The 67,188-nt window shown below is 35.4% G+C and overlaps 12 protein-coding genes and 1 non-coding gene across 21 annotated transcripts; 6 read left to right on the top strand and 7 right to left on the bottom strand.

Moving 5' to 3' along the window:
- Positions 1-4,837: 4,837 nt before the first annotated feature.
- Positions 4,838-5,191, bottom strand: LOC105132957 (uncharacterized). Its single transcript, XM_011036711.1, has one exon. It carries the CDS (start codon positions 5,189-5,191, stop codon positions 4,838-4,840), a length of 354 nt encoding a protein of 117 aa, XP_011035013.1.
- A 2,250-nt stretch (positions 5,192-7,441) lies between these two features.
- LOC105132818 (uncharacterized) lies at positions 7,442-10,479 on the bottom strand. The gene is made up of 5 exons (XM_011036522.1): positions 10,117-10,479; positions 9,628-9,963; positions 8,991-9,157; positions 8,291-8,678; positions 7,442-8,008 (listed from the first exon to the last, which is right to left on the bottom strand). The coding sequence occupies exons 1-5, from the start codon at positions 10,180-10,182 to the stop codon at positions 7,805-7,807; spliced, it is 1,161 nt and encodes a 386-aa protein (XP_011034824.1). The 5' UTR covers positions 10,183-10,479; the 3' UTR covers positions 7,442-7,804.
- TRNAW-CCA (transfer RNA tryptophan (anticodon CCA)) lies at positions 10,348-10,419 on the top strand. Its single transcript has one exon. It is a non-coding gene; the product is annotated as a tRNA-Trp (tRNA).
- Positions 10,480-11,490: 1,011 nt separating the features above from the next.
- Positions 11,491-14,956, bottom strand: LOC105132817 (RING-H2 finger protein ATL8-like). 2 transcript variants are annotated; one of them, XM_011036520.1, is made up of 2 exons: positions 14,209-14,956; positions 11,491-11,517 (listed from the first exon to the last, which is right to left on the bottom strand). In XM_011036520.1, the coding sequence occupies exon 1, from the start codon at positions 14,832-14,834 to the stop codon at positions 14,238-14,240; it is 597 nt and encodes a 198-aa protein (XP_011034822.1). In that variant the 5' UTR covers positions 14,835-14,956; the 3' UTR covers positions 11,491-11,517; positions 14,209-14,237. The 2 variants fall into 2 exon arrangements, with proteins under 2 accessions (XP_011034822.1, XP_011034823.1); XM_011036521.1 differs by having other exon boundaries at positions 11,497-11,513.
- A 5,317-nt stretch (positions 14,957-20,273) lies between these two features.
- LOC105132821 (dolichyl-diphosphooligosaccharide--protein glycosyltransferase subunit 1A-like) lies at positions 20,274-24,382 on the top strand. Its single transcript, XM_011036528.1, has 10 exons — positions 20,274-20,510; positions 20,602-20,646; positions 20,815-21,449; positions 21,532-21,679; positions 21,765-21,941; positions 22,015-22,083; positions 22,231-22,320; positions 23,312-23,470; positions 23,577-23,801; positions 24,018-24,382. The coding sequence occupies exons 1-10, from the start codon at positions 20,403-20,405 to the stop codon at positions 24,207-24,209; spliced, it is 1,848 nt and encodes a 615-aa protein (XP_011034830.1). The 5' UTR covers positions 20,274-20,402; the 3' UTR covers positions 24,210-24,382.
- A 1,084-nt stretch (positions 24,383-25,466) lies between these two features.
- LOC105132822 (MLO-like protein 9) lies at positions 25,467-29,911 on the bottom strand. 2 transcript variants are annotated; one of them, XM_011036530.1, is made up of 15 exons: positions 29,609-29,911; positions 29,332-29,389; positions 28,982-29,199; positions 28,614-28,730; positions 28,305-28,362; positions 28,097-28,185; positions 27,780-27,854; positions 27,611-27,699; positions 27,437-27,486; positions 27,297-27,337; positions 27,033-27,206; positions 26,780-26,815; positions 26,627-26,694; positions 26,398-26,458; positions 25,467-26,186 (listed from the first exon to the last, which is right to left on the bottom strand). In XM_011036530.1, the coding sequence occupies exons 1-15, from the start codon at positions 29,735-29,737 to the stop codon at positions 25,833-25,835; spliced, it is 1,617 nt and encodes a 538-aa protein (XP_011034832.1). In that variant the 5' UTR covers positions 29,738-29,911; the 3' UTR covers positions 25,467-25,832. The 2 variants fall into 2 exon arrangements, with proteins under 2 accessions (XP_011034832.1, XP_011034833.1); XM_011036531.1 differs by lacking the exons at positions 29,332-29,389; positions 29,609-29,911 and having other exon boundaries at positions 28,982-29,246.
- A 2,174-nt stretch (positions 29,912-32,085) lies between these two features.
- Positions 32,086-37,182, bottom strand: LOC105132823 (protein S-acyltransferase 21-like). Its single transcript, XM_011036532.1, has 10 exons — positions 36,849-37,182; positions 36,123-36,236; positions 35,880-36,000; positions 35,265-35,461; positions 34,871-34,939; positions 34,718-34,789; positions 34,455-34,583; positions 33,883-33,963; positions 33,589-33,795; positions 32,086-33,239 (listed from the first exon to the last, which is right to left on the bottom strand). The coding sequence occupies exons 1-10, from the start codon at positions 36,891-36,893 to the stop codon at positions 32,316-32,318; spliced, it is 1,959 nt and encodes a 652-aa protein (XP_011034834.1). The 5' UTR covers positions 36,894-37,182; the 3' UTR covers positions 32,086-32,315.
- Positions 37,183-39,274: 2,092 nt separating this feature from the next.
- LOC105132824 (MLO protein homolog 1-like) lies at positions 39,275-44,350 on the bottom strand. The gene is made up of 15 exons (XM_011036533.1): positions 44,287-44,350; positions 43,361-43,517; positions 43,217-43,274; positions 42,816-43,087; positions 42,617-42,733; positions 42,146-42,206; positions 41,484-41,569; positions 41,253-41,327; positions 41,075-41,163; positions 40,903-40,952; positions 40,778-40,818; positions 40,510-40,683; positions 40,358-40,393; positions 40,118-40,246; positions 39,275-39,917 (listed from the first exon to the last, which is right to left on the bottom strand). Exons 2-15 carry the CDS (start codon positions 43,484-43,486, stop codon positions 39,516-39,518), a joined length of 1,716 nt encoding a protein of 571 aa, XP_011034835.1. The 5' UTR covers positions 43,487-43,517; positions 44,287-44,350; the 3' UTR covers positions 39,275-39,515.
- Positions 44,351-45,829: 1,479 nt separating this feature from the next.
- LOC105132825 (glyceraldehyde-3-phosphate dehydrogenase B, chloroplastic) lies at positions 45,830-48,507 on the top strand. 2 transcript variants are annotated; one of them, XM_011036535.1, is made up of 9 exons: positions 45,830-46,065; positions 46,179-46,292; positions 46,601-46,762; positions 46,874-47,041; positions 47,148-47,308; positions 47,422-47,483; positions 47,566-47,615; positions 47,731-48,137; positions 48,246-48,451. In XM_011036535.1, exons 1-9 carry the CDS (start codon positions 45,967-45,969, stop codon positions 48,373-48,375), a joined length of 1,353 nt encoding a protein of 450 aa, XP_011034837.1. In that variant the 5' UTR covers positions 45,830-45,966; the 3' UTR covers positions 48,376-48,451. The 2 variants fall into 2 exon arrangements, with proteins under 2 accessions (XP_011034837.1, XP_011034836.1); XM_011036534.1 differs by having other exon boundaries at positions 45,831-46,065; positions 48,240-48,507.
- A 669-nt stretch (positions 48,508-49,176) lies between these two features.
- On the top strand, positions 49,177-50,657 carry LOC105132826 (uncharacterized). 2 transcript variants are annotated; one of them, XM_011036536.1, is made up of 2 exons: positions 49,177-49,420; positions 49,600-50,657. In XM_011036536.1, the coding sequence occupies exons 1-2, from the start codon at positions 49,289-49,291 to the stop codon at positions 50,062-50,064; spliced, it is 597 nt and encodes a 198-aa protein (XP_011034838.1). In that variant the 5' UTR covers positions 49,177-49,288; the 3' UTR covers positions 50,065-50,657. The 2 variants fall into 2 exon arrangements, with proteins under 2 accessions (XP_011034838.1, XP_011034840.1); XM_011036538.1 differs by having other exon boundaries at positions 49,615-50,657.
- On the top strand, positions 50,080-52,729 carry LOC105132958 (serine/threonine-protein kinase/endoribonuclease IRE1a-like). Its single transcript, XM_011036712.1, is given in 6 exon segments — positions 50,080-50,286; positions 50,565-51,034; positions 51,323-51,597; positions 51,721-51,921; positions 51,924-51,966; positions 52,117-52,729. Coding segments are annotated over 6 exon segments (1,413 nt in total). The 3' UTR covers positions 52,334-52,729.
- Positions 52,730-53,537: 808 nt separating this feature from the next.
- Positions 53,538-56,024, top strand: LOC105132827 (glucan endo-1,3-beta-glucosidase 12-like). The gene is made up of 2 exons (XM_011036539.1): positions 53,538-55,079; positions 55,555-56,024. The coding sequence occupies exons 1-2, from the start codon at positions 53,729-53,731 to the stop codon at positions 55,584-55,586; spliced, it is 1,383 nt and encodes a 460-aa protein (XP_011034841.1). The 5' UTR covers positions 53,538-53,728; the 3' UTR covers positions 55,587-56,024.
- A 1,950-nt stretch (positions 56,025-57,974) lies between these two features.
- LOC105132828 (glutamate receptor 3.3-like) lies at positions 57,975-63,329 on the bottom strand. Of its 5 annotated transcripts, none has more exons than XM_011036541.1 (8): positions 63,020-63,326; positions 62,304-62,503; positions 60,827-62,169; positions 60,467-60,744; positions 60,079-60,110; positions 59,574-59,980; positions 58,789-59,260; positions 57,975-58,025 (listed from the first exon to the last, which is right to left on the bottom strand). In XM_011036541.1, the coding sequence occupies exons 1-7, from the start codon at positions 63,145-63,147 to the stop codon at positions 58,793-58,795; spliced, it is 2,856 nt and encodes a 951-aa protein (XP_011034843.1). In that variant the 5' UTR covers positions 63,148-63,326; the 3' UTR covers positions 57,975-58,025; positions 58,789-58,792. The 5 variants fall into 5 exon arrangements, with proteins under 5 accessions (XP_011034843.1, XP_011034842.1, XP_011034844.1 ...); XM_011036540.1 differs by having other exon boundaries at positions 62,304-62,557; XM_011036542.1 differs by having other exon boundaries at positions 62,304-62,642; positions 63,020-63,111.
- Positions 63,330-67,188: the final 3,859 nt, after the last annotated feature.

Here is a 67,188-nt window from a genome sequence, read left to right on the forward strand (position 1 = left end):
TTTTTTAGTTGTAATTTGCTCCTGTAAATATGCATGAGATTGCTGTCAACAATTAAGTAATTATGTTTTAATTCATTCTTAATAAAAGAGTGCAATATCAATATTGTTCTCTTCTATTCTGTTGTTTTTCAAACACACCTCAAATTCTAGCAACTACAAGAAACATTTTCGTCAGATTTCTTGCTAATAAAACAATGAAAAATAGCCACTGTTCAGATTAAAATCTGAAAATCTTATTTATTGTTTCACTGTTTTTAATTCAAACACTTTCAATGATAGATTATTGATGAATGATTTTTCCTCTTTGCTTTTCCGTTGATTCATCAACGGATAAATACAGGAGAAGTCCAGCCAGAAGGTTTGATACAGATTCTAGAGATTGCAACTGATATATACAACTAAGTAAGATTTAAACAAATCAATTTTGAATGATTCATAACATTATCCTAGGACTAACAATAACAAACATTAGTAATAACACACAGTATTCTTCTGTTATGCCCCCTTAAAGAGTGCGGGTAAGAACTCCAGTCTTAGATTTGAGATCAAGAAATCGTTATCTAGGAAGAGGCTTAGTTAGAGCATTAGCAAGTTAATCTTGGATTTGAGATCAAGAAACTGTTGTCTAGGAAGAGGCTTAGTTAGAGCATTAGCAAGTTAATCTTAAGAGGAAACATGACAACACAGAGAGCATCACTTTAGACTTGACCATGAATAAAATGAAAAATAATACAACATGTTTCATTATTGAATAAAAGACCAGGTTGGAACAAAGTTGGATAGGCCCAACATTATCACAATAAATGACTGGACAGTAGGGAATCTTAATACCAAGACTTGTTAAAAGAGAACAAAGCCAATTTAGTTCAGTAGCAGTGTTAGCAACTTAGCAATATTCTATCTCTGTGGATGATTTGAACATATTCCATTGCTTTGAAAGTGTTTAAAAGAAAAGTGTTTACGAGAAGAAATGAAAATAGGAAGAAGAGAAGAGACAACAAAGATTAAATTTGAATTTATTTCAGATTGAATGAATAAACTAATTGCATACATTTATTGTAATCGTTACACATATATATTCAAAACTAATAAAACAGAATTGCAAATTTCTAGCATGAAATCATGTTATGATCTGTTAACATGATAACAGATTAACCAACTCCTAAAGATTAGGAAAATAGCTCATTATTTGCATGAGAATTAGAAATAACAGAAAAGATCTTCAACAGCTCCTTCTTTGATAGCTCAATAAAGCAATCTTCAACACTTCTCCTTGTTTGAGGAGCTGCAAACTCCACTCTTTTATCTTAAAAACTCAAACCTGTTTACTGGCAATGGTTTAGTAAACAGATCAATCAATTGATTTTCAGACCTGCAATAAATCAATTTAACTTCACCATTTTTCTGCACCTCTCGTAAAAAATAAAGCTTGATGTTAAAGTGTTTTGTTTTTCCATGAAACACTGGATTATGAGAGATTGCTATAGTTGCTTGATTGTCAACTGAGATTTCAGTTGTTTCTTCTTCTTCCATGTGTAAATCTTGTAATAACTTCTATAACCATAATGCTTGATTTACTGCAACTGTGACTGCAATAAACTCTGCCTTTGCAGTAGATTGAGCCACGATATCTTGCTTCTTGGATGACCATGAAAATATTGCAGATCTTAGATTAAAACAGAATCCAGAGGTGCTTCTGTTATCAATGGATCCACCTCAATCACTATCAGAAAAACCATGTAGTTTTAACTCTTGACGCTTCAAAAATTTAACACCAAAGCTACATGTCCCTTTGATGTATCTCAGAATTCTTTTGGTTGCTCTCATATGAATTTCGCTTGGAAAATGCATAAACCGAGATAGAAGACTTGTTGCATGAAGTATGTCAAGTCGGGTTGTTGTTAAATACAGCAAACATCCAATCAAGCTTCTGAATTTTTCTTCATCTACTCTGGCAGTGCCATCTTCTTTTCTAAATTTTTCCTTTTGATTAATTGGAGTAGCTGTCGGCTTGCAATTCTACATATGGAATTTCTTCAGGATTTCCCTTGAATACTTCTTTTGGCAAATGAATATTTCTTCTTTGCTTTGCATGATTTCCATTCCCAGAAAGAAACTCATGAGACCAAGGTCGGTCATTTCAAAAACTTGCATCATATTCTGCTTGAATTCTGCAACCTCCACTGTATTGTTTCATGTCACTAAGAGATCATCAACATAGAGTGATATGATAAGCACATCATCATTGATTCTCTTCACATAAAGTGTTGCTTCATATAAACTTTTCTGAAATCCAGAACCTGTCAAATAATCATCAATTCTACCATACCAAGCTCTAGGTGCTTGTTTCAACCCATATAAAGCCTTCTTTAGTAGATAAAATTTGTCTTGTTTTCCTTGAATCATAAAACCAGTTGGCTACTCAACATAATTTTTTCTTGTAGAATGCCATTTAAGAAGGCTAATTTAACACCTAACTAGAAAACTTTCCAGTTTCTGTGTGCAGCAACAACAAATAATAATCTAATGGTATCCATCCTTATTACAGGTGCAAATGTATCTGAATAATCAACACTATAAATCTAAACATACCCTTTAACAACCAACCTAACTTTATACTTGTTGATGGTGCTGTCTGCATTCAGTTTAGTCCTGAATATCCACTTCACTCCAATAACATTTTTTCCTAATGGTCTGTCAACTAGTTTCCATGTGCAGTTCTTCTCAATCATGGATTTCTCCTCCTGCATTGCTATTAGAGAATAATATAAATCATATCTTGGGACCTCACATAACAGCTTAAGCTATTGGGTTGAGATGGTTCTTTGACATGGTATCAGAGCCTTGATGACCAAGTGGTCACGAGTTCGAATCTCATCATCCTCATTTATTTGATAAAAATTAAGTACAAGGTAATGTGGATCTGTGCAAGTTTCAAGTCCAAAGGACTTTCACTTGAAAGGGTGTGTTAGAGAATAATATAAATCATATCATGGGACCTCACCTAACAGCTTAAGCTATTGGGTTAGGATGGTTCTTTAACAATTGCTTTTTGCCATTCTCGATTTTGTTTTGCTTCTTCATAGCTTTCTGGTTCGCAGATAGCTACATTGCTCCTTTGATAAATATCATCAAGGGATTAGGTGCCTCTAAGTGGTGAATCATCAAATGATTTATCCTGCAATGAATTTGCCAGCTGCACATTTCTTTATGAGTCTCTCCACTCCCATTGTTCTTTTTCATGAAAATGGATATCCCTTGTAATAACCATCTTCTGAGTTTGAGGATGATAAACTTTATAGGTTTTAGAAACATCACTATAGCCAGCAAAGATTCCTGACATTGCCTTCTTGTTAAGCTTATCCCTTTTGATCTGTAGAACATGAACAAAACTAATACTGCCAAAGATTTTAAGAAAAATCAGTGAAGGTTTGTAGTTATACCAAACTTCAAAAGGTGTCTTTTCTTCCAGCAATTTTTTTGGAAGTCGGTTTTGAAGAAAGATAGTTGTGTTAGCTGCTTCTGCCCAAAACATCTTTAGCAAATTCTTTTCATGTAGCATGCATCTCACCATTTCTATAATGTATCAATTTCTCCTCTCACTAACTCCATTCTGTTCAAGAGTGTAAGGGGTAGTGTATTGATGTTCTATGTCAGCTTCTTCACAGTAGAGATTGAATTCTGATAAAGTGTATTCTTTGCCATTGTCTGACCAAATGGATTGAATTCTGCAGCTACTCTTATTCTCCACATTCTTCTTAAATCGCCAAAAAATCCCAGTTACTTCTAACTTGTATTTCATAAAGAAAATCTAGCACATTCTAGTAAAGTCATCAATAAAAAGTATGTAATATCGACTACCTTTTATTGAAGGTGTGCTAAATGGACTAGTAACATCTGTATGAATCAACTGAATTTTTTATGTAGACCTCTATGTTGACTTTGGAAACAGTTTTCTGTTTTGCTTACCAAATTGACAAGTATTACAATTTAGCAACAGATCACTGAATGAAGGCACTTCTCTTACAACTTTATGTTTTTCATATTGATCATTCGTTGTTGATGAAAGTGACCCAATTTCTTATGCCACACTTCCATGTCATTTAGTTTTGTTGGAAAGGTTGTGTACTCCTCCTTAAATGGTAAAAATGAAAAGCTTTTGCCTCTCATTTGGGCTTGAAATATTTTTTGTCCAGCAGCATAAAAAATATAGCAATATTGATTTTTGAAAACCACTTTCATGCCTTTCTCTATTAATTACCCAACACTCAACAAATTCTGATCTATATCAAGTATATAAAGAACATCAGAAATAGTTTTTGTACCCGAGTTGGTAATGATGACAATTGTTCCTTTTCCCTTTACTGCTATATAATCACTATTTCCAATTCTGACCTTTGCAACTTCAATAGTTTGCAAATTTCTGAAGAGACTCTTATCAGAAGTCATGTAATTTGTGCATCCACTATTGATTAGTCAGTGATCTCAGGAAGTCTGGACTGAAAAACATGTAGCTACAAACATGTGATCTTCATCATCTTGACTAGCAACTTGAGTATCTTCATCTTATTTCTGAAATTTTATTTTGCAGATGATTGCTTCATGTCCCATTTGATTACATTTACTGCACTTTGTATCAGGTCTCTTCCAGCATTTGAATGGTGGATGACCTAACTTGTTACAGTGTTGACATGGTGAAAAGTTTCTCTTAAGAAATTTTTCTTTGTTCTGGAATTGACTGACAGTAGTCTTACTATTGCTTGAAGTCTGAAGAATTTCTTCTTATTAGAATTGGGATACTTTATTTGTAAAGCTCCTTTAGTAACATGATCTTGCCTCATAGTCTCCGTTGCTCTTGAGCATGCAAGGCATTGATCAATTCTACCAAGGTGATCTTGGATAGATCCTTTGTATTCTTGATGGTGGTTAAAGATGCTTCATATCTTTTAGGCACAGTTACTAGAATTTTCTCTACAATTCTGCAATCAGAGAAATTTATGCCAAGTAACCTTACCTTGTTGACAATTCCAAGCAATTTGTCTGAATACTCTTTAATGGTTTCAGAATCCTTCATTCTATGTAGTTCAAATTCTCTTATCTGATTAAGACTTTGCATGCCACGAATTCTTTCATCTCCTGCATACTCCTTCTTCAAATAATCCCAAACATCTTTAGCTGATTTAAGAGACATAATCCTAGTGAAGATTGTTGTGGAAACAGCTGCAAATAGACAAGCTTTTGCTTTTGATTTTCTTGTTTTTCTCTTTTTATGATTTTTTATCTGAGCTACTGTTGGATTATTTGGTAAAGGATGAACTTCATAGTCTTTTTCAACAGCTTCCCAAAGATCCAACGCCTCCAAATAAGTCTCTATTTTTACTGTCTAGAGTTGATAATTTTCTCCATCAAAGATGGGAGAAGAAATATGAGAGAAACTTGTTTCAGCCTCCATTACAGGTCCCTTTAAGATAAAATCTCTGATATCAAATGAAAGTGTTTAAAAGAAAAGTGTTTACAAGAAGAAATGAAGATAGGAAGAAGAGAAGAGACAGCGACATTAAATTTGAATTTATTTCAGATTGAATGAATAAACTGATTGCATACATTCATTGCAATCATTACACATATTTATTCAAAACTAACAAAACAAAATTGCAAACTTCTAGCATGAAATCATGCTATGATCTGTTAACATGATAACAGATTAACTAACTCCTAGATACTAGGACAACAACTCATTATTTGCATGAGAATTAGAAATAACAAAAAAGATCTTCAACAGCTTCTTCTTTGACAGCTCCATGAAGCAATCTTCAACATGCTTTTTAAGACTCTAAGAGACAGGATTTTTGCCCAGATAAATAACATACGCCCCTGTGGAGTTATTATATGTTTTAATGTTTTAGAGTTCTCTACTATTTCGTTATTTTAGTTTAGGGATTAGATTTTATTAAATGTAATAAGTATTTTAAATTATAATTTGATTTATTGGTTTGAAGGAATATTTTAAAGTTTACTAAATGCCATGTGAATTTTATATATATTTGTTTTATGATATGTATGTTTAGTATAAGTTGAGTGTTCTTATAATACTGTTATTGCGTCGCCGATCGTGGACTCAAAATTCAGGTAATGACATGAGCCATCTCCAATTATAATGTGGTATGACTCGGTGTATGGAGTATGTATTGAAAGGTTGCTTAAGTCAGAAGTGACATGGTGAGAAACTCCATTGTCTAAGAGCCAGGTTAGATAAGTAGAAGAACCGGTAGCATAATGTGCTTGTGGTTGCCATTGTGAGGTAGGATGAGTGGATGAAGTTGAGGAGTTTTTGTTGGGCGAGGAAATTAGAACCAACCGAAAAGAGGGACACCTTCTAACAGTGCGGCCTTATTGTCTGCAGATTTGGAAATATTCCGAGTATGGACGAGAGGAACAGTTGCCAGGAGATGAAAATGGCCCACCACTTGGTGGTACGAAATACCTATTGGTATTATTGTTGGATGGATGCCAAGAGTTGTGGGAGCTGGAGTCTGAATGAGGGCACTATGGTGTTGTGTTTCAACTAGTGGGATTTGTAGTGGCTGGGAAGGGAGATGGTTCTCGCGTTGTTGTTTGTAAGGAGGCTTCAAAGTTGGGCAGATTTGTCATGAAGAATGTAATTGAGGAATCTCTAGCTTGAACAACACAAACCAGTTCCTTGTAATCATCTCCAATACCATCTAAGACTTTCTCTGTGAGATCCTCTGTACCAAGTAGGACTCTAATAAGAGCTAGTTCGTCATATCACGCTTTTATGTTCTATAAAAAATCAAATACACTTTCATAACCTTTTGCAAGGTCTTTTAGTGGAGTTTTAACTTATTTGATGTGTTCATGAGAGGACTTGGCATATGTGTTGGCTAAGATATCCTGTGATTCACAATTGAGCAATGAATGGAATAATGGCTAGAGAGAGAGAGTTAACGATGGCATTGAGAATGAGCTAGTCTTGTCTAATCCAGAGAACATATTCTGGATTTGGGATGGTGGTATTATTGTAAGTAATGTTCGTTGTGGGACTTGGTTTTAAGCCATCAATATAGTTTTAGGAGGTCATACCAAGTAAATAGGGTATGAAATTGCAATTTCCAGGAGATGTAGTTGCCGGATGTTAATGTAAGAGGAGTTTTGGCAGCCACATTAAAGCTGACGAGGGTATTACGAGTTTCATTGGTGTTGTGAATGATGGTGTGGGAAGAGTTTGCCATGAGTGAGGTAAACCAAAGGAAAAAAATAAAAAAAGGCTATCACTTAGTGCCATGATAGAATTATTGATGAATGATTTTTCCTCTTTCTTTTTCAATGATTCATCAACGTATAAACACCGGAGAAGTCTTAACCAGAAGGTTTGTTCCAGATTTTAGAGATTGCAACTGCTATATAGAGATAAGAAAGATTTAAACAAATCAATTTTGAATGAGTCATAACATTATCCTAAGACTAACTATTGCAGATGTTAGTTATAACACACAGCAGTCTTCTTGTTAGTTTGGAGTGCAACTTCCAGATATATTTGGTGCGGGCTGTGAAAGGTCAGCGTTCTAAGATGGAATATGTGAAAAGAATAAAGTCAGAAGGGGGGGTCGTCATTCTATTCACAGCCCAACCTCAAAAGTTCTTCACGACAAACCGGACGAAGTAAATTGACATCAAGATTTAACTGGCAACTTCAAATAAATATTCAGATCTGTTTGGTAAGACTCGAAAAACCATAGTTTGCAGCAGAATAATCATATTTGACAAAGGATATTGATAGAGTAGCTTAGGGCTTCTGCATTTCCTCCGAGGATGAACTGCTATTAAGAGAATTGAGGGAACGATCTGATTTCAAAGGCTTAGAATCACCGGATTGGCTATTAAAGGAGCTGCGTTCGACAAGCTCATTTGACTTTGGATTAAACTTGAATGATCTCTCAAATTCTTTAGCATTTCCAGTGTCGATGACTAATTTATTGAGTTTCTGCTCCTGCAAACAGAAAGTAAAATAATAAACGAGGGAACTGCAGTTAGGGCACAGAAGGGAAATACATCCAGCAACGGCAATAGAAACATTACGATAGATTAATGCAGGACCATACAGAAACGAGATATATGGACAGGTCTACAAAGTTAATTAGGAATGGACCGCAGCATGTTTTCTAAATTAGTTACTCTTTGGGTGATGCAATTCTCATTGCATGGGATTGATTCTCTCCTTTCTAGTTGTAAATCCTCAGGGCATAGATGCATAAATCTTAGAAGTGCTTACATTCTGTAGTGTCTCTAGCTTTCTTTGTAGCGCCTCATGCTCAGCCTGAATACGGAAAGGAACACCATGCTTTTGATAAACATTGTTTTGAGCCAAGTCTTCGTCAATGTCACTGGCAGTAGTTGCAAAAGGATGATTTGCAGGAATCCATCTGACCATGTCAGGGTCAACATTTGGAGGTATTGAATCCCCTTCTTTAAGGAAAATTGTTGGTCTTTTCCACTGGTATGCTCGTGACCTCCTTCTCTGATGGATGGCTTGTTGTTCTTTGGTTAGTGTAACTGGAGCTAAGCGATAAACCTTTCCACACATCTCAACGGTTGAATTGCTCTTGCCAACTTTAACCAATGGATTATTGAATGGATCCTCGTATTTGAGAGGACTTGATCTGTGGATAAGAGGTTCCACAATGAAACCACGTTATTATCATTCAACCAGCATGAGATGACAAAAGCTTGGCACAAAATGTGATCCTTAGAACACCTAGTTGAGTTAAGAAAACAGAGAGGCAATGGAGGGGATGATAAAGAAAATTAGTTTCTACAAATAGAGATCATGCAATGGCAATCATTCTCCAGGAAAAGAAGTGGGAAGTCTTGGCAAATCATTCAAACCACAGAAAAGTAATTGTTCTACAATGTCCACTGAGACGATGCAAGGAGAAGATAGCAGCAGAAAGCATTGGGGATTGAAATCATACATGCCTCTTCTATCAGATCTCAGCTGGCCACGTCTAACAAGATCAGCTACAGAGCCAGGACGGCTTTGCCTCGACTTCCTAACCACATATACTCTCACAGCAACAACCAAAAATGCAGTAGCAACACATAGCCATATTAGAAAATTGCTTCCAGAAGCTCTTCTCATCTGATAAGCCAAAAGCCTCTATAAATAAAAGACTAGAATAATCTACAATTAGAACACCAAAAGGCCCAAAACACTACTTATGAATCACATGATCTTTTCATCAAAGAAAGCCTAACAACCTAACCTCAAAAAATCACAATATCAAACAAGCATTGCCATCTCTTGAATTGATCAAGTTCAGAAGTACATTGTACCCATTCTTGCTTCCATTTTACTGCGATAGCTTAATGAAAAACTTATAACAACTTGCACATTTTTACTTCTACAACGTAAATGTCATGTTATGATGACATTGTTGCAGTTTCAAATCCAATGCCTGGTGGTTCAATTCAAGAAGCCTGTCCAGTTCCTAAAAATTCCACATTTTTCCCGAAAACACAAGCTTTTCCAAGACTACAAAAACAAACACCCATGCTTCCAATTATAGGAATTCATATTCAACGATGATTCAAAAGAACTCGAAAGCTCACCACAAAAACAACAGGAGGGAGAGTGGCAATCATTCCCTGAAATTTGGAAAAAGGGTCTTTTTTCCAATCCAGGAGCGTAGTATCACTCTCACTCTCTTTCTTGTTGGCCACTGCTTTTGCCACATCTTGAACACATTGCTGCTGCTCTTCCTCCTCCTCCTCTTTGGGATTCTCCACATTATCATTATTTTTATTAATTGCTTTAAAGCGAAAACTTGGATTAATTAATAAAACTCGATTGCATCTGGGTTGTAAAGAAGACAAGACAAAATCTCTCCCGAATTCCACTACCTTCGGAGAAAACCGGTGTTTCGATGCCCAAAAAGATGTCGGCGGCTACATAACATCAAATATCATAGTACAAAATAACATCGAACATCATAGCACGCTATACGTAATAATTACAAAAAAAAAAAAACAACAACAACAAGAAGAAAAGGGGATGATGATGGTAAGATTAAAGAATAAAAATCATGATTAATTAATTACCTGGACAGAGAAACAGTGAAATTGAGGAGTCCAAGCTGATGGTGATGATGTTGTTGTCGGTGTCATTTTCAAAAGAGATTTTTTAGGAGTCTAAAAAATTTCATTTCAAAATCAACATAAATTGATGATGCACCAGTGCCATCACTTGGTCCAAAATCCAACCACAAGAGCCTCACGTTTCAGTCCCTTCCTCACCTGCTATTAGCATTTTGAGGCACAAGATTAACAAGTGGATCCGTGGCGCAATGGTAGCGCGTCTGACTCCAGATCAGAAGGTTGCGTGTTCGATTCACGTCGGGTTCAATTCCCTTCTTTTTAAGAGATTTTTTGGTTTTCTTTTTTGAGATATTTTTTTGGTTCCTGCCTTCCACTTGCCTCGAATTGCCGAGAAAAATCCTTGTCACCCCCCCTGCATATTATCATATATAAAACACTAAAAGACACGGTAAAATCATTGGAGTCCATTTTATTGAGTTTTTATTTGTATTTGTGGTTATGTTTTTTTAAAAAAAATAAAAATAATATTTTAATGTTAATATCAAAAATAAAATTTTAATATATTTCTAAGCAAATAAATATTTTAAAAAATAAATGTTATTATAATATCAAATACTAATTTACTCTATTTGTTTTTGCATTTTTTTTATGTAATTTTATTTTGCATACTGAAAAAAATAATGTTATTAAAAATATATTATTAACATTTTTTTTTGGCATGTCCTGAAAAAAAAAAAAACAAAAAGCCTTGAACATTTTTATTTTTTTTTTATATGTATCTCATGACCGAGGACGATTCAACTCAGCCTCGAGCCCTGCCAGCCACTCACTTTTTGAGTCTTGACATGGTGTATGGTATACGGTATTTGAACCCTGAGCTATTAACCAAATCTCGTTTTCAGTACCCCGTGATCTTTTGTTGTGGAAAAAATCTCTCAAATGGGTAATCTATTAGGGGTTAATTAGACGTTTCCCTTTAAACTCCTCTGCTAACTTCAAGGGGATTCGGTAATTTTTTTCTTAATTGAAAAAAAGACAAAAAGATTAGCTCTTAATGCACTCCCCAGTTCTCAATTTAATCTTAAAAGAGTCATGGACTCGGTCCCAAACATTTAAGACATTTCCAAACTGGGTGCTTTGACAGTTTCAATAAGCTTTTCATTAAATGTTTCCCACAGAGCATAAGTTTGTAGTAGAAATACAAATTAGATGGACCCAGTGATAAATGAACTAGGATTTGGGACTTAATTGAAAGAATCTTTTGTTTTGTTCACTCTGCTAAGAATAAGTAATTGTGGTAGGGGCTGAAGTGGGGTCTCCATTTTTTCTTCTTGGTGACAGAATTGGTCAAGTCCTGAAGACACTTTAGCCGCCTTGATATAAATATATATATATATATATATAGTTAGCAAATTCAAACTCGGACACTCCATTGAAGAAGATGCCTCCCTCCCCCACTAGATCTTAGAAAATACTTAAGATGAAGATTGTGGCATGACTGATTTGTTACAAGAAGGCGCAATGAGTTATTCTGGCCCTTTTTCTGGACCATGGAGAGCAGTCTTATTTTATTGAATGGCTCCGGGGGGAGAGGAATTGATTGCTAATGAATAAATAAAGAAATTATACCATTACCTTAACGCCGACTAACACCACCTTTTTTTAGGTCAGGACAATAAAGAGGATGATTGGATTACTATTCGATAATGAGTGGTTCTTATTGCGTTACAATATGTTTTTTAATTTTTTTTGTTTTAAAATACATTTAATTAATAAATTCTTAGGCGCATGATGTGTTGATTTTAGAAAAACAATATTATTTTAATATATTTTCAATTAAAAAATACCTTTAAAAAGTTTCGATACCTAATTATTTGTTTAGAAATATTTAATCATATCTCAGTGACTATTTAATGGCTTTTTTTTTGGTTTATAGCTAGTGGGTTTCTTGACTCTTATGCTAATCAAGTAACATGGTTGCCTAATTTATTATAATTAATTTTCCTCCTCGACAAGTTGATATGTATAATGAATGATTTGTTGTTGGTGTTGGGTATCAGTTGACAATGTAATTCGACAGTTTTTTTTATTATTATTATTCTTTTTCCATATGAAAGGTATTAATAGGAATTCTTATTATTATTTTAGAATTTAAACCGGTTTAATGGATTCACTGAGATAGACTAATTCTATTCAAAAAATTGAATTGACCATAAGCATCATTTTTTATTCCATTTAAAAAAATTTAGAAAATCAATCCTGTCAATCTGTTATCTTGATTTTATCTTAAATCAATTTCAGGCTGGGTTTTAAATAATACTTTTTAAAGTAATTTTTAATAATTTTAATTTTGATGGAACAACATTCAAATTAAATATTTTTTTTAAGTGCATTACCGGACACAATTAATTATAAAAAATAAATACAGACACAAGAACTAATTTAAACATTTTAAAAAAGATAAAATGAAAGATGACATATAAACAAACTCAGCTCGGAGGAATGAAACACTTGATCTCTTGACGGAGATCAATATGGCACTAAAAAAAATCAAAATACAGTTGGTGTTTATGATACATTCAACCATCCCGTTTTTTGCCACCCATGGCTTTACCTACCATGAGCAGTTGAAAACTTTCATCATCTTCCAATACAATGGCTCCTCTGGGGTATACATGTCGGCGGTTGCCACTTTCCGACACCATTGCGGCCTGTGGATTAATATCTCTATCAAGACATTAATGTTTGTTTCCGACCATAGTTTTGAAGTAAAAATGATTTAGATCTGGCGAGGAGGGTGGAAACTATTTTATTTTATTTTATTTTTAGATTATGATTTTGAAAATGTTTGATTAATTAATCTCACTGATTTTTTTTTAAGAATATAAATTGAAAAAAATACAATTTATATCTTTTTTTAACCCAAGGCATTGACCAGAAATGAACAAAAAGACCACAACCAGTCCAAGTGATCCTTTTGTGAGATTTTTTTTAAAGTATATTTTTCACCTTTTAACAGGAGTTTCTTTTCTTGATGATGACTTAGCTTAGTGATGAATCCTAGTGCAGCTATAGCTGTTTAACCGCTGGGCTGCTTCCACTCAAAAATCTTCCAAGTAAAGCGTGTCATTGCACGACCACAGCTGTGGATATTTATTGGTTAATGTTGACAAGTACCTCTGGCCTTCAGGAATCCTCCCCTTCGATATTTTGTGATGTTTTAAGAAATGTGATTAATTGTGAAGATAAGAATAAATATATTTTAAATAATTTCAAAATAAATTTTATTAGATAAATCGTATCTTTTTTATTATAATTGTTTTTGCCTTTTGTTTTTCAAAACAATTCTTTTTTATTATAACTTGTCTTTACAGTAAATCTAATATAATTCAAGTTAATATGAGTTAATTTATTTTTTATATTTTATAAAAAATAAAAATAATAATATTTTTATTAAAAAATAAAAAACCAATAAAATATAAATTTTTAACCAAATTACTTCCTGTATTTTTATTAAAAGTTGACCTGACTTGACATAGAATCACACAATTCAACCCACCATGTCAAGTCTTACAACAGTGCTATTTTCAACACTCTTCTACTCTACCATCGTTCAGAAATGATATCATAACCATCCGAAGAGCAAAATAGAAGTTCCTCTCAGCCTAATTTCCATCCAATCAAAAATAAAATAAATAATAAAAATTGTTGGGCACAGAAAATAGATTCCCTCGGTTATTACTCTTTTTTTTTTTTCCTGTGAAAAACAAGTTAATAAATCCCATAACCAATGAAGAAATAATGAGAAAGGAAGGCACAAACAATTATAATTAATACATTAATATATATATTTTTGCTCGCATTAAACCCTTCTTAATTGCTATGTGGGAAAATGTTTGAAATTTACACAAACTTAAATCCATAAAAATACAGAAACACTACTCATTTATAATTAATTCCATCTTCAATCTTCCTTGATCCTTTCTAAACCCTAAATTCCTACTATAACTAAAATTAATTTCAAATACTGAATTGACTAATCCCAAGCACAATTACCAACAAGGATTAAACTACTGGCTATAAACATTTTTTCTTAAGACATATACAAATAAGCTTTAATTAAGCTAGGGCAAGAACCTATTAGCATCATCTTCACGCTCCTTTAGGCTAGCCTCAGTTTCAACTCCACCACCACCACCACCACCACCATTAGAAGAACTCGAACCTGAAGGCAAACCACCACACTTCTGACACCGGGTAACCACCAAAATCTGACGGCAAGAAGGGCAAGAAGAGTGAGACCCAAGCCATGTGTCAATACAGCTCACATGAAACCCATGTCCACACTGAGGCAACACACGGATTTCATCTCCAGCGGAGAATTCCGTCAAGCAAATTGCACAATCGGGGAGTTTCCCTGAGAAATCTTCAGAGAAGGTTTGTTTAGGGAGAGAGCGGAGGACTTTCTTTTTTAACCCTTTATTGGCGACTGCAGGGGGAGGAGGGGGGACTGGTGGTGTGGGATTCCGGGATGAGAAGCGGCGGAGCCAAGCGCAGCGAGCTACAGCGATGAGGCCAAGAACGCAAATTAGAGCGCAGAGGAGTGCTGCTAGTATGACCATGAAGTCTGAGTCCACCGTGGCTGACGCTTGTGGAGGCGACCCAGTGGTGGTCGCCGAAGAGTTCGCGACGGCGTTTAGGAAGCTGAAAGGACGAGCCATGTGAGCGAGATGAGTAGAGACTAAAGAGCGGCTCTGTTTTGTTCCTTTTTCTTAGCTTTTCAAGAGAGAGAGAGGGAGGATGAGGGAGAGAGTGTTGTCTTCTTTAATCAAAAGTAGGGGGTTTGAGTGTTTTTATAGGTAAGGAATAAAAAGAGGCCACATTAAATATTGAAAATATTGTTTTACCTCTCTCCTATGTACTACATTTTCCTTTTCTGTTGATTTTGAGTTGTTTTTTTTTTTAATAGTTTATCGTTAATTAATATCTTCAAGTTAGTTTAAACATTAATTAATATCAATTTCTTCTTTGAATAATTATAAAAATACATATATTTATATTGATATGGTGTATTTATAAAAATAAATAAATTATTTTGAACATTAATTTTAAGTAGACTTTTAATAGCTAAGTTAGATAAATCTCAAGAAGTTGGTTTAGTTGCTAAAGTAAAGAAAATATGCTATCTTCTTTTATTTTTTAGATTTAAATCTCGAAGTAAGTCAGCATCTAATGTAATTTACGTTTCTTTTTTAAAAATACATCGGGTCAATCTTGAAGATTGTCTAAATAAAGAAGTGAGTCTAGATTGAAATGCATCCATGCATCCATCTATAATTGAAAAAAAAGGAGTTATTTTTAGAAATTTCTATCAAACATACTTTTCACTTAAAATTTTTTAACTTATTTTTGTTATAAATTATTTACATAAAAATATTTTTTAAAAGTATAACTTAATATCAAAAATTAATTTTTATAAGCAGAATTTTAATCTAAATTGATCTACTATCATTAACATAGTTAACTAAGATCGAGGGACTGAACTTGGTGCTTCCACTCCACCAAATTTTCACAACCTTAATTAATGTTTTTTCTAGATTAATTTGTCCATGCCTACCATTTTTTTTTAAAATAAACTTCTCTCTGATCCTATTCTCTAATTTTTTTAACCGAGTAATGCTATTCTAGTATGAAATTTATTTAAGATTAGTTAATTAACCTCATAAATTCAATTAATACATTTTTTGTAAGTCAAGTATGAATATTATATAAGATTATCATTATTTTTTAATCTAATTTAATTTTCTGCTCATTTCTATGATTGGAATTTTACATCACTTCACGGGGTGATAAAATTTTAAAAAGTTAGGGCTTATTTTTTTTATATTTTAAAAATATTTTTTATATTTTCAAATTAGTTTAATATATTAATATTAAAAATAAATTTAAAAAATAAAATAAAAATATTTTAAAAAACAATTATTATCACATTAACTGTTATCGCCGGCTTCCTTTCTTTTTCTGGAAAAAAAGTAAGCTGCTTTCGAAGTTGAGAGGAGAATCACGTTGTGATATTGCTCTGCAAAAGACAAGCGAGGAGACCCCATCTTCCCCACCAAACAATAATTAAATAAATAAAAATTAATTAAATTAATAACCTTTTTGTTACCTTGTCATTTAAGCTTGTTCTTGTAAAGACACTACTGAGTGATTTTCTGTTCCCGTCATGCTACCCTGTTTAATCCGGTGAGCGCCGAGTGAGTAACCTTAGCAGTAAACTTGTCCGACACGTTCTTGCGATATCCATTTTTTCTATAATTACACGTCAATTACGGGAGATAGCTCGGTGCCGATCCTACTAGATCGGAGCATGGATTTTACGTGTTTAGTATTGTATTAATTTTTACAGAAAATAAATCAAGAAATTATAAATTATAATTTTAGGAGAAGGTTTTTAATAAAACTCATATAAAATCATATATATATATATATATTAACTAAATACCTTTAAAATCATAATAGAAATAAGATAGAATTTCAGCCAACCCTCATTGCATTACCAAGCATTACCCCTATCTTGTAATATTTATATGTAATGATCGAAAAAGGAATACCAGAACATATGACGTCCTGCAATTCCAATCCATGGCCTTTAGCAATCCAAGAACATGGGGTTGTAGACGTGGGAAACAAGCAGTATCGTGAACGTTGAGACATTTCGTGCCTTTGCCGCCTATATTACAGTCATTATCGGTCGAGACATTTTCTGAATTGTTGGTGAATATATGAGAACGAGAGCTCTTTTTTTTTTTTTTCATTTTCTGATTTCAAGAGCACGTTTATCAGAAAAAAATGGATATGAAAAATGATGAAAGTAGTAAAAACATTATAAAAAATACAAACACGTAGGATTAAGATTTAATAGAGGTATCTCTCTCTAATCACTTTATAGTTTCTTATCCTTTTTGTTAAATGATGAATACATTCACATTCAATCCCTTATTTTCCATCTTTCCTCCCGTACCTCCTAATAAATAGATAGAGTGATGGTCTTGACTGTAACATAAAATTATTATTATTGAGATCTTATTTTATAGTTAAATTCTTGAGTTGATATTAATAAAATTATATATAAAATGGTGATAAGCTTATGCTAGTTTTAGGAAGAAGAAGAAAAAAATTTAATTTAAAGGGTGCAATGGAATATAATATAAAACTGTTTTTTAATATTTATAATACCGGAGAAAAATAAACATAAAAATGAAAAGTAGAAAGATGAAGAGATTAAAAAATAATTTAGAAGTATGTGAAAATACTCTTATATTTTTTATAAAACCAAATATAATTTTATCTCTCATTTTTTCATGTTTATCTCCATAAAATACAAGTTGAGAAGCATAGGATTTTTTTCACAGATACCGGTCATGTTTTTCTCCTTTTTTATTCAAGAAAACAAGAAATGCAAATGAGAAAAAAGGAGGGACGAGGCGAGAGAAGAAGCAGCAGGGTTTGATTTGATGATCTGGGGGTGGGGAGCAGGAGATCAAGCAAGGTTCTGAGTTAATGTGACTGAAAATCGATTGATTGAATGAATGAATATGCTGGTAAGCAATATCGATGCAGTACAATCAAGTGAGCCATAAAAAAAAAAAAAAAAAGAATAAGTCATGTATAATGCTTCCTTTGACTGCCAAGAACCATCTCCTTTCTTTCTTGTCGAGGTAGCATCATATATGCTGTGGACTGTCCCACCCACCTTAGTATAAAGGCGAAGCAGCAACAGCAACAGAGATTCCAACGTCTTTTTCCCACAAAAATAATGAGATTCCAATTTCATTTAAAGAATCTCAGTCTTGTATACTGCCACGTCGAGCACCAGGCTGTGGTAAAAATGGAATAAAAACAAATATAAAGGAATTCTTGCTTTGGCAGAAGCAGAATCAGGGGAATGGAGGTAAAAACGACACTCCCTGTCTCAATAGTCTATAATTTATCATTCTTATACATATATATACTTAACGTAAACTATCTTTATATATGTATAATCTATGCACTGGAACGGAGAGCGCCATGGTTCTGCGAATAAATGGACTAAAAGGTTTCTTCTACTGGTCATGATCCCCAACCTAACCTCCAGCATGAAGGATTGTCTGGTCGGGGAATGTGACATGAATCGATGTCAGAAGCAGACGAGGCAAACAAGGTGCGGAAACTGTGAACCCATCTCATGCAGGGCAAGGAGAAAGAAAAAAGGACTGCGCGTACGTACGTGACACACTTGTCGTGCTTGTGACTTGTGAGCTGTGAATTTTATGGTAGACGACATTGGCCAACTATATACCACCGAGGTAAGGGCCATGTGAATTGCTAGCTTGTCCCCTCAAAACTCACCCACCTTTTCTTCAATGCACTCATCACCTCACTTCCTTGTTTTCTGCTTCAACAACATATAGTTTCCTTGTATCTGTATCCATTCAGGCAGTGAAGTAGAAGAACACGGAACAACAATGTTCAAACCATGGGAAAAAGGACAGGATGCACAATTCTCAATTTACCAGCACAGTACAAAGATAAGCAATTGTTTCGTTGAGATCACCCTGCAGCTATATATGTGCTCCTATTGGAATTCTAAGCAGACTACCAACAGAAACCACTCCCTCAAGACGACGTGAAATCGTAGGCCATCCACAATGAAAGATGGACACCAAGAACGTTAAAACCTCTCAATGGACATGAACGTTAAATTATGGCCAGTTTATGTAAAAATGAGACCAGACACTTCAAGAAGCAAAACCAGTTACAGCCAAAACACCAACCTGTTTAAAATCATAAACAAATGCAAATAAACTAAGTCACAAAATTGTCATACAGGAACGGCATTTCTAAGAAGCTCTGGAGAGAATCCAAACAAACACCAAACTGTTTAAAATCTTTGTCAGCATCACATCGTCACTTGGCATAAAAAGGCTCAACAAACCATGATTTGTCACAGGAAAACCCCTTCTTCCCATGATAAAAAGTATCGAGCCTTTTCATGCTTATCATACCGCAATCCCACTCCAAGGCTAGCAGACAACTACAGTTAAAACCAGTACAACGTTAGCCTTTATGCTCGAAAAGACAAGAAATTAATTTGTTTCTGAGGTTGCTTCGAGGTATAGTTTTAAAAAAGTAAGTTTGAAGCAGACGTGGTTAGATAACATTTAAATATTTATCTGATAAAAATTTTAAAAATTATACTTGAAGTTTATCCTTAATAAAAAAATATATAAAATATTTAATTGTGATTGTTTTTTAAAAATATATTAATTTTTTTATTTTATAAAAATTATTTTTGATATTAACACATTAAAATATCTGAAAATATAAAAAATTAATTTGAAATAAAGAAATAAAAGATTTTTTTTTTAAATTTTAAAAAATATTTTTAAAACATAAAAATAAATAAAATTTTATAAAACTTAATTAAAAAAATATATAAAAACTGCTTTATAAAAATTATATTTCAAATTTAATCTTTTAATGAATCCATGATATAAAATACAGTTTAGTATTTTAACAAACACGTAACTGTATTTTTTTAGATAATAAATGCAAAAACTACAACTAAACAAACGGACTTACTAGTCTCAATTAAGGATTACAAGAAACATACATCAGGATAAAAGTGGGAGCTCCGATTCTTGAATCTAGAACCTAACCAAAAAAATAACCAAAAAAATAAAGCCCCATGTTTGCATTTTAAAGAATTCCCAAATATAATATCAAGAAATCAATAATATATGTTGATCCTTCCACCCCGGCCATGAGAATTATTGTAATTAAATTCAAGAGAATTAGCTCATGATTTAGTATCTAGTGAAAAGTGAAGTGAAGTGATATTTAATTTGAATTTTTTTAAAATTTTAATTTTTTAAAAGGAAAGATTGTTTTGAATTAAGCTGAGTTAATAAGGGTTTGATTTGAGTTTTTATAACTATGCTCAGATTCAATTTTAGAAAATAAATAAATAATAGTAGTAATAGTAATAGTAATAATTTTAAAAAATAAATAAATAATAGTAATAATAGTAATAGTAATAATTAAAAGAAAACCGCATGGTGGGCTGTATTATACTAGAGAAGGTGCGAAGCCAGAATGGGCTGGCCCGACCCGACTAAGAAATCATGTTCCATCCAATCTATGAAAGTGGGATGGAATCAAACCTTAGAGCTGAGGAAGGATCCATCTCTCTATGTTGAAGTAGTTGCCTGGAGAAACGCCGTGCTGATCGACACGAAAGACTAGTCATGGGGTTACGATTAGATTTACTTTCTTTGTTTACGACACTTGCTCTGCTCTCAACAACAACAACTATTGTTCTTTCCGATGTCATTCTCTCCAAAGTCGATCGCCGTGTAAGTTCTCATTTCCCGAGAGATCTCATTTCTTCGATTGTTGTTTTTCCAGTTTCAGAATTATGCTGATGTGATCTACCTTTTGTTGCAGATTGATTTGACTTCACAGATTGTGCGCCTTACTTCCAAATTAAAGGTGCTTCGCTGATTTGCTTCTTCTTCTTCTTGTTTTTTTTTAAAGGATTTTGATGTTTGATGATGGTGTTTTCAGCTGGAAATAAGTTTCTTGGATTGCTTGGAAATGGTTATTGGCCTGTAAATCATTAGCTTGCATTTTTCTTACTCTTTTACCTTACTTTTTTAGGTGGAGAATGCTGGTCCCGGTCCTGTTTCTGAGATTTTGCTTACTTTTCCTGAGGTTCAGGCCAAGGATTTGGCATACTTGACAGCGGCACTTAATGAGGGGAAAGGAAAAGTGAGAAACTCAGGGAGTAGTCTCCCTATAAATGTTGTCAATCCAGAGGGAATGCCCCCTTCTCTGACTTGTCATTCAATATCGTTACCCAAGGCTTTGGCGGAGGGGGATAGTTTGACTATAGATGTCTTAGCAGTATTTACTCATGCATTACGGCCGTTTCCTGAAGAAATTACGCAAGCTGATATTCAGCTAGTTTTGTTCCAGGATACTGCTCACTATCTTTCCCCTTATGCGGTTAACGTTCAGTCCCTTACTGTTAAATTGCCCAAGGCTAGAATCGAGACGTATACGAAGTTGGAGAATACAAATGTACACGGCTCTGATATCAAATATGGTCCATATCAAAACCTGCCTCCCTTTTCGTATGCACCCGTAGCTGTTCACTTTGAAACCAATCAACCATTTGCTGTTGCTCAAGAGTTGGTGAGAGAGATAGAAATTTCCCACTGGGGCAATGTGCAAGTTACTGAACATTACAACATTGTCCATGGAGGTGCTAAAAGCAAGGGTGAATTTTCCAGGTCAGTTTTTTTATTCTTTTCGTGTTATTATTATGGTGGTGACTGGTATCGTATTCAAATTTTGATTCTTAAAATCCTGCAGGCTTGACTTTCAGGCTAGACCACACCTTCGAGGTGCATCAGCCTTCAGGAATCTTGTTGCAAAATTGCCGCCAAGGGCTCATTCCATTTATTATAGGGATGAGATTGGAAATATATCAACATCTAATATTTGGGGTGATCCTAAGAAGGTGGACATTTTGATTGATTCAAAATTTTTTTGACAATTAGAATAATTGCTTACGTTGCTAATTCAAGTCTTCTCCTTAATTGCAGACAGAACTATTGATTGAACCTAGATATCCATTGTTTGGAGGTTGGAGAACTACTTTTACTATTGGATATGGCTTGCCACTTCAAGATTTTTTATTTGAGTCAGAGGGAAAACGTTTCATTAACTTCTCTTTTGGCTCCCCTATAAATGATTTGGTCATTGATAATATCATTGTGAAGGTTAGTTCAGTGGAAAACGTTTCCCACAAGAATTTTTTCTTTACGTGGTCTTGACTTTGTTTTCTTGTTGCAGGTTGTTTTGCCAGAGGGATCAAATGATATATTTACTTCTACCCCATTTCCGGCAAAACAAGGACAAGAGGTATTATAGAGCTAAGATTTATACTGTATTGTATTCTTATTTCTTATAGCTGTTTTCTTTTTCCTTGGGCATGTTTTCTTCTCTACTTCAAAAGACTGAGGCTATCTACCTTCATTTGATTGTCTTTATCTTTGTGATCTAATGCAGACCAAAATTTCTCACTTAGATGTTGTTGGGAGACCAGTTGTTGTGCTGGAAAAGACCAATGTTGTTCCTGAACATAACCAGTATTTCCAGGTACTTCTATGGACTCTTTCAATATGTACGAGCAGCATTGAAGTGCTAAAGTGTGAACTAAGGCCATTTTTACTACTGTCTACCAAACTTAACGTTATTATGCTAATTATTGAATATCAAGTGAGGGACTAGCTGAAGACTAGAAAGTTCAACACAAATGGTAACGAGAGGGGTATTGATCCATCTATAGTGTATTAAAAGGCATGGAGGAATGCTTTTGCTATATGTAATTTGGCTTGGTTATGAGGGTGCTTGATTAATTCTTGTACAATTGTAGGATTGTTTTTGTGTTCGAAACATGTGCTTGTGCTCCAATTATTTAGACATATTTCAACAATTTGGAAAAGGCAGATGATATGTTAATCTTGTTGTAATTGAACAATAGCCTACTTGTAGTGTAAGGCCTACTGTATATTAATAGATTTAACAGATTCATTGATATTTCCTCCTTTTATAGTTGTTTTGCTATTTTTTGGAGAAGTTACGGGACTGAAAAGTGATGGTCTAAGGGTCTGTCTGGGAAAGCTGTAGCTGTGGCTTTTGAAAAGCTACAAATTGTAGCTTCTAAAAATAATACATAGAAAGGATTGTGATATTAGCTTCTAAAGTATTACCAAACACTTAGAAGCCACAGCCACAACTAAAAGTCACAGCCAAAGGTGATTCCCAAACAGCCACTTAATGTGGCAAGAAATTGTAGCCGTTACTGTTTTCTTGTGTGTAAGGTGGTGCATGAGGGAGGGCAAACGTCGGGGTTTCCCGTCCTTTGAGACTGACTGAGTTTCTAAATTTCCATTAAGCTGAAGTGCAGGACCTAGATTTCTTAGATCACTTCGTGATGGAACTTGGTTTTCCTTGTATTTGATGTACTCAACAATTGAATGTATCCTTCTGTGGATCCAAGAAAAATTAGAAACAAAAGTAGCTTCTGATTTTGGTGCAGTGCAGTGTATTGAAGACTATTTTGAAAATAACCCGGTTTGTATTGCAGGTCTATTACAGGTTCAGCAGCCTTTCAATGCTTAGGGAGCCATTTATGTTAATTTCTGGATTCTTCTTCATTTTTGTTGCTTGCATTGTATACATGCATGTAGACATGTCAATCTCGAAGACCTCTGCTTCTTATTTGGCAAAAATGCAGTGGGATGAGGTAAGTAGGATGTCATATGTTGTACCCTTTTCAGTTCAGTCTGGTGTAATTGTTTGCAAGTGAAAAAACCAACATATATAATAGAATTTGCGATTTCTGATTTCAGGTGCGGGCAACAATTCAGCAAGTCCAAAGTGTCATCAACCAATGCTTATATACGCATGAAAAGCTAGAAGCATCACTGCGTGATCTTTCTAGAACTGGGGATGTTCAAGCTTGTAAAACTGCTCGAAAGACAGCTGACAGTTTGTTGAATGAGTATTCCAAAGAGTTAAAGCCCTTGCTTTCATTCTTGCAATCTTCTCCTCAGGCTACTCAAATATTACCTAAGGTTTGTCGATCTACTCATCCTTTATCACCAATAGAGGATAAATTTGTGGAATTTATTCCGAGGACTTGACAGCATTTAACCATCACCAAGGACATGAATTGTTACACATGTCAAAACTTGAACGACGTACCATTATAATGTTCTGTTACCATCCTCACCTTCTGTTTTGCTGTGCTTCCACATTCCCGAATGTAATCAATGCTACTGGTTGTGTAGGTGGAGGAACTGGTGGCAAAGGAGAGGGAATTGCAAGAAAGGCTGATAGCGAAGCATTCAACCATAGTGGACTGCTATGAAAAGAAGATTGGAGGAAGGGAACTTGAGAATCGGGTTGCGTCGCAGCAACAGAAAGTTGTAGTTTTGAAGCAGGAGGTTGAAGACCTTCTTGATTACATTGAAGAGATATAGTTCAAGGTTTAGGTAGCCTGAGTATTGGGGTCAGAATTTGGTTATCTAAATACTAGATGAGCTAACTGCAATTTTCCACGGCAATAGTTCACCAAATATAACTTCTACATGATAATGATATTCGGAACTTCGAGCTTTATATGAACTAATCCTGATCTGCCTTGCATGTTGAATTTTGAGTCTGGCACTAGGGTCAGCTACGGTTATCAGGCAGAAATCATTTAAATTCTTTCTCAAAACTTCTCAAAAAAAGTTTTGTCGCATTTCAAATGCCAAAATCGTAGCCTAAGTTGCAATTTTCGACCCCTGTTACTGCATTACTATCTATTGATGATGCTCATCAGCTTATGCACCCGATATGCCATAATATAATTGATATTTTGCTTGTGTTCTTGAAAGAAGGAAAAGAAATCAAATCGCCATTGGCAGTCTTTACAATGCCTTTAAAATAATAATTAAAACCAAGAAAAGATGGGTGGAAAATTCTTGAGAAACTGAGCTGAAATGTAACACCTTTTTCTTGACAACTGGCCGACTGTTGCTACTCTGGATTTATTTGAACATGAAGGGAATGTGTTTCATCTTCCTTATTTACTGAATCTTTAGTGATTTGATCATAGGTTGGGAATGCGTTCCATCTCCTTATTTGTCTGAATCTTTAGTGATTTGATCATAGGTTGCCTGTTCGCTCGCGTGTGTGGGAGGGAGGGATTATTGGAAGCAATTACGGAAAGCATGACAACGTATATGCAAACCAAATGGAGGAAAAAATGCCGTAAGAACTTCCTGCTGCTCAACATGGCACTCTGACATTCTAAAGAAAACATGGAAAACCTTAATTTACGGATGAACAAGAGAAATGATCAAGATTTACATGGGAGAATTATGTTCTTGTCTTTGTTTTGGTCTGGATTTTGTGAAATCTTGATGATGATTAACAGTCCATTTGTCTAAGCTCTGTATTGAAGCCATGGTGATGACGATGACGGCCGCTGGAATCCGAAAATGGCTTACGGTTATAAAACTCCGTTAAACCCGCATCTCTCCATCCACTCCTGTCACTGGAACCACCATTTTGCCCCCACTTGGTTTTTGGTCCACTCTTCTGCCTTTTTCAATCAAATCTCAACCAACAACCAGATTCTTGGGTTCGACCGGGTTTTATAACTATACTGAAAATAACTAACTGCAAAGGAACTACTATGATGAATTCAATAATGGGCTTGCGAGAATTGTCTTCCACAAGGTTTACCAAATATAGGACTGAAATATTTGTATTAGTACAACTTGCTACACAAACAAAACTGTTGATGATGTTTTTGATTTCATCTACATGTCGTATGAGGTTCTGGGAACAAATTTTTGTTGCTCCAAATGTGTAGCAACAGCAATCCGAAACCAGCTATCATACCTATCTTTAGACTTAGGTTTTCTTGCTGCACAGACCACAGCAATGGTCATGCGAAAATAGGAGAAAAAAAAATTCTGTATTGCCACACCTAAAGTGACCTTGTCAGGAACGTAACAGCAGTATTGTGTGGTATTTCCACTGCTACTGTGTGGGTGTGGGGCCCTCGAGACAAATTTTGTCTTGCGGCTAACATAACCCATCCATAACCATGCTTAACTCAGTAGATCCCGTTGGACAAATGGGGAGCTGTTGTCACTAGGGCGATGCTGATGATTGACACTGAGTTCCACATCCACAGTTGCCGTGATGTTAGCTGTGTGTTGATCATGGGATGCTGCTTCTGCTTCAATATCAGAGAAATCTGGACCTTCAGAACCAAATTTATTAGGTCGAAGACGTGTGGGGGATGAGGAATGCACCGAGGCATCCGGACTTCCACCCAGAGTCATTGTCGGGAGCTGATCTGGTTTCCCTTCGTTCGTTTTCTTTACAGCCTTCTGATGCCAATTCTTTAGGGCCTTTGAAGTTTGTTGATCAAAGATTGAGCGCTTCATGGTTGATCCCATCTGAAAATTTCAGGCAGGAAAACTAACTTTCAATACTTTCATGCTGGAGCAGAGAATATGATATCCTGACAGGTCTCGGGAGTAGTTGCAGATGGAGCATATTGCTATGTTTTGTTTCACTTCTTAGTATTTCTTTCGATTTGCTTCCACATCTGTAAAATGTTTAACCTAACATGAAATTTGGAAAGAAAATGTGATAAATGAGTAATACCTGTGTAACAAGGGCATAGAGTGGAAGTGTGGCATAGCTGCACAGGACTTGGGCTCCCACGCTGAGAATTTGAGACTTCCATTTGGTCACTTTTTCAACAAATTAATACAAATTCTAAGTTCATAACGTTACAGTCAAGCTTTTCTACTTCAGCGTCGTATTCAGGATGATGTGGAGGCCTCTGGGGCTGATGTAAAAGAATATGCCTAGGTGCTTTAACATGACTTACCCGAAAGTAACTCTGACGAATATGAGGACTGTATCTTGATTCAAACAAGATTCCTTCCCGAACTCATACTGCAGAAGCAGGAAAATTAATCATAAAAATCCTTCTGTGATCAAAGACAAATACAGTGAGAAGAGGAGAACGACAGGCTATTACCCATGCCCAAAGGAAATATGTTAGCTCAAATGCATTCTAGACAGGAAGAAAACCAAAAAGCTCATTAGAAAAATACCGGAAATCGTAAGATAAAGATACAGGACCATAGAAATTTTTTCTCGAGTACCACTACTTTTATTTCAAAAGAGACAGGAGGGGATAAGAGAACTAAAATTTGCTGACAGAACTATCTGTCTCGAAGCAAAAGCTTCTCTACTCTGTCATGCAAAGAAAAGAAGGTGCCGTGTGAAACCTGAAAGAGGACAAAGTGGATGAGATAAAGGACTAATTCAGGCCAGGAAAACCAGAAATTTCCGTCAGACACTTGCACAAGTGGTATCCCTTGAACCACAGCATGCCTTTCTTTAATTTCAATAGCCATTTTTGCTATAATTGCTTGTAGTTTTGTTCCAACTGCTAAGGTGACCTTCAACAAAACCCATGGAAATATTAAATCTTTACCCAGTTAAAATAAAACAACAAGAGAAGACATGTCTTTTGTGAACAAATTTCTTACAAATAAAGGAAGAAAGGAAACACAGAACTGAGCCTTCCATCCTGAAAAGTACAAAACCAATAACTAATAGGAAGCCTTGGTTCAAGTTTGATGAAGACTACGAAATGGCTAAACTCAGAAAAGAAACAGGAAGGACTGACCATGAACGTTCGAGAGCAGATTGAGAATTGCAGAGGCCCATAGTAGTGGACTGCCAGGAATGTAAAGATAGTGAATTGGAAACTTACAGAAAGACAGTGGATATATGAAGCAATACTTGTGACTGCTATCTGGACAACTAAATTCGTATGTTGAATATAGTTTGACTGCTTTACCTGATTCCAACGACTACCTTGAAATCATCTTCTAATGTTTTTTTGATATACTTTTGAAAATTAAACTTGCTTCCAGGAGCTAGATGGACCTATAAAAAAACTCAATTTACTTGCCTATCATACTAATTCAAAATGATGGTTAAAACTTTTGCACCTGTTAGAGACTCACAGAAATGAATCCATGTCGCATGGTCAAGTAATCAGACTTTCGAACGGATCTGAAGAATTGTCGATAAAAGCATAGCTGGAAGGATTAAAAATTCAAGCACAGTTGTCAATACATAAGCTAAGAACATAGGACTGAAATTAAATTCAAATATTTCAATGTTAAAACACGACATTGATTCAAATTCTACTATGGTTAGGTCTATGAAAATGCAAGCATGGAGTTCAAAATTCAAAACTGATGCTAAAACGCCAACAATTTATCTAAGCGAACATGAATCATAAGAGAATCTGAGGTGAAAACAGTGACTTCTTTCTTACCGAATAAAAGAGGATTGGAGTTTTTGTCCAGAAACTTGTGTGTCCTCTCACGAATGATGTCTCATGAGTGAGCCTGAATCTTGCAGGATCTGAACAATCAGCACTAACCTCACTAAATGCACAGGTTAAGATCACCAAATTCTTGAAAAATAAACAATGCATGCCTCAATATGAAGAATGGAGAACACGTTATTAGCATCTAGAATACCATTCATGGCATCATGCTCCCTCCAACTCTCGCGTTCCCAATCCTTCCAATTGCGTATCTGCATAGGTGGGGGACTATTATAGCTTAAGGTCATGGAATGGAAAAGAAACGAGGTTATCTCCAGCATGGAATGGAAAAGCATCAAAACCCAAACAAGTTGCTGTTCACTTTTCAGAGACCGGTCAGAATTTTCTGAAGATCTCATTCTCACCATGTCCCTTGCATCAGCTAATCAATGGCAAATCAAACTTCAAGGGACAAAAAAGAAGAGAAAAAAACCATTATAGAAACCCAAAATGTACTCCCTACCTTCAATTTTCCAAGCATCATTGTTATGGCACTGTATACGACATGAAATACTGCTAAAAAGAATATGAAGATGTGCAACTGATGCAGTCCCTCGACAGATATGAGAGGCACTGACCCCTAAAAACACAAATTGGCAACCATGAGTTACAGAATAGGATAAGAAAAGGCCAGCATAAGGTCACTTCATGAGTTATAGTTTCTAAACAACTTTGTATTATTCAAAAGGACTAAGGTTGCCTTTAGTTAGTGTTTCACGACAGAAGTGACAAGAACATATTGAGTTATAGGTACGGAGATGGAGACAAAAACACTGCCTAATTAACAAGGTTCAACTATTTGACGTTTCCTTGGAAACAAGGCATACTTACATCTTTGCAATCTTTACTTCCACTCTCACCAGCTAAAAATCTATGCTGCGACCATAAAAGCTTGCGATGATTCTCCCCTCCACTGTCATCTTGTCCTTTTTTACCCTTCGCCGGGCATGGTAACATTGTATTTGCATACCTCAAAGGAATACAGATACCAGCAATATAGCTTTGTGAGAATGTCAAGGTTAGAGATATGAATCCTAAAACCATAAGCTCTGCAAAATTTACCAGAAAAAACAGAAGAAAATATTAATGGTCCCTTGTAATTTCCTTTTTTTTTTTTGGTAATGTTCAACTAGAGAAACAAAAAGATTATAAAAAGAACTGATTAAAAAATGTTAGCATACCCCCTTTAACTTTCTCAAGAGCATCAAATAAAGCAGTGTTGTGTTTTTTTTGGAACCACTGAAATAAATAAAAAAAGAACTATTAGTTTACCGGAAAAAAAAAGGATCAGTCATGGAGGAAGAAGAAATGAAATGCATATTTTCTATCACGGAAATCAGAAAATAAATGCAAAACACAAATTGATTTACATAATGTTATGGAATGCAATCGAAATGAATTTTGCAGGCATCAAAATTAAAAAAGACAAAAAAAGTTAAACAAAAATAATTTATTTACCTGTCCAGTTCTATGAAGAACCTTCTCCAATATGATGGAGACAATAATCATGGCAGCACAAACTGCAGAGACTGCCCATGTCGGTGTCTGCTCGAGGTCTCTTGCACCCGGGGCTTCTCCACCAGCCATTTTCTTAAATTCTAATCTTGAAAGAAACAAAACTCAGACACAGAAACAAAATGCACGAAAATAAAGGATCCCTCTTGATTAAAACCTGTGAACATTAACTTGTAAGAAAAATGCAATGGTTTTCTGAGAGTTTCCTAGATTATTAATAACAACAATAATAATAATAATTCATTGGCTATTTCTCTGTTTTCTTTTCTTTTATTGAATTGAGAATTTATGGTGGTTATTATTATTCAATATTTCTTTGCTTGCACTCCTCTTTTCTCCTTTTCGGCCTTAGGTTATCCCATAAATATCACGAGTGTGTAAATATAGTATATTATAAAAATAAAATAGGAAAAACAAAATGTATTTTCAGGCACTACATTGCTAATTTAAAAGGGAAATTTTTGCACGAATAGGCCAACAAAAAGCTATTAATAAACATCCCTCCTATTGTTGCCATCACTGTTTCCCAAGCAGAGGTAGTGTTCGTTCGGTCTAAAAGTTGTGTTTGGTTAGAGACGCCAAGATCATCATGTAGAGGATCCGTGAGGATGTAGTGACTGAAATCCTTTCATGTTTTTCATACAAATCTGTTGTCCTTAGCAAGCACTGGAATCAACTTGTGTCAGATCCTAGGTTTGATACAATTCATTCTCTTCTTTCCTGAGCTACATGGCTTTCTTTCTCTAAGTTCTGGATCCTTACAAGGTTTACTACTGTTCTGTTTCACGACCAAAAAGTCCATAAGATAATCAAGCCTAAACAATCCCACAGGAAGTACAGGGCCATCTCCCGAAAAAGATTTCTTGAAACAAACATTTTGTTAGCAGAAAAGATTTCTGCTATTCCAGGTGACAAGTGGAATCTGGGTGTGGCTTGTCCGAGTTTATATATAGAGCTCAAATCTTGGTTTCAGGATAAGAAACTCATCTTTTTCGGATACAAAATTAGGGTCCAAGTAAGTGGAGAAATCCTAACTTCGAACTGACATGTGCAGCTGATCGATTTTGTAAAGCCAAAGAATCCAGTAGTGGGCTTGGATAAATGTTCCGGTGACATTATTTTGCATTTGATGTACCGTTGTTATGCCTCCAGGATTGAAAGACCAAGATAATGAAGGAGAGTCTAAGCCAGATGAAGGAGAGTTGCACGGGTGCAATGTGAAGCCAGAGAAATCGAAGAAAACTGGCACGCCACCAGGTATAACGATGGTGCCGATCAAGATTCAAAAGCTGATGCCATGGATTGTGCATTTGAAAACTTTGGCATCATCAAATACTTGTGTTTGCATCCCTGCCTTAGCTCCTCTCAGAAGCAGTAATCCTTCTATGTATTCGTGCGCACAATGTGAGGAGGTCGTCTTGAGCAAGAACTTGGCTTCATTGTCCAGGCAGAAGTAGAGTGCTTGTCGCTTGTAAAGACTAATTTGCTACCTTCCTTATAAATTATTTTGAAGTTGAATAGTTAGCTCATATTCTACAGTGATTTACATTCTATACAAAGTAATTTGCAAGTTTGAGTTCCGATTGAAGAGCTGAGTCCCATTTTTGTTAGTTCTAAGATCCCTAGTCTTAGTGATCACTTCTTTTCTTTTTTTCTTTTTTTTTTTTCAATTTGTATAAGAAAAGGCAACGAACTTAAAATACTAGCTTGTTTTATGGCTATAGTAATTAATAATTATTGTTTTAAATTCATTTTTTTTCTTTTTTCTTGTAAATAAATTAATTAAAATCAGATTTTTTATATTTAATGTGATCCTCCATCCAATCAGATTAGGAATAGAAATAAAAACGGAATATTTTTCTTTTTGAAAAATAAGTTGTGCTCAGATTCTTGCCAATCGATGATCAATTCCAACATCTAGTTGGGATCACTGTTCCAAAGAATAATTAATAAATTGATAGAGATTTCATATCAATGGAAAGCCTCCCTAATCTCCATAAAACAGTAAATACACAAGAATTACAAACAGATCCTGTGTAACAATAATTTTCTAAATATTCTTTATCAGCCAAGCAATTAAATATTCAGTTTACCAAGAGATACTATATAAGAACAGTTTTCTAAATATTCTTCATCACCCAAGCAATTAGAGTTTCAAATATGAGAGAATTTAGAGTAAATCGGGAACCACATTCTTTAATAATATTGTCGTTGTAGTATAATGGTGAGTGTTCTAGCCTTTCTCCAGTGATGTTCGATCCCCGTTAACGGCGACTTTAGTTTCATATTTCTCTTCCCTCCTGCTTTTTCATTTTGGAAAATGATGCCTAGAAAAGATTGACTTAGTTTACCTCCATTAGCCTTGGCCATGCCCATTTTCATCCAAAGCAGGAATGCTTGATCATTATCCGCCCATTCAGTCAAGACAAAAACTTGTGAATGCCATTATAAATAATCATAGAGTAGACACAAGTTATCAGCAATCAATTTATGTTGCTGTAAACCCTATGTCTTTTGGCGATTGCATTAATTATGGAGGTTAGCAAGAGCAGAGTATCAAAAATACTGCACAGGAAAGGAAAGTGGGAAAGTTACTGTAAAGAACCTAATTCTATGCGTCTGGAAAAACAAATCACTGTTCTCTCATTCTCTAAGGAGACCTAGATGAATACAGGTTTTGTTGGGAATCGCTTGGGACAAACACAGGAAGTTGGCCACCCCTTTGTGATCTGCCCTGCTGAAAATGACTTGAGGTAGATCCTCTATCCTGGCTCAAAGCCAGTGAACTACCAGGCCTCCCTCTGCTTAGCTGCTCATTGACGAGGGGACCACCAAAAAATATAGATTGATCTGTGTACAAAAGCTCTGTTCCCCGAACCTGGGATGAAGAACCAGCACCTCTTGTAGAAGAGACAAAGCGTCCAGCTTCTGGATCCCAGTAAACAGTTGTTCTCATATTCTCTGCTGCACGTAAGTTTCTTCTCATGGGATTTTGGGCCGCATTCTCATGAGAAGGATTCCCATTTACTTCACTTTGTCTTGCTGACCAAGGAGATTCATCTGCTGAGGTTTGATAGATGGGGTTGAAGTGGTCTCTGTTTGAAGTATGCTGCTGTATTGGAGAAGCAGCAAGGTTGGAGACATTAGCACTGCTAAAATTGCCAAGACTCTGATGCCATGATCCAATGTCATCCCTGCTAGCATGACTAGCATTGCTGGCTGGATATGAGTTAGTCCTGGAAGGAGATGGACCTGTCACCACTGCTCTATCGTTTCTATTTTGAAATCCTTGATCAGTACTGATCGGACTGCTCCTTCCACTAAAATTGCTACTGGACAACTGATCAGCATCATATGGGTTATATCGAGAACCTATGGGACGTAGCACGGATGATGATGCTCTAGCCTTTGCAGCTGCTTTAATAGCCTCACTGGAATCCAATTTAGCAAGTTTCCATGCACTGATTCGAACTGGACGCTGTGGTAACTTTTTGGCTTTGTCAGCTTCCTGTATTGCATCTGGATCAACTGTGGATGGTAAGCGTCCTCTCTCCAAATGTGGAATAATTTCATCCTGCTCATTGACAACCCAAAGCTAATCAAATCCCAATCTCATTGTTAAAGGTTATGAGAAGGGAACACAAAATACCAAAGGAAACAATTACTACAAGCAGTGCACAAAGCAAATTGTAACAAAAAAAGAAGCAAATTCTACCCTTATTCTGTTCTAAGTTCTTCAATAATGGAGTAAAATAATGACTACTAATTGTAGTTGAAATCTTCCTTTTCAAAGACAATTCTTGCAGTCATAATCTCACGCAGTAGTTATGAGAAAAGAGAAGAATCAAGCTACGCTTAAGTCTTAAGTCCAACATAGGCAACACAAACTTTTCACAGTAACTTCATTTGGATGGAAGTGGTACCTGGTGGTCCATGAAGATTCTTGGAGGTGTACACCAAGCACCTTTAAATTGCAAACTCATTCCTATAGAGCTTCTTCCGCTCACTGCAGTAACAGCTGAACTGGTTGGTGAAGATGGCAGACTTTGCTGCTCTCCTCCATCTACAGATGGTCCAGGTGGTTCACTCTGAGTTCTCATGGCAACTACATACTCATATGTTGTGATACCCTGCAACAATAAAAAAAATTCACCAATTGCACATTACAGCGGAGGCAAACATGGTAAGAGAGGAGGCAAGGCTATTTATGAACGCACCTTTCGAATCAGAATCAAGTGGAAAAAAAATAGTTCCCCCAGAGGCACGGTGGCAAGCAAAGATAGGAATGTGCACAGGGCCTGGATCCATTGTTAAGTTAACATTATAGAATACAATAGTATAGCATTAACAAAGAGAAACTTTATTGTGGTAAAAGCCACAGCATACTCCAGTCCCATCCAAATCATACATGTATCTACAGAAATGTGCATAACAACAAAAAAACAACTCAATGTTACCAAAACAAAAATTCCACAATTAAGATCATTGTAAAGTTTTCATGCGTAATATACTAGAGTAGCAGTATGAACTTAGCATCTGTAAGGACCAATTTATCATTTCTTCAACAAAACCCACACCGATGATAATTTTCTGCATTCTGTGTCCTGTTATAAATAATAACAATAAGAAATGCACATTTATCTCTAACCTGATATGTTGATCACACAAGTAACAACAACCAGACAATGATTGTTTATAAAATTTGAAGTACCTTTCCAATAACCATAATCAAAATACTATGTTTATGTAAACATCTTGTATAAATCAACAGAGAAATTGGGAAGCATACCACTACTGTTGCAAAAGGGGGGCGTGAGAATCCAATGCCAAGTTTCTCCACTATTTGATGATCCATGGCCTTTCTATCTACAAAGCATCTAACAAGTACAGCAACACCAACTCCGAATTCAACAACAAGCTGACAGACAGACACAAAGGTAAACAAAGATGAGAAAGCATATTTTGTTCAGATCTGGTGAAGGTATCTGATGCAAGAGAATTATAATGCAAGAAAAATAAGAAACAAATAACAATCTAAATCGTAAATTTTACCCAGACAAGGCTTGTTGCCATAAGGGAAACAAATGTGATGTAGTTTTTCCTCCCTACACAATTGTTCAACCACTGCATCATAGAACAGATATTTCATAAAGCCCAATATTGCTTAGTGGATAGGAAACAACAAGGTAAACATCTAAAACTCACACGACAGTGATGATCAAATCCATCAACACATTTGTCACAACTTCTGCAATGTTTGCTGAATTTGCGTACCTGGGAAAAAAATATTCAGCAACATTATATAATATGTGAGCTTTATTCAAAAAGAAAAGTGTGGAGGATAAATGAAAACACACTCTCCTACAGAATGTAATTCTTCCCTGCCATTATGGTAATGATTGTTCAACTATGGGTAACTAAATCAATAACCAAGACTTCCTTGATTGGTTGACTTTTTTTATCTTTCCTTCTACCTTTTACCCATATTTTCCCCTTTCCTTCGTTTTTGTGTGTGCATGGTTTGTGGGCAGGGGATTCCACATAAAAAGGAACTCTATCCCAAGCAATAAAAATAAAACCTTATGGAATAAACCTGCACCTCGGCATTGCACAGTGTACAGAACAAAGCATCCTCTCCAGATTCTTCCTGTAGAATATCTTCATCTTTACGGCAATCTTGTTTCACAAGAAAACAGCAAAAGAAACCTCCAAGTCTTGAACACCAACTTGAACCGTATTTATAGGATTTCCCTCCATTTTTTAACCTTATTTTGCTAGGTTCTTCAGCAGAGTTTCCTGATGAAAGACCATGAAGCTTTTACAATTTTGTTTTAAAAAAGGAAAAATATTATGAAAAAGCTTATATCCTCAATGGAAGTTTCATAACTCCACAATAGACAATATGTTCATTTCAATAAAAAGGTTGAGCAATTGCCCACCTACATCTGTCATTCAACTGAGAAAAACTGATACAAACCAAAAACACTTAAGAAACTCAGTTTACACTTTAGACAGTACAATAGCATGATCATCATCATTTCTAGACAAAGTTTCAGAATGCTTCAAGTTTCCTTTCTAAGGGTCCGAGAGGCACATGCTACTAGTACAGTGTTTTCATTATCCATATTATACATCACCAATAAATGTTGACTCCAATCTCAATCTGCAATTCATCGATTTTCTAGTTAGAGAACTGCATGGAAAATAGACTAACCAGGCAGATCTGTGTCATTTTCTGATTTATGGCCTGCTGTCTCATCATCTTCTAGTAGAATTCCAGGATCGGCCGGATCAATTGCAGTGCATCGTACATAAAGAATAAATACGGAGAGCGCCTGAGAAAATCAGAAAAGAGGGAAAATGCAATAAGGCAACAAAAACCCCCCAAAACAAGAAATCAATCACTGAAAAAAAACGAAAGAAAAGAAATGGCAGGGAAGAGCATCATTGTGCTTACCAATACAGAATAAACACCAATAGCCACATATTCATAAATGACCTTCCCAAGAAAGGGAGCGAAAAAGGCATAGAATGCAACAGATAGCACGAAGAAAACTGTAATAGCCACAATCTGTGCACCAGAAACTTTCAACATCAGTACTTTAATTTAACAATAAACAACAACGCTTGTTCACAAACCTCCCCAATATACAGAAACAAAGACCTCAAAACTCATTTGACCAAACACCATCATGCATAAACCATCTATACCATCAACACTTTGCAAAACACTACTAACCAATATCCACTCATATGATCTTCAACCATTAACATTTAACTTTGTTTTCTTACCACAACAACACAGGTAGGTCCCTCCCTCCCTGGCTTGATTCACCTTGCTTTTCTTAGAAAATGAGCAACGTGAGTAGAACAAGATTATGCAAATTACGGTAACGCGAGGTCACATCAAGCCATCTCAACCACACTTGGCTCCAAAATCCAAACTTCAACAACCCGTTTATCTCATAAACCAAGCCATTACTAATAAAAAATTAACTTCAAATTTGGACACTCCAAAATAGAAAGAAACACAAATTTTTATTGGGTTTCTCTCGTCTTACAGCAAAATTATTCCACTACAGTAATTTCATGCAACAAAGAAAAAATTTCCAAATAAAGCCTCAATTTTTACTCATAATTTAAAAAAAAAACATAATAAACAAAAAGAAAGAAAGAAATGCACCTGAAAAGTATGAACAGGGAGTTGCCATCCATGTCGCCTAGCCATTATTTAGAAAATAAAAAATAAAAAAAGTTCAAAATTTTCAATTAAATCCAACTAACCTCTAAACCCTGTGACTAAACACCTTATATAAATCTATGTGCAAGAAAAAAAAATGAAAACTGCTGCATTTCTTTGTATTCTAAAGTGGTTCAGTGAAGTAAAAATGGGTTCAAAGTGGTCATCAATCAGAGAGAGCGAGAGAAACTTGGAGGAGCAGGAGGAGGGGGAGAATTGGTTTTAAGGAAAAAGACTGGATTGGACTACACTTTGTGACTGAAAAATGCGTTTTTGTTTTTGTTATTTATTTATTTATTTCAATACTGTTTTTCGGGCAACGGTTTGATTTTAATAAATACTGTATTTGCACTTTGGGTCATTAAAAACCCCTAATTTGCAGTAACAATTTCCATTTTTTCCTTCTTTTTTTTTTTACAAAATTTCGTTAATGTTTTTCCTTCCTTTTTTTTTTTGTTTGTTTATTTTACCAAAATTAGCAAGCTTCTGGTCTCTATCAATCCCACAGATATGTTAGTATTGTATCAATCCCATAGTATTGTTATGATAATCTATTTAATGAATAATTAAATCTATAGAGTATTTTTTTAATATTCTATTTTTTTTAACTCCTTTTATTTTGATAGTTTGTTAGACGATGATGATAAAAGGATAAGTATTTGAAAAAAAAATCTAATAAAAAAAATGTTTCAGCACAATGTATAGGCATTGGATTAAAAGTGTGTTGGAAGTGTAATTAATAAAAAATATAGAAAATATATATCTACTATATTCAACATTAATAGCATATAATATAATTTTAATGAAAATATATGTATTATATGTGTATATTTGAGACATATATAAAACAAATATATCGAAATATAATTTCGAAACATTATAGAACTTCAAAATGAAGATTTTTGCATCAAATATCAAAATTAGTATTTTGGATATGGGATTTACATTAGCCATATACCTAATGTTTTCTTACTAAAACTAAGATACAATATCGTTTTTAGAGATAAATTGGTCAGAATTGCTTAAAAGTCAAATACTTATATGTTAGATGTTATACACAACTAAAAAATTTATAAATTTTTTTGTAGCATTTAATTATTATTTCAAGATAAAAAAATAAAGATAATAATAATAATAATAGACAGGGCATGTTCCTTGCGCTTTCTATTTTAAGAATGCAAAAAATTATTCTAGAGTTGTCTTAATTTATTTTATGTATTTATTTTTATTCTTTAAGTTATTAAACAGAATCTTAATATACTTTTATAATAAAAAAAGGCATGAAATCTTAGAAATAATTAAAATTATATGATCATATTTTTTATTTTTACATGGAAAATGCTTGACCATGAAACTCTTTCTCCTGATGCAGATTAATATGGCAATGTACAAAATAATATGTTTGTTTGATTATTTCCCCACCTTCGTTTTGTTTTCCATCAAGGAAGAGAAGGCCCAAACGATGCTAAAATTATGAATCAGCCTCATCCCTCCAGAAAAGGGAAGCTCCTTGTAAATATGTAAAATCATAATTATATATGTGTTTGTATATGTAAGCATGCATTTTGACTCGGAAGCTTAGCGTGATTGAGCTGTGCTGCCTAAGGCAATTAATTAATTAATTAACCATCATTAAACTAATCTATGCGTGCACTTTTATTCACCAGCTATGACTGAGATTTCTGCCCAAGATCGAAGGTTCCCATTGTTTAAGTGCAAATGCTTTCATGACAAGCATTCTAATTATTTATTTAACCCACCTAGTGGGTTCATCCTCTCTTGATTTTCTGTGTACTATATTCATCCACCGTCTCTCTAATCGATCCCTTAGTCATCTCGATGCTTTGTAATTTGTTTATGTCCTTCAGATTTCTTAATTTGCTGGACTGCCAACATATATTATACATATATAATTAACCCTTTCCATTGTCAAATGTTAATTTAACTGCAATCACTCTCCTTGCTTTATTTTATTAGATAAGACTAACTACATGGAAACATACACTCTAATATAAATTACATTTTAAAAACAAAGTTCAAGATTCATGAATCGGTGTTCAGTTACTTTGAATTGAAGGGAAAATATATACTTGTTTCATGTTTAAATTAAGTTGATGAAAAGACTTTATTTTTCTTGAAAAGAATCATTTTAGGAGTTTTAACAAAAAAAAAAAGAAGCTTGGATTGATCGGGTCTGCCGCCCATCTGCATACAACCAAAGCTTTACGTCAGATTACCAGCTCCAAGTTGATTCTTATAACTATTGTTTTTTATTTTTTTTATTTTAAGTTTCCTGCCAAGTAATGTGATCATGACTACATGAATGAAAAATTAAATTGCATGAATAATTAATCGGTCGTCTTGATTTTTCACTAAATTAATTGGCATGTTACGTGGTATTATTGACGATCTTCTGTTCAACTTGATACACAAATCTAATCTCTCTATTATTTTTTCCCCTGCAATGTTTCACATCTATGATTAATTCAGCAGGAGTAGATTTACAGATTAGATAGATCAAAAATCGGGGAAAAATAATAATAAAGTGGACGTAATGTTAACTATACAAACAACAAGAGCTCATGAAGGGAAAAGGCGGAGAGGCATCCATCAAAGTTTGACAAAAGAAAAGTCAGCACTATGGGCTTCACTTTGTTCTTGATGGTCATCTTGTTTTCTTGACTCGTGCCCATCATGAGGGGAAGCATCAAGCTCCGAGAGCTCAGTATCGGATGTGTAAGACATCGCCGAACTAATGACACTTTCGACATCCGATCGACTTGGCCTGTACTTGTGAAGCAAATGTATAGGCGATGTACCTCGGCTTGGAGTGGAAGCAACACTCATGAACCCTGGACTGGAACCACCTTGACTCATGAACCCTGGACTAGAACCACCTTGATCACCTCCTGATTGTCTTGATTTCTTTCTTAGCTTTGCTGCCTTTTGCCATTTTCTAAGTGCTCTTGCTGTTTGTTCCTCAAATATTGCTTTCTTCATGTGAGAACCCATCTGTTCAAAACGAATAGGAATTTAAGTTAAGTAATTCAAATTTGCTGAGAGTTCCTTAATTAGTTGAAATGTTTGCTGGCCGTTTGTTTACTATTTCGGGACGTAAAAAACAATGACAACTGAGAGAGCCATGTTCTTGCGTCCTTGATCAAACATGTTTCTTTATTTTTTATATCTTCTTTTTTTTTAGAATTACTTACTTGTGTAACCAATGAATAGAGAGGGAATGTTATATAGCTACACACGAACTGAAGGACCAATCCAAGGAAAACCCTTGTCAAAATCACCGCCAGGTTTTCATGGAAACAAGATCTGATCCCGAATTCATACTGTCATCACAAGCCAAAAAAATCGACTCCTTAGAGGGCTGCTTTCTTAAGTGAAATTTTAGTGAATTGAAGGAAAAAATCAAATTATTCGAGCCCTCAAAATGTTCTTACCCATGTCCACAAGAAAAATGCCATTTGAAACGCATTCTGTAAAAATGGATCAGCATTAGCAGTTAGTACGTAAACATGCCATATATTTTGAGTAATTAGTTGGCAATTATCGAGTTTAGAATCTGATCAGCAATGGGGATGCATATGTCTACCTGGAACAGTGTGTAATGTATCAAGAGGAGAATCCAATGCGGTCGATTAAACCAGAAGAACTTGTTGTTAGGCTGAACCACTGGAACTCCTCTAACAACATGACTTCTGTCTTGGATATCTTGAGCCATTTCCATGATAACTAGTTCAAGTTTAGTACCCACCAAAAGAAGTATCTGCACATTGAGGGCATATCAAGAAGATAGATACAAGGAACATATTTTGTTTTTGTAGGAAAGAATTTATTGAATATTTATGTGCATTTCTTACAATTAGAGGCACAACTGTCAACCAGGTGAGCGTGTACCATCCTGCACAGTTAAAGAGCCAAATTATGACCAATCAATACCATCAAGTTCGTAAACAGATCATATGAGAGAGTAGAAGAGGCTCACTGTAGACATTCAACAGCAAAAAGAGGATGGCAAAAACCCACAGTGGCATGCTGTAAAATCATAATAAAAAGACTGTTAACATCGAGGCCAAGCTATATACAGTAAAACAGCAGTAACCTCAATCCATTAATTGATTTGAGCTTAAGCACTAAATATGTGTCGAATAAGATACCTAATGCCCACAACCACCTTGAAGTCATCTTCCATGCATCTTTTGATGTACCTGTGGAAATCAAACTTGCTATTTGGAGCAAAATGTGCCTGCAATGCTATACATCAGCAATCCACTAACTAGACTAGAAACATATTTAGCCTTCAAAACTATAATCAAGATGACGACGACTACTTACGTTAATAAATCCATGTCGCATAGTCATGTAATCCACCTTCGTTACTGAACCAGTGAATTGCCTGAAGAACGCAACCTGCCAAATAAACAACGTTAAAATGAATACGGACCACCCCAGTAAAGAGCCAACTTGTTGGATATAGTTTGGCCTGGTCAGGATCTAGATTTTTGCATAGCTGGTTTTCAAGTTGGAGTAACAGAGAACATAAATGGCATAAATTAATAAGCTTACAATCCATTTGATTCCTGGAGCCGTGGAGATGCCAGAGTGACGCCTCACGAAGGAGGTCTGGCGAGCAAGCCTGAATCTTGTTGGATCTGAAAAATTGACATGAAGGCCCATTAATCCTTAAATGGGCTCGCAACAGATCCAATGACACATTCACATTTATTATAAAAGGCATGCAAATCCTTAAATCACGGTTTTGATGCAGCGGAATGTAACGGATGTTTATTATTATTATTATTATTAATGGCTACATATGTCATGAATACGTTACATGTGTTTTCTATAAAATAAATTAATATTCTTTAAGTGTGAATTAATTCTATGATGCCATACCATTTATATTTGATTAGTGTTTTAATTAGAACAAATAAAACAAAAGGACAAATGTATTTGATTAAAGTGGTGAAAATAAATATATAAAATAAATAGATTTTTTAAATAATTTTAAATGGAGTTTCTATATTTTTAAAATAAACAAGGAGACATGTTCATTTTATCTTCACTATTTTTTTTTGGAAAAGTAATTAAATATTATTCTTTCGTCTAAAGGTAATCAAAGCTTAGAATTCCACGATGTAATTAATCAATATAAATTATACTGTGTGAGAAAAATGCAGAGGACATCATAAAAACTACTTACAAAAAGAAAATGTAGAATATATTACCGTTTGTAAACTGGTACTCTATTGAAGAAGTCTCCAATTCCCAAGTCTTCCATTTCTTCATCTGTTCAACAACCCCAGTTAACAAATTCTTCAGAGACGGCGGCCATGAATTCTAAATGCTAAGAACTATAGCTTATATATACACATAATATTATTAAATTCAGTATAATTCAGTGGATCATCACAATGATTAGTTTGATTAGAAACCTTGTCTAAATTAAGTTTTAAATTAAATAGGTAAGAGTTGACTTAGTCAAATCTGGTTAATATAAATGAATTTTTTATCTAATTAAGATTAAGATTTAGTGTGATTATATGTTTTTTTAAAGGATGTGTTATATATTTTTTTTTTAAATATAATAATCCTAAAATGATTTCAAAAGGATATTATTTTAATTATTTAAATAAATAATAGTAGGAAGCCTAGCCGAGTAACATTGTGTTGTGTATGTATATATAATTGAAACTTACTTTTGCTTGCCCCAGTGCCATGGTAACGACACTGTAAAGAACATGAAAAATGGCAAGAACAAATAGAAATATGTGCAATTGGTGCACTCCTGTTTGCGAAATCAATGAAATTTTACCCTGCAACCAAATAAAGAGAAAAAGGGATTTATATTTGTTATTTCTTATCAATTACAAGAAGTTAGCTTTGTTAATTAATCACCTTGGAGCAGTAGCCGCCGCCGCCGCCGCCAGCTGCCGCCAAAACTCTGCGGATTGCTACATTTCCGGCAAATGAAAGTAGTTTCCTCTTATTATCACCTCCATCGTCGCCGTCACCTCCTTTACCACCATTTTTATCTTTATAGTTGTCCCCAGCGTAATCATATTTGCAGGGAAGCATGACGTTTTCGTATTTCTCAGGGATGCATATCTTTAAGATAGCGCTTGTACCCGCAGTAATTAGCAACGATATGAAGCCCAGTAGCATTAATTCTGTAGTGACAAACATATTCGTCAAATTAAACTAAAGAACCCAGCAAGGTGTAATTTTTAATAATTATAGACGCAGCTAAGCACTCGTCACCAAAAATGTTGTTTCTAGCAGCGATTAAAAAGACTTACCAGCTTTAATTTTCTCCAAAGCTTCACTCATGGCCTTCTTTTGGCGTTTTTGAAACCACTGCAGTGTGCATCAAAGCACAGGGGAAGTGAGAACAAGAATATAGAGCTGAGCACAGATTTTAAGCCGGTGTAAGAATCACTCACCTTTCCTAACGAGTGAATCCCGTGTTCTATTAGAACAGATAAGACCACAAACACTGCACAAACTGCCGCTACAGCCCATGTAGGTGTGTTTTGCAAGGTCTTGTCTCCATAAGAACCAGCTGCCATGGTTGCTAGCCAAATTGCACTCTGTTCAAACCTCAAACACTTAGTAGGAAAATGGGCAAACTAGAAATATTTCTTGGCCAAATTTATGGAACTGATGACTAATCATGGAAATGGAAGGCATTAATGGTCGTAGATTTATGCTTAAGATTTGCCAACAACAACGCGGTTTTAATGTGTAATAAAATTTGTCGTATACCTTCTGTTGTTATTCCACAAGGCTGAAAATATTAGCTTTGTCATTTGAATTTCCGTCACTTGGACCCTTGATATGAGCCGGCTAAGTCAAAATCATTAATGGGATGGATCGAACCATTGTCATGGCTCTACAACGAAATAACCTTCAAAGTTTTGCATATAAAAAAAATCCTATAAAAATTGGCTTCTTGCATACAGTATTGTTCATCAATCTCTGGAGACTTGATGCATCATATGTGGTTAGAGAATGCGTTGAAAGAGTCAGGGAACTAGGCAGAGGCGGTTATCATTTCAAACAAACCCACTAAACCAATATCTGTCGTTTTGTGATTTTAATTGTTCAAGATTCGATATAGTTTATCGAATTTATGCTTTCCTGTACTACGCAATATTGCTAGTGATGTTCTTCCTTGATGTAGTTGCTTAAAACAGGATTCATGCCGGGTGTCGGAGGATGACATGTGAAGAGAAAGAGTATAGTAGTTAGACATGATTCGTAGATTAAAAGTCTTGAATTAACGGGATCATCAGGTGAATTTGGGTTAATCATGCATAATATCAAAATAATGTCGTTTTTTTTTTTTCAAATTGCACTCTGTTCAAACCTCAAACACTTAGTAGGAAAATGGGCAAACTAGAAATATTTCTTGGCCAAATTTATGGAACTGATGACTAATCATGGAAATGGAAGGCATTAATGGTCGTAGATTTATGCTTAAGATTTGCCAACAACAACGCGGTTTTAATGTGTAATAAAATTTGTCATATACCTTCTGTCGTTATTACATAAAGCTGAAAATATTAGCTTTGTCATCTGAATTTCCGTCACTTGGACCCTTGACATGAGCCGGCTAAGTCAAAATCATTAATGGGATGGATCGAACCATTGTCATGGCTCTACAACGAAATAACCTTCAAAGTTTTGCATATAAAAAAAATCCTATAAAAATTGGCTTCTTGCATACAGTATTGTTCATCAATCTCTGGAGACTTGATGCATCATATGTGGTTAGAGAATGCGTTGAAAGAGTCAGGGAACTAGGCAGAGGCGGTTATCATTTCAAACAAACCCACTAAACCAATATCTGTCGTTTTGTGATTTTAATTGTTCAAGATTCGATATAGTTTATCGAATTTATGCTTTCCTGTACTACGCAATATTGCTAGTGATGTTCTTCCTTGATGTAGTTGCTTAAAACAGGATTCATGCCGGGTGTCGGAGGATGACATGTGAAGAGAAAGAGTATAGTAGTTAGACATGATTCGTAGATTAAAAGTCTTGAATTAACGGGATCATCAGGTGAATTTGGGTTAATCATGCATAATATCAAAATAATGTCGTTTTTTTTTTTTTCTAGTGTCAGTCAATCAGGTCTCGAAAAACTTTACCGGTCTAAATTTCTTATTCAGTGCAACTAGCAACCTATTTCGAGTTAAGCTATAGTTTCTGAATTTTCAAGTTTAAAAACTATAAGAACGAGATATCTGAGTAATCTGCACCTTGCTGTGCCTTCCGCGGTCCTCTCCTCTTGTCACATGCTGGCATTGCCATTTGTTTTGATACTTCTCCCACAATACAAAATGATGTGTTCTGTTTACTACCTGCAGGTCAGGGCTCTATGGCACTAATTAACGAGTGCTTCTTATAGTCACAAATGATTTGGGAGGTGGAAGTGGCCGACGGATTGTTTCTTCTTGTTGTAGTTTTCCTTTCCTTGTATTTTTTTTCATGAAAATATTGCATGGACTGATTCCTTCCTCGGAAAACTACCAAATGCGATTCTTTATTCGAGACATTGATGCACATGTTCTTCCCTCCTGACCTGAATATTTGACATAGATATTTTGTATTTTCCAGTGATCTCCACCATGTACAATGGCTTTCCCTATTAGCCAGAAAAAATAAAGAGGAGAAATCTGCAGACTGTGGGCCGTTTCTCCTCTTCATGTGGGCCACAAGGTACAAAAACTGCGTATCTCACTCAACAAATTAGTGGCAGTTAAGGGGCCGATGATTTTAGAGCCAGGAAGCGGGCGTTCGGGAAAATACAAAAGGGTGCCCAATCTGTGGTTCAGATTCTCATATTACAAGCTCAAACATCATCTTATCCCATACATTCCCATGCACAATTCTTACCACCACACGTTCTTTTAACTTAGTTGCAACCATACTTCAAAAGATTTAGAAAATTATGAAGGAAATGTAAAATGAGAGTGACTAATGAAACGAATTGAACTGTATTTATAGTCAGGAAGTTGCTCTCTCTAGCTTTATAGTTGCAGCCATGGCCACCCACGCAGCTCTTGCTCCGTCAAGAATCCCAGCCAATACCAGACTTCCCTCCAAGACCAACCACTCTTTCCCTACTCAATGCTCCTCAAAGGTCTCTCTCTCTCTCCCTCTCTCTCTATGCATTATACACACAAGGCACCCTATTTTAGGTGCTCTATGTTTCTCTCTTGTGTGTGATATTTTGAAGTTTACTTGGATATGCAGAGGCTAGAAGTGGCTGAGTTTTCTGGGCTTCGAGCCAGTTCATGTGTAACCTATGCAAAGAACGCTTGTGAGGGATCCTTCTTTGATATGGTGGCTTCCCAACTTGCTCCCAAGGTTAGCATAATTATATTTTGCTTTAGCACTATGTTTTTCCATCTGACAATTCTTCAGCATAATTGTATAGTTTTCCATGAAAGTTTAATCATATTACATTTGATAGCTTGATAGCTTGGGATGGGAAATTTGAACTTGAAAACTCTTCTGTAAAGGAGACATTCTGATAATATTAGCTAGGCTACAGCTTGACTAGTTTGGTTGCTTTATTTTAGTGATAAAACTCTGTATTTTGAGTAGACCTTGATATATGTCCAGCTAACCCTAACCTTGATTCATCGGGTGCTGGATTTTTTCTCTAAATTTAGGTTGCAGTATCAACTCCTGTTAGAGCAGAAACTGTATCCAAATTGAAGGTGGCTATCAACGGATTTGGACGCATTGGCCGGAACTTCCTGCGATGCTGGCACGGTCGCAAAGACTCGCCCCTTGATGTAATTGTTGTCAACGACAGTGGTGGTGTCAAGAACGTAAGAAAAATACTATAATCACTTAATGGTATCCATTCTGGAGAATTAACTTATTATCACTGATTAAATGAGAAATCGACTAATCGAGTAAGAATGTTGTCCATCAATCAGGCTTCCCACCTATTGAAATATGATTCCATGCTTGGAACTTTCAAGGCAGAGGTGAAAATTGTGGACAACGAGACCATCAGTGTTGATGGCAAGCCCATTAAGGTTGTTTCCAACAGAGACCCTCTTAAGCTTCCATGGGCTGAGCTCGGAATAGACATTGTTATTGAGGTAAGCTGTGCTCTCAACTCTCTCCCTTGTGAACTCTGTAATGGACTTGTCAGTTTTGGTGACAACTCTTTGTAAGAAAATCACATCATCTGACTGAATTGAGCAGGGAACTGGAGTTTTTGTAGATGGTCCTGGTGCTGGGAAACATATTCAAGCTGGTGCCAAGAAAGTTATCATCACTGCTCCAGCCAAAGGTGCTGATATTCCAACCTATGTTGTTGGTGTTAATGAAAAGGATTATGACCATGAGGTTTCCAACATTGTAAGGTTTGTATTTTAGCGAATCCGGCATAGGAAAAGCAAGCACTACTATATATTCTTGATCATTCATTTTATTGCATATGATATATTGCAAGCTGATAAAATTCTACTGCTTGCAGCAATGCTTCTTGCACCACAAACTGTTTGGCTCCTTTTGTGAAAGTCATGGATGAGGAATTTGGTATGAATCCAATTAAAATCAGTTCTTAAAAGCTTAGATGCATACGAGGGAAATGTGTGTGATTTTGTGATTACTTTGGCAGGCATTGTCAAGGGAACAATGACAACCACCCACTCCTACACTGGAGATCAGGTAAACCATTAAGAATTCAATGCTCTGCTGATATAGTGAATCAGTGATCTAGTCTACTTCATTAATGACATAGCCACTTCAACAATCACATTGAATTATATTATGTGCTATCCAGAGGCTTTTGGATGCTTCACACCGAGACTTGAGAAGAGCCAGGGCTGCCGCATTGAACATAGTCCCAACAAGCACTGGTGCAGCCAAAGCTGTATCTCTTGTGCTGCCTCAGCTCAAGGGCAAGCTCAATGGCATTGCACTCCGTGTCCCAACCCCTAATGTCTCAGTTGTTGACCTTGTTGTGAATGTTGAGAAGAAGGGCATCACAGCAGAAGATGTCAATGCAGCCTTCAGAAAGGCAGCTGAGGGACCATTGAAGGGTGTATTGGACGTGTGTGATGTTCCTCTCGTCTCTGTCGACTTCCGGTGCTCTGATGTTTCTTCAACCATTGACTCTTCATTGACCATGGTCATGGGAGATGATATGATCAAGGTTGTGGCTTGGTACGACAACGAATGGGGATACAGGTCAGAATCCTAAGCTAACTCAAAGCTTATAATATATATGTGGCTCTTCTATAAACTGATTGCGAGTATCCTAACTAGGATGATATGATTTTATGTTTTCAGCCAAAGGGTAGTTGATTTAGCTCATCTTGTAGCCAGCAAGTGGCCAGGTGTGGCCGCAGCGGGAAGCGGAGACCCATTGGAGGACTTCTGCAAGACAAACCCAGCTGATGAGGAATGCAAAGTCTATGAAGCTTAGAAGATTTTGGACGAGAGTACAGTCAATAATGCCTGCTTTTTTGCAGTGACGGTTTTACAGATTGGATTGATTACTCTTTTGTGTGTCAGTGTGTGAATTATGTTACTTAAATAAATAACATGATTTTCTTTATTAAAAAATTGATATTTCTATTATGAAGTTTCATGTCAAAATAAAAAAATATATATATAGAAATAATAAAAAATTATTTATGTTCCATCCAAGATTCAGGACTAGAAATCAGTTTAAAACTTTGGCATATCAATTTTTGCCACGTCACTTAGCCTCATCAATCACACCCACCATTAAAGCGTAGCACTTGATAATTACGAGTAAGTTTTTATTATATTTACATCTTATTAGTTACTAATAAAATAAGAAATTAAAATATGTATATTCTATCAGTTAAATCTTGAATATTCATTTTATTTAATAAAAAATAAAAATAATATTTTAGGTATACAACTATACATACATATATTAAATAATAATATTATAAATATTTTATATATATATGTATGTATGTATGTATTAAGGAGGGTTTAGATTTGATTTTAGATTGGATTGAATAATATTTATATATTATCTATTATTTATTAAATAAGTTAATTAGGAAAAATAAAACACATTTATTAATGAAATTGTGGTTGAATTATCATCCTTAATTAGTATTGTACCCAATTATATATAAAATAATTAAATTATTGCTGTAGTGTAATAAAAATATATTAAAATAATATTTTTTAAAAATTAAAAATTAAAAATAAATATTTTTAAAACGTAAAATGAGGACCGAAGCTCCTTCTCTCTCCCCATAATTTCAAAAAAAAAAAATCCCTAAATCAGAAAAACCTTTTAGAAAAATCCCCAATTCAGTAGCTAAAAATCGAATTCGAAATTTCCAAATGCAGCGATGAAGCGCTCTTTGATATTCCTTCTACTGTTAATTATAATCTTATCACAACTATTCTCTCAATTTTGCCTCTCTGATCAAAGCAATCTGATCACCAAGCATTTCAACCCTCTATTGCCGCCAGCACCGCAATTAAATCTCATATTTAATTCATTTTGATGCAGTAGTCAACAATATGTGGCTGTAGTTAACATTGTATTTTTTTATATATAATATCATCGGTTTCTTTTTAAAAAAATCATTTGTATGTTTGTTGGATAGTCTGTTGTTTTATTGGAGAACGAATGGTTTTGTTACTTAGTTTGTTGTAACTGATTTTTGTGCAGCGGAAGCCGTCACTGAATGCAGATGATTATATCGGAGGATGGAGAAATTACATTGGGATTGAAAAAGACTACTGCTTTTCTTGTCAATGCCAAGATGGGGAGATTCGCACATATAAGTTTGATAATGCTGCTTCGAAGTTGGGGATTCAAGCGTTTGAAGATATTACTGTTATGTTGTCGAAAGATGCTAGAGAATTGGTAGAATCTGGTGGTGTTGATTTGGGAACTTTTAAGCATCTGGTTTATATCACGAGGACAGATTATGTGCTGCAACCGTATGCTCCAAACTCCACTGAGATTTTATGGAATGTGGCATTTGCGGATACTGAGGCTGAATTTCGGTGTCAGGGTATTCAGAGTTCTTTTGGTGGGGTGTCCCTGAATGCAAATGAGGACACAGATGTGATCGAGTGGCAATTGCCTTGTCAAATGAAGAGACTTGCCCTCTGAATTTGTAACCACAGCATGTTTGAATTTGATACGCTAGCAATTACTCATATAGGAGGTGGAGCCACCTTTCTTCCAGTTATAGATAACAAACCTCCTTTCGGGCATGTTTCTAGATTTCAGCCGGCTCTTCCCAATAGTGGAGGCATACCTATGCTTGGGTCAACCTCTTCTGAGGCCAAAATCGATGGGATATTGGCTCCTTTCATTGGAAACGGTGATACAGTGAATGCCATAAGCCCATCTTCTGAAATGATAGCAAAACAGCTGTTTTGTCGATTATGGGGTTCATCTTTTACAAATATTTAGCATTCAGAAAACAGGGCAAGTTGAATAAACCTATTGAGGAACTTCAAACCCAATCTGGGATGCCATAAAAGAAGAAAAATCAGAGGTCAGGAAACAACAAGAATAATTCCAATAATGAGAAAATGCAGAAATATGTCTCTTCAGAGAAAGGTCGGTTAAACCAATGGAATTTTGCCTGTTGAAGGAAATGAAAGGAATTTGTTGTTGAGTTTGCTGATCATGTTGATGGTCGTAGAATTGGCAAGTTGTTAGTTTCCAACAAAGAAATTGCTAAGGGCAGTAATGGTACGGTTGTGCTTGAGGGAATTTATGATGGGCGTCATGTGGCTGTGAAGCGCCTGGTGCAAACCCATCATGATGTGACTTTGAAGGAGATTCAGAACCTTATTGCCTCGGATCAACATCCAAATATTGTTAGATGGTATGGGGTGGAGTATGATCAAGACTCTGTTTATATTGCATTGGAACGCTGCACTTTCAGCTTGAATGACTTCATTTATGTTAACTCTAAATCTTTCCAAACTCAAATACCATCCAAGGATATAGCTTCCAACCACTTGCCTGAGTATATGGTTCGACTACATTCAATGCGAGAACATAACAGGAATGTTGAATCGTGGAAGGCCAATGGCTATCCTTCGGCACAATTGTTAAAATTAATGAGGTCAGCTAATATTTCCCTTCTTGTTTTCAAGCAATCCATACATAGGTCTGTACATTCTATCTAGAACAGTAATTAAAGAATTAAGGTTTTGCCTTGGATGGTGCATGTGCTTCTTTATGTTTTTCTGAATATTTTAAGGGCTTATAAAAAATACTTAGTCGGCACTCTAAATTCAGTCAGATCAGAATTCATGTCATTAAGATGGTCCCTGCTCTTGAATCAGCTAAAACAATATTGTAGATTACCTAAGAAACTGGACTAAAGTTGAAGAACTCTTTATTTTCGCAGAGATGTGATTTCTGGGCTTGCCCATTTGCATGAACTTGGAATTATACTTAGGGACTTAAAACCTCAGAATGTTTTGATTATGAGTGCGAAATCTTTCTGTGCAAAGCTTTCAGATATGGGCATTAGCAAGTGCCTTAGTTGGGACATGTCTTCCTTGACCCCACATCCAACTGGTAAGCATGTCATTTTTTTATTTATTTTGTCAATCCAATTTGCGAATAATGATCACACTTGCCTTCGTTGGGACACGTCTTCCATGACCCAACATCCAACTGGTAAGCATGTCATTTTTTTCTGTCAATCCAATTATGCGAATAATGATCGCACTTCATGAGACTCGTTGCTGCTTTCATCCACCCCTCTTTTTGCTTGTGATTTCTAATGATGCTGGCTAACAAGTTATGGGAGCTCAGGCTGGCAAGCACCTGAGCAACTACTCCGTGGATGCCAAACAGGTGCACTAGGTGTGTTTAGTTTAGGCTGTGTTCTATTTTTCTGGACCACAGGGGGTAAGCACCATTTTGGTGGTAATATTGAACGTGACGTAAATATTGTCAATGACCGGAAGGACCCATTCTTAGTAGAGAATATACCAGAAGCTCAGATCTTTTCTCTTGTCTCTAGGATCCTGACCCAGAGAAGAGGTGAGACAGTCTTACACTTCCATTCTGAAAAGATTTTTTTATGCTTCTTCAATTATTTGTTTATTTGTAATTTGAAAAGAGTCCTATATTCTAACACATCCTGTTAGTATTATTTTTCATGTGATAACGTTTTCCCTGTATATGCTGTAGGCCAAAAGCCCAGGAGGACTTGAACCATCTCCTGTTTTGGACTTCTGAGAGAAGGCTCTCATTTGCCCAGGATGTTAGTGTTCGAGTGGAACTGGAATATAGGGAGACTGAATCAGAACTCTTAAATGCATTAGAAAGTACCGCAACACTGGCACTGAGTGGAAAATGGGATGAAAAGATGGAACTCTTAAATGCATTAGAAGGCTCTCATCTGTAGGGTACTCCCTCGAGAGATCAAAGAACTATTAGGGTCACATCCAGAAGGATTTGAGAGTTGTTTTTCACGTCGATTTCCAAAACTCTTGATTGAAGTTTACAAAGTGATCTAAAGGTATTGCAAAGAGCATGAATTTATTTGTACACAGACAGCAATATAATCTAGCAAACCACTGTCATTCTCCATACCTATCATGGTTCCTCTGGACAGAATATTTATAGGTTTTGTACATAGAAACTGTATCATATCACTTCTTGTAAACGTCAATTGTAACCCACCCAATGCTAACATCTTTTAGCTACGTTTCTTTTACCACCGAGGTACAGCTGGCTCCAGTTAAAGGAAATGTTGCATTTCACCTTACTTGGGAGATTTTTTTTAGTTAGATATTGCCTATACTCTGAGCAGGCTGATCCATGATGGTTTTTTTGTGTTTGGGTTTGAGGATTCCAGATATAGGTTTGTCTAGATATCAATAGCTTTTAATGAATGGTCATCATGCATGCAAGTGCAATTATTTGCCTCTCTCAAAATTTTGAAAACTCTCACTGCTGTAGGGTCCAAGCTGAGATTGCACCGGTTTCTTTCACATTGTTGTGGGCAGTTTTTCAAACTCCTGATGATATCTTTTCTAACCGTACTCTGGCAAGCTACCGCATTTGTCAACTGGGAGTATCATGCAACTACAGGTCTCAAATTTTACTCCTGCACATAATTCTCAAATTTTGGATGACAGAAGGGGTTATCCTATCTTCTGTCATCCCAGAGGCATTCAAGCTCTAGGAAGAGGTTAATCCTTTCATAATTTTCATAAATTAGCTTCTATTTCTCTAACCTTAACTTTGATTCACCAACCCCGTCCCCAGGATAAAAGAAAACCTTACAAGAGGCCAAATTTGGGTACAGAAACTGAACCGTCCACGAGAGTGCTTGTTGAAAGGCTCTAAACTTGGCTGAAAACCCTGAATTATTTTATACTTTAGTTGATTATATTATACATGGGAGAACTAAACGCTATCCCAACCAGTGCTTGTGTGATGCTGGCCTATCATATATGTCAGCCAAATAATCCAAGATCCCTTCAGAACAAAATTACAGTTGGATCCCAATTTAACCCCACAAACTTTATCTCCACCGTTTGCTACCCAACACGAGTGGCCCACTCATCATCACCTTTTGATCTGGAGTTTGAAATTCTTACATCACACTGTTTCCCAGTCCAGGATTTCCCCAAATTGTGGCACCAGGAATAGTTTATCCATTTATTGCTTAGGTAAGACGAGTAATTCTAGCAAACGCCATTGTCATTTTCCTTCAGAGATATCGGTACATAAATCCTCTATACAAGCAAAATTCTCTAACTAGTAGCAGCCCAGCAGCCCCAATTGAACCAAAATGGCTCCTGGTTCTGTCCTCGTCCTTCTCTTCCTTGCAATTCTCAGCCCATTTCCAAACGTTTCTGCTGTTGGTGTGAACTACGGCACTCTTGGAAACAACTTGCCATCACCAAAAAAAGTAGCTCAGCTTCTTCAATCCACACTCATTGACAAGGTGAAGATCTATGACACAAACCCTGAAATCCTCGGGGCATTTTCCAACACCGGAATTGACCTCATCGTAGCAGTCGAAAACTACCACGTGGCAAACATCAGCACTGACACATCAGCTGCCGATGAATGGCTCACCAATCGCGTGATTCCCTTTATTCCAGCCACTTCCATTGTTGCCATTGCTGTTGGTAATGAGTATTTAACAACAGATCCTGATCACTTGAAGCCAAATGCACTTATCCAGGCCATGCAAAACTTGCATGCTGTTTTAGTACAACGCGGACTTGACCGAAAAATTAAGGTCACAACTCCACATAGCATGGCAGTTCTTGCTTCCTCATTCCCTCCTTCAGCTTCAACTTTTGCCACTACACTCATGCCTGTTATGACCTCAATTGTAGGGTTTCTGGCTGACACGGGTGCCCCTTTTATGGTCAATGCTTACCCTTATTTTGCTTACAGGGACAATCCTGGTATGGTTGACCTAGAGTATGCCTTACTAGGGAATGCAAGCGGGGTTCGTGACCCTAAAGGATATGTGTACAGCAATATGTTAGATGCCCAAGTTGACGCTGTTAGGTCAGCTATTATTGCATTAGGGTTTGGTAATCGGACAGTTGAGATGACCATATCAGAATCCGGGTGGCCATCAAAGGGTGAATCAAGCGATGACGCTGCCACACCAGAAAACGCAAAGACTTACAATACCAGGTTGATTGAACGTGCACAGTCTAATAAAGGGACACCAATGAATCCTAAAAAGAACATAGAGATATTTGTGTTTGCTTTGTTTAATGAGAATAAAAAAGAGGGTGGTGTTAGTGAGAGGAATTTTGGGATGTTTAATGGGGATGGATCTAAGGTGTATGAAGTGGATTTGAGCTGCCAGTTTTGTAGTAGCAATGGAGGGACATTAGGGTTTGGGGAGAAGATGTCAAGTGGAGTAAGAGGTCCTTCAGTTTGGTGTGTGGCTAAACCTCATGCTGATGAGAAGGTGCTTCAAGCTGTGCTGGACTTTTGCTGCGGACCAGGTGGTGTGGATTGCAGAGAGATTTATGAAAGTGGTGATTGTTTTGCACCAGATAAGCTTCATGCACATGCGTCCTATGCCATGAATGTTTATTATCAAATCCACGGGAGAAACTACTGGAATTGTGACTTCAAGGGCACTGGACTTGTTACTTTCAGCGATCCAAGTAAGAATTCAAGAATTTTCCCTTCTCAATTTCCTGCCTGAAGATGTGTTTTAGTTCTTGTTAAAACCAGTTTTAGTAAACGTGTCCGGTCCGGCGGGATAAACCCGTGATTATCCTGTTAAATAGAGATTGCAACTTAGTTAAACCTGGTTTTAACTATTTTTAGAAAATATTTTTTTCAAAACAAGATTGTTTTTTAATAGATACTATTTTGGATTTATCTTGTTTAATCATGATTGCTTCACCTGATCAGATTATCAAGTTATTTTACATGTGATTCGGGCTTTAAAATAATTTTTAGATTAGATTAGCAAGAGTTAACTAACCTTTCATTGAAATGGTTTAGTCACGTTTAATAACTTTGTTTGAAACTTCAATATTAAAAAAGAGTTTTTCAAACAAAATTAAATAAAGGGTATTTGTTATAGATCAGCTGTTAATCAATATTTTTTTTTTCTGTGAATGATTCGATCAGGTTATGGTACATGCAAATACTCCCAACAATGACCGATGAGCGAGAAATGGCAGGAGCCTTCAAAAGGTTTTTGGCAGCTCTTCCTGTGATTATTAATGCATGTAAAAGTAACGTGAGAGACACCTTGCCTCGGTTACTGCAAAGACTTTAATTATAGAATTAATTCGTTGGTCCCTGGTGGTTTAATCGATGGGTTTGTTTGAATATTTTGGTGGTTTGTCTGATAAAATTAAAGTGTCTTTTCTCTGAAGAGAACAGAGTGAGCGGCAGCAAGCACATGGTGGCAGGCAGGGTCTGATGTCTCCATGTTCTATGGCTTTTCATCCTGCTTCGGCCTTTGTGGTCAAAAAAACTGGAAAAGCTCTCTCTCTTTCTTCGGGAAAGAATCTTTCCTGGTTTCCTCCTTTCGAAAATTGGGCCCTTCGAGGGCTCTCTTCTCTTGTCTGAACGTGTGCTTTCTTCCATCGAAACCGTTTTCTATCGTGTCAGCTCTCTTTTTTTCCAATAAAAACATTATTTAATTAATCAAATAATTCTTCCCGTTCAAATCTTAATTTTATAAAAAACTAAGATAATATTTTTTTAAATCACAATTAAAAATATTTTTTATAAATTTTATTTTTAATATGTAATACAAAAGCTACTATAGTATACATGCAGTTATAATTTTGAAATTATAATCACAAAAACTATCATGTAGAAAAAAAACAAATAAGGATCCAAGGTGTGAATGGTCATTTGAAGCCCAGCCAAATCCATCGTCTAGCTAGCTTTGAGAATTTTGAAGACCAGAACATGGCGAATGTAAGGTTGTAAATGTGTGGTTCTAAAACCGAGTTTTATATTTCATTTTAGAAATTATTCATCTTTAATAAAAATAATAATGGCTTTTAAAGAATTCATTGTATTAAATAATTGTATAATTTCAGGTTATGTATGTTTACTCAACGCCATAAATACAAGCTTTTTAATTGTTTTGAAATATCTTTTCATTTTAATTTTTATATGAAGGTAGACAAGTTTCTTAAAATAATTTTGTAAACCCAGACTCGGAAAAATCAATTAAAAAATCTTGAAAACAAATACTAAATTAAAATGGTACTGGAGACTAAATACAAATTGGCCGACCAAACCACCGGTTGATTGTAAATAAATAAAGAAAAAATTAAAATTCCAATTCTTCTCATGAAAACAATTGGTTAGGACTGAGAAGAAAAGAAAATTTAGGGAATTTTTTTTGAGAAAAAAACTAAAGAATTAGATAAGGCAATGAAGGAGGTGAGAAAGGGTTTGGAAACTCATGATTGGTTGACATTTGAAGCTATTATAGAGGGGTTTTTTTTTATTGAAAATCTTCAATTTTAAAAATTAGGATCTTTATTCACATTTAGAGGTATTGCAAAAACTGTTGTTTTATGATGTAATCAAGTTTGGATAATGATGGAATAATTCAAAATAATGATTAATAAGAAAAGAAACCCAGGTGTTTTGATTATAGGTAGAACCAAATATTAACAAGTAGTGAGCTCTTAATTAATTAGGAATTTAAACCTTTGAAGTCGTTTGAACAAATGAGAAACTTGCTTAAATGTGAATTGGCAAAAAGAAGTAAGCATTCCTTTGGAAAAGTTTAGTCTCAAAATAAAAGTGAATTGGATTAGTTGTTTTTTTTTTTAGGAATCTGTATTTTACCTAATTAGATTTGAGAATATGGATTGATTGAAAAGAAATTTTAAAAGAAATCGGCTTGGATTATATTAAATGTAATAAGCACTAAATAAAATAAAAAATGATATAGTATGCTTGTTGATACAAGTAAGATTATTGGTATTACACAACCGTAGAGAATAGCTATCAAAACACAGATTACATGTTAGTGCTAAATACCTTAAAATTATTGATTATTTATTTAAACTCAAGCATGTAACTAAAGTTATATTTAATTTATAATTTGTGATATTGAATAATATGTTAAGCTAGTTGCCAGGATTCACCCCTGATTTGGGCAACATGGTTAACTACCCTGGATAAGAGTTTAGTCCGGGAAAGTACTAGATAGATTTATTAGTAGCTTTGAATTGTGAAGTTATATATATAGGGTTAATCAGATGTTCGGGACAACAATATATTTTTACAAATATTAAAAAAAAATATATTGCAATGTGTTAATAAATAACCATAAATTAAAAATGATAAAGTGCTTTTTATGGGTTGATTAGTGTCTAGTGAGGCAGGTCGGTTGTCAATGACAAAATGCTGCAAAAATATCGATACTTGTGTTGTGCTTGGAAGCATATGTACAGGACAATTTATGATTCTTTGCCGAGGTCAAGATTACAGTGATCAATTATAGGCCCCACTCCTTGTCTGTCTGCTCCACCTCCCCCCCCCCCCCCCCCCCCCCACCTCTGTTTTTTTTCCTTCCTTCTAGCAAACTCATCTTGCTGAATGTTAAGAGCGTGAAGAGCAGTCTGCGGATTGAATTCGTAGCAGTCAAGTTAGTTTCAACGAAATGAGGAGACAAAGTTAATAAAGTGTAGAGAGAACTCAGCCAACATATTATTATTGATCTGTTAGCATTGAAATTCTAACGTTTCCTTTCTTTATGATTTGATACAGGACTCTGGGATAGATATCAGCAATGTAGTGGTTGGTGCCATCTATGTAATATCAGCAAATTTCAGTGAAACAGATCCATGCATTGATGTTGAACTGAAGTAGATGGAAAGATTGATAATATTCTGAATTAAGGTCAAACAAATTCAGAATTATGCATTCATGCTCGTGGAACAAAAATCTGTAGGGCTATAGATGACTATCGAACAATTTGTTTCAAAGTCCACCTCAAACTCAGGACTAATGGTGTTGTTTTTCTTTTGTTTGTGACTCTAAATCAAGGGGATTTGAGTTAGCCTACTTTTCCTATTGATCTGAAACTTTCTCAAATCAATCAAGTTATCAGCGGACACCTCTATTTACAAGAGAAATGGGAATCTTCCGAGAAGCTGATTCACAGGTTCTTCTCTCCATAGGAACAGAAGTACCAATTTACTCGTTACTAAACTTGTTGAAGAGATGAAATCCTAAACAAGATAGATAATAAACTTACTTTTATACTATCTCCAATATTCACAATGTCATCTTAAAGCATTTTTAAAAAAGAAGAAGAAGAAGCAGCAGCTTTCAAGGTCTAAAGTACTATAAAAGGATAAAAATGCTCATTCATAAGCTTACTTGCTTATGTTGATGTCGCTCCAATCGTCCTTTCTATTTCTTTCCTCTTGGGATTCCTCAGTGACTCACCGTCCTGATCTTTCCCGGATAATGATGTTTCCAACTTCCTTCTTTTACTCGCATTCTTTGTTGGGTCTTCCTTCTGATCCATTAATGTCAATAGTCTACGGATACACCCAGAACGTGAGGGACATTGACCAGGAGAAGCAGATTCTGCAGGGGCAGCATAAAATAGTCGTATAATCTGCAAGACGTGTATGACGAGTGAAATGAAGCAAGCTAGACCACAAAGGAGAAAGAGGCCCCAAAAGCTCCTAAGGTAAAGTTTATCTGCTTCAAGCTCAGAAGTATCCGAACTGCATGTGCTTTGCATCAGCCACTTGTCATGGATTCGTTGGAGATCACCATTCTCTGATAGTGCTAAAATTGCGGTCGACATATCCACAGCTAAGGGAGAGTCACTTGGAAATGCCTGGTTTACGGAAAACACAGATGAGCAGAGGAAAGAATTAGCAATGGAAACTAACCACTACCTTGAAAAGATGTTTATGTATAATGGTAAAGTGTACTGCATGTATGTCCAGGGATTCGGAATGAGTACATTTAGCTTGCATAAAACATGGTTTTGAGGCTAATAATCATGTGAAATCAGCCTTTTAAAATGTTAATGCACTGTTTTGACAGATGTTTTATGGAAATCTTATCCTTTTTAGATCTAATGCAGTAAGTAATGCACTGCTTTTAGCGTGAGAAAAGAAAAGATGGATCAGAAAGCAGGTACTCACGAAACCCCAGCCACTTTTTGTAAATTCTCGACCCACGATCCTGAACGTGCACTGCCCTGCAAGGAAAAGTTCCACATAAGGACGTTCATCAACAATGGCAGCAACACCCCCTTTTCCAGGACCGAGTTTGAGTGCTTTAGCATATTCTTCTGGTGATCCCAGGGCAACAAGCCTAGATTTTGATATTCCAACTTCCTCACTCAAGTAATATTCAGCAAAAGAACCCACCTGGTACCCTACTGGCTCATCACTTTCCTTCAAGCTTTCAATTCCTTTAATATGAGAAGAGAGTTGATGCACTGTGAGAATTGACGTCAAGCTTGCAGTGTAGTTTGAGTTGATTATTAAAACCACAAAGAGCCATATAAGTAGCACAAATCGCGCAAGGGTGCTCATAGTGTTTTCTCCTGCAAAGGTTTTAGGAAATCAACTCAGTCAAATAAATGATGATGCTTATGCTCCAAGATAAGCATAAAATCTTGGCAAGAATCTGATTTTCACTTACTATGAGTGGAAAATAGAGTCGAGAGACTGAACCTGCATAGGTTAAGAAAAAATGCATCAGCACTGATTGTTTCGAGTACTTTCAAGATGTTATTTGGTGATATATTTTCTGATGTCTGACCCTCGTATGATACAGTCAGCTTTACAAAATGGTGCTTGAATTGCAAGAATACAAGTACATAATTTTAGCCAAGCAGCATGGTACAGAAAGCAAATTGCTTCCCACAATCAAAAAACAGAAGGGAAACATTTATAGCAGTAACTGAGAAACAACAGACACAGATGCAAGAATGAAAACATTAAAACTCAAGGAACAGTGCAGACATGTATGAGAAAATATTTCTCTTTTCTTGAATTTTGAAGAATTTCCATTTGACTTGAAAGCTCACCATATAACAGTTATGATTTGCCTTTTAGGTGGGCCCCTGAACTCATCATTTATCCTATGCTCAAGAATCCACACAACTAAGCCAACAACAAAGAAGAAACAACCGGTGACAATCCACAGACGGGCACTAAATGGCCCCAGGAAAGCCCAGGCTCCTGAGTTTGACTTCCTAAAAGGGGCCACAACAACCAATCCAGATGCGACATATGGCTGTGTAAAATCTAGGATTTTTGTCCTGTTGGTGACAATGGCAACGTCACCAACAACAGCATCAAATAACTGCAACAAGAATATGAGCGAATCAGACACTGGAATATATAGACTCAACTTGAAGTTGCAAACAACTTTACTATGCACTCACACCCGTCGTAATTTTATACACCAGCTCTGTGTAGCTTGGATTGTTTTTACCATCTCCAAAGGGGATAAACTGATATTGAACAGGATATGGTAATAAAGTTATTGCAGATGTAAAAACATCTATGCAGAAACCCTTGAATGTATCTGTCCCTCGTGCTTGTGATACAAACTCCCGGAAGCTGACCCGAAGTGGCACACCAATTCTCAGTTGCTTCCCATTGTTAGCAAAAGCCCATCCACGTGGCGTGAACAATGTATCTCCAGGCCAAATAACTTTGTACAGTTCCTGGTTTGCACTTGAACGATTTGGTGGCTTTGTATAAAGCATCTCAGGAGGTACGACAGTCAAACCAGAGTAATTGGACCAGTAACCAATCCGTTTGAACCCAGTTCCGAACACGTTATTAACATCGTATGCAGGAAGAATAAGAGATCTCTCTGTGTCAAACTTAATACGGCCTGTCAAACCAACAAGATCACTCTGCAATATGTTATTCAGCAGAAGTTTTCCATCATCAAAGATGCTCATTGCCTCAAGGTGCAGACCACTATCTTTCACTGAACGTAACCTGGAATCATTAGAAAACGAGATAATACCACCCTGGTTAAAAAATGCATCAATAGCATGTGCAATTAGCCAGACAGAATCATAAGCATAAAGGCCATAAGAATTCAGCCCCAAAGAACCACCAGTCAATTTGCGCCACCTAGAGTAAAACGCTCTCTTTCGATCTGAATCTGGTGTATGTTGACGTAAAAAGAGAACTCCTTGAATTGAGTCCATGGTCTCTGATGGGAGAGGTGAAGCAGAATCCAAAACAGACGAGAGCCAATTTGTAGCAATCCATACCCACCCATTACCCATCATTTGAAGACGGTTTGCCACAGAAAAGACCTCGAAACCCACATCAGGATTCACATGGAGAACTATAACGCGAGATTCCATTGATGCAACCTTAATAAGCATATCTAAGATGTCAGTCCCATTAACTCCAGAATCCGGGGGAACCCCCACCTTGTAAGATATTCTACAACGTCTCTCTGCAAGTTTATCACCCAGAGCTGACATGCCATTTCGTCCATAATCATCATCAATGTAAATGGCAGTTACTTGCTTCCAACCATAGTAATCAACAACGTCTGATATTGCTGCCATTTGGTGCAAATCGCTCTGGGTGGTCTGAACAAAAAAGGGAAACTGCAGAGAGTTGAGACTGGGGTCTGTTGCTGCAAATGACAATAGGGGAACTTGAAGCTGATTCGCAACATGGGATATGATACGAGCAACGACAGAAGATTGTGGGCCGATAATGGCAACAATATCAGTCTCCATAAAACGCAAAGCTGCCACAAGCATTATGATTAGAGTACATGATTGAAAATCCAATATCCTCCATGATAAGTAGTTAAACACACCAAGTGTAGTCAGCAACTGACATTGAAAGCAAAAGGGAATTGAAGATGTAGCAGTAAATTACCTTCAACCATGCCTAGAAACCCACTGCAATTAGAGTTTCTCACATCAACATTGAGTTTGGTGCCCCGCAGAATGCTAGAATTCGCATTTACATCTTTGACAGCTTCCTGAATAGCAATCTTGGCAACTCTTCCAATCGAAGATTCGAATGTAAAAAGAGCTCCAATATTCACAACAGCAGGCCTTGAGGTCAGATTCCTACTATATCCAGTTGTTGAAAGCAGTAAACAGATGAGAAATACCCAACAACCAAACCTAATAGAATCCATTTCAATTCAATAACACAATTATCTTCTCCTCCAAAACGAATCTGCCAGCACAATATTGATTATGAAGGGCTCTGAATAACGTGTAAAAAACCAGACCTTAGTCAGAATTATCAGCAACAGCAATTTCAAAAACAGCAATTAATTGACTGAAGAAGTAAGCAACGGTCTCTTCATGCATGTATGCAATAAAAAGATACCTGCAAAAACTAAACTTCTAAACAACTCGTCAAGCACTGAGTTACACAGTGCTCTGCTGAGAAAAAATAAAACTTCAGAATCCAGACAAAAGCATGAACTCAGCCATAGCAATTTCAAAAGCAAATTTGCTTCATTTGCTACAACAATGGCCCTAAGCTATAAGAAGACAGCTAGCAAGTAGAAACAAGAACCAGATTCTATGTTCAAGTAAGGAACAAAATTCCAGAAAAGCCCGTGTTAAAGAAATTACCAGGAAAGAACCCCATGACGAAGCCAAGAATAGTTCTTTCTCCTATGAGACTTGAAAGCGGGACAAGTCACCAAACTTTCTTCATTGGTCACTTGCCTCTTTAGAATTGAATGGGAATTAATGCTCATAACGAAAGAAGTACGTCATTGTTCAACTGGGCAGCAGAAGGCATCATGTTTGAAATTCGGTTCAGCATGAGATGAGATTCCCAAGTTGGTGACAGTTTTGTCGTCTACGAGAATTTTTGGAGGGGCACAACTTCTTAGACAGATAACAGTTGCTTGACTTGATTGCTTGAAGGTGTATTCCCACTATCTATTCTTAGACTCCGTTAATTCATGTGACACATGATGATATCAAATACGCTTTAATGTCATAAATAAAATATGATAGGGTTTGATTGTCTTTACAGTTGAACAGCTGTTTTGTTTTTTTTGTTTTTTTTTAAAATTGCTTCAAATTATATAATGTTTTTTATTTTTTGGATATAATGATATAACAAATAAATTTAAAAAAGTATATCATTTTAATATATTTTATTAAAAAAATACTTTAAAATGTAATTTCTAATACATTTTAAAATTCATTGTTAATGTTACAAAGACAGTTTTTATTGCCACACGAGAGGCCCGTGTGGGTCGTTGACAAATTAAAGTTATTAAATATTTTAGATGATGAAAGTTTTTGAAATGGTGGGAGGGGCGTGAAATGTATTGGTTAAATATATATGATTGGAAGTAAGATTCTTATTTAAACAAAAAAGTTAAAATCTATATATTAGATATTTTAATATAATATATATATATAATGTTTTAGTGGGTTAACTCAATAATTTATTAATTTAAAACTTAATTTATGTAAGATTTATATTTAAGCACATGCTAGTTGATTCAATTAAATTTTATTTTATTTTAAAAAAAAATATAAAAGGATAAACTTAAGTTGACCAACCTACGCCATGACCCATCTTTAAACCAAGTCACGAGCCACGCTAGATTTTACCAGGTATAGTAGTTGGCCTATATATATATATATATATTGAGTTAGAAGATAAAAGAACCAGATCAACAAAATGCATCGCTTGATTTAGAATTTTGTGGGAGCAAACTTTTAAGATGCTTTACAGTGCATCAGAAAATTCATGCAAAGGTCACGAGACCCATTGGCACGTCTTTATATCTAATTGTAATTAATTAACCAAGTTTGAAACCCTAACACACACTGCAGGTTTCCGACAAGAACAATTTCGATGGAAAGGACCTCGAATAGTGCTGGCGAGGTCCTGTATCGAAATGGTAGGAGATATGCATAGAGGAGAACTATGAAAAGCACTTAATTTGATTTTATTCGATTCATATTGCTGATCAACTTTGTTTATCTTGGTGTATCTGTGCTCCAATGGTTCTTCATGACAAAGAATTTTATCGTATATTACATGGATAAAGCCTTAAATTATTGGATGGGTCAGAACAAAAGAATTGTTTCAGATCACATGAAAATATGGAAAATGTCACGATGCATGTAAAAATATTCTTATACCTCTCAGCAATATTATAAATTATCCCTTCACATTGATTTTTTACATGAATGCTTGAAGGAACGATTAGCTTATCTGAAATATTTGTATTATTTAACTCTTTTTATTCTATTAAAGTTGAATAATATAAATATTATACATGATAATAAATTAAAAAGCATAAAAAATAAATTTCACGGGTGAGGTGGTGGGTTAAATTTTTAAAATCTAGTCAACTCAACCTTACTCGTGTATCTTTTATTTTTTTATTTAATAATTTATGAATTGAAAATGTTTCAAAGGAGTTTTTTTTAGTGTGTTTCCTATTAAATTTCTTTAATATAAAAAAAACTTGTTTTTATATTTAATAGTGATACAATATATAAAAATTAAATCTAATACTAAGGGTATTATGTAATCTACTATTTATATTGTAGATTCTTCTAATATTCATAAAAAAAATAATCCATGATATATTCAATTAATTGACTTATTGGGGCTGGGTTATACTTGCTATTCCTTTTTATATTAGGTTAATTAAAAAATAAAATTTATAATTTATTTTTTATTAAATGAAAATTATAAATTTTACAAATTAATTTAGATTATCTTTTAGCATTCCAATAGAATCATATCAAATTAATATTCACTTTTTATCTAAAGGAACCATTAATAATATCTATGTATTTTTTATATTAAAATAATTCTAATCCAAATAGTATGTACAGCGATCTAGTGACATGTTTTGATCGATGGGATTTTATTGAATTGACAAAGGAAAGAAATGGATAAAATGAACATGGAATAATACTCGAGGAATTACGAGCAAAAAGGATCGTGCAAGTTGCAACCCGACATGCAAGAAAAGTTCTTGAACCGGATAATCCAAGGCTCGAGTTACCTGGATTTTATTAAAACAATGGATTACCTGGGTTGATTGAGGTTAATTGGAGACGTTATTTTATTTTATTTTTAAAAAATCTTGACCAGTTAACTGGTCCGTTAGTTAATTTATCGGAATGAACAGATCAAATTTAAATCGAGTTTCTTTTGTTCTCGTCTCAGGGGTCGGAGCCGATCAACCCGCATCGCCGGCCGACTGAAAAACTGTGCATGCAAGCGAGGGTACATGAATGAAAGATGGAGTAGCATATTATCCTTTTGATGTCAAGAACATCACCCATTGTTACTGCTATTCTACTCCAACCCCACCGACGAGTGATTGATTGTTTTTGATTTTGATGCCAAATCTTGTAGGCTTTCATAGCTATGGTATCTAGGGCGAGCAGCTCAAAAAGAATACTTCCTCTCTCCCTTTTTTTTTGTTTTTTCCTTGGTTTTGCTGTTAAAAGTGGAGACGACTTTCGGTTAATTTCAGTTGACTTTTTATTTTAAAAAATAACTAAATTAAAATTATTATTATTTTTTAAAATTCAAAATTATAACCGAATCAAAACCCGTTTAAATTAATTAATTGTGATCTGGTTTGATTCGGTTTATGCTGTTTAAAAATAATAAAACCAAGAAAAAACTTATATTTACAAGTCTAGAAGAAATTCATCTGTCAAACCAAAGTGTATAGATTTAATTATCAGTTTTAAAAACTTACGATTATTTACTCCTTCTTAAAACCTCATGATTTTTATAGTATTAGAAAAATATACGCAATCACGAAGAAATAAAACTAACGGGAAAAACAAAATCTATGAACTTATTATAGTTTATATTAATCAGTATCTGTTTGAATTCTATTTAACATACAAGTAAAACTGAAATTGTAAATTATAACATAGCATAATAGAAAAGGTAAAAAATCTAATTTTGAGATTTTGAGATTTTTTAATTGGTTAATTTAATCTTTTTCTTGGTTAATATTTTTAGTTAATTCTTTAAAATTTAATCGGATTTTCTGATTTTTTTTCTCACCCTAGCCGTTGGTCTTCAAAAAATTGGAGATGAACTACTGTAAAGATTTCACCTCACCAACAATACTTGAAATTAATTTATACTCCTGTATATGACCCAGAGGAAATCCGCAGGACAAATCATTATATTAATTGAGCACTTGGTACAAGATATATAGCCCATTCGTTTTCGACTTGAACAGTGAATTAATCTTGCACCAGCTCAAGCATGCTTCGATAACGTAATGCTGCGATAGTAATTGGTTTTTACAGATATTATTAGCTTGGTAATTTATTATAATAATATTTTTTATTCTTTGAAATTTATTTTTAATATTAGTTTATCAAAATAATATAAAAATAAATAAATTTAATATAAAAAATATTTGTATACAGCAAAAACAAACAATGACAAGCTGCATGAGCAAGGTGGATGTCACGCCTCTAGATTGGGTTCGGTTACATTCTTGGTTAGGCTTGGGCTTGCAAATGATATCATGATGGGAACCCACAACTTGGATTTGTGACTGACAACGACTCAGTCGAGCCCCGTGGCTCTGCATATCCTGTCCGGTGTGTTTCTTCTTCTGCACGCAAATGGTCACTCAGTGTTCTCTCATTGATACAAGAAGTGATCATGATTAGAAGAAGCAAGACAAGAACGCAACTCCATTTTAACCTTAGGGACGGTTTATTTTTGTGTTTTAAAAATGTTTTTTTAAAAAATTAAATTTTATTTATTTTTTTAT

The sequence above is a fragment of the Populus euphratica genome, unplaced genomic scaffold (genome assembly GCF_000495115.2).
Source record: "Populus euphratica unplaced genomic scaffold, PopEup_1.0 scaffold68.1, whole genome shotgun sequence".
In the NCBI taxonomy this organism is placed as follows: Eukaryota; Viridiplantae; Streptophyta; class Magnoliopsida; order Malpighiales; family Salicaceae; genus Populus; species Populus euphratica.

Coding starts and splice junctions, on each gene's coding strand:
- LOC105132825 (XM_011036534.1), top strand. CDS start 45,967: ATGGCCACCCACGCAGCTCTTGCTCCGTCAAGAATCCCAGCCAATACC. Junction 47,042..47,147: donor GAATAGACATTGTTATTGAG/GTAAGCTGTGCT, acceptor TGAATTGAGCAG/GGAACTGGAGTTTTTGTAGA. Junction 47,309..47,421: donor GAGGTTTCCAACATTGTAAG/GTTTGTATTTTA, acceptor TACTGCTTGCAG/CAATGCTTCTTGCACCACAA.
- LOC105132817 (XM_011036520.1), bottom strand. CDS start 14,834: ATGGCTCGTCCTTTCAGCTTCCTAAACGCCGTCGCGAACTCTTCGGCG.
- LOC105132823 (XM_011036532.1), bottom strand. CDS start 36,893: ATGGCTAGGCGACATGGATGGCAACTCCCTGTTCATACTTTTCAG. Junction 35,462..35,879: donor AAATGACACAGATCTGCCTG/GTTAGTCTATTT, acceptor GTCTTTCATCAG/GAAACTCTGCTGAAGAACCT. Junction 34,940..35,264: donor GTACACTGTGCAATGCCGAG/GTGCAGGTTTAT, acceptor TTTTTTTCCCAG/GTACGCAAATTCAGCAAACA.
- LOC105132828 (XM_011036540.1), bottom strand. CDS start 63,147: ATGAGCATTAATTCCCATTCAATTCTAAAGAGGCAAGTGACCAATGAA. Junction 62,170..62,303: donor GTTTCTAGGCATGGTTGAAG/GTAATTTACTGC, acceptor TGCTTGTGGCAG/CTTTGCGTTTTATGGAGACT. Junction 59,261..59,573: donor CAAAAAGTGGCTGGGGTTTC/GTGAGTACCTGC, acceptor TCCGTAAACCAG/GCATTTCCAAGTGACTCTCC.
- LOC105132827 (XM_011036539.1), top strand. CDS start 53,729: ATGGCTCCTGGTTCTGTCCTCGTCCTTCTCTTCCTTGCAATTCTCAGC. Junction 55,080..55,554: donor TGTTACTTTCAGCGATCCAA/GTAAGAATTCAA, acceptor TGATTCGATCAG/GTTATGGTACATGCAAATAC.
- LOC105132826 (XM_011036536.1), top strand. CDS start 49,289: ATGAAGCGCTCTTTGATATTCCTTCTACTGTTAATTATAATCTTATCA. Junction 49,421..49,599: donor TATTGCCGCCAGCACCGCAA/TTAAATCTCATA, acceptor AGTTTGTTGTAA/CTGATTTTTGTGCAGCGGAA.
- LOC105132818 (XM_011036522.1), bottom strand. CDS start 10,182: ATGACACCGACAACAACATCATCACCATCAGCTTGGACTCCTCAATTT. Junction 9,964..10,116: donor TTCACTGTTTCTCTGTCCAG/GTAATTAATTAA, acceptor GATGTTATGTAG/CCGCCGACATCTTTTTGGGC. Junction 8,009..8,290: donor AGCTAGAGACACTACAGAAT/GTAAGCACTTCT, acceptor TTCTGTTTGCAG/GAGCAGAAACTCAATAAATT.
- LOC105132822 (XM_011036530.1), bottom strand. CDS start 29,737: ATGGCTGGTGGAGAAGCCCCGGGTGCAAGAGACCTCGAGCAGACACCG. Junction 27,338..27,436: donor TCTGCTCTCGAACGTTCATG/GTCAGTCCTTCC, acceptor TGTACTTTTCAG/GATGGAAGGCTCAGTTCTGT. Junction 26,816..27,032: donor TCCACTTTGTCCTCTTTCAG/GTTTCACACGGC, acceptor CTTCCTGTCTAG/AATGCATTTGAGCTAACATA.
- LOC105132821 (XM_011036528.1), top strand. CDS start 20,403: ATGGGGTTACGATTAGATTTACTTTCTTTGTTTACGACACTTGCTCTG. Junction 20,511..20,601: donor TCTCCAAAGTCGATCGCCGT/GTAAGTTCTCAT, acceptor CTTTTGTTGCAG/ATTGATTTGACTTCACAGAT. Junction 22,321..23,311: donor AACATAACCAGTATTTCCAG/GTACTTCTATGG, acceptor TTTGTATTGCAG/GTCTATTACAGGTTCAGCAG.
- LOC105132957 (XM_011036711.1), bottom strand. CDS start 5,191: ATGTCTCTTAAATCAGCTAAAGATGTTTGGGATTATTTGAAGAAGGAG.
- LOC105132824 (XM_011036533.1), bottom strand. CDS start 43,486: ATGGCAGCTGGTTCTTATGGAGACAAGACCTTGCAAAACACACCTACA. Junction 41,328..41,483: donor CTCCAGGAATCAAATGGATT/GTAAGCTTATTA, acceptor TTTATTTGGCAG/GTTGCGTTCTTCAGGCAATT. Junction 40,394..40,509: donor TACATTACACACTGTTCCAG/GTAGACATATGC, acceptor CCATTTTTACAG/AATGCGTTTCAAATGGCATT.